At 48.8% G+C, this 72,089-nt stretch overlaps 1 non-coding gene and 1 pseudogene across 1 annotated transcript; both read left to right on the top strand.

Moving 5' to 3' along the window:
• The first annotated feature begins 33,470 nt into the window (after window positions 1-33,470).
• Window positions 33,471-33,633, top strand: LOC135044084 (U1 spliceosomal RNA). Its single transcript, XR_010236827.1, has one exon. It is a non-coding gene; the product is annotated as a U1 spliceosomal RNA (small nuclear RNA).
• Window positions 33,634-57,828: 24,195 nt separating this feature from the next.
• Window positions 57,829-58,001, top strand: LOC135044085 (U1 spliceosomal RNA; annotated as a pseudogene).
• The last annotated feature ends 14,088 nt before the right edge of the window (window positions 58,002-72,089 follow it).

Genomic DNA, 72,089 nt, shown 5'->3' with positions numbered 1-72,089 from the left:
GGGTGGGGTTGGACGGACACACAGCAGGGAGGGCGGGGGGGGGGTTGGACGGACACACAGCAGGGAGGGCGGGGGGGGGGTTGGACGGACACACAGCAGGGAGGGCGGGGGGGGTTGGACGGACACACAGCAGGGAGGGCGGGGCGGGGGTTGGACGGACACACAGCAGGGAGGGCGGGGGGGGGTTGGACGGACACACAGCAGGGAGGGCGGGGGGGTTGGACGGACACACAGCAGGGAGGGCGGGAGGGTTGGACGGACACACAGCAGGGAGGGCGGGGGGGGTTGGACGGACACACAGCAGGGAGGGCGGGGGGGGGTTGGACGGACACACAGCAGGGAGGGCGGGGGGGGGGGTTGGATGGACACACAGCAGGGAGGGCGGAGGGCGGGGGGGATGGACAGACACACAGCAGGGAGGGCGGGGGGGATGGACGGACACACAGCAGGGAGGGCGGGGGGACGAACACACAGCAGGGAGGGCGGGGGGGACGGACACACAGCAGGGAAGGCGGGGGGGATGGACGGACACACAGCAGGGAGGGCGGGGGGGACGGACACACAGCAGGGAGGGCGGGGGGATGGACGGACACACAGCAGGGAGGGCGGGGGGGATGGACGGACACACAGCAGGGAGGGCGGGGGGGATGGACGGACACACAGCAGGGAGGGCGGGGGGGGATGGACGGACACACAGCAGGGAGGGCGGGGGGGATGGACGGACACACAGCAGGGAGGGCGGGGGGGGATGGACGGACACAGAGCAGGGAGGGTGGGGGGGGATGGACGGACACACAGCAGGGAGGGCGGGGGGGGGATGGACGGACACACAGCAGGTAGGGCGGGGGGATGGACGGACACACAGCAGGGAGGGCGGGGGGGATGGACGGACACACAGCAGGGAGGGCGGGGGGGGTGGACGGACACACAGCAGGGAGGGCGGGGGGGGGATGGACGGACACACAGCAGGGAGGGCGGGGGGGGATGGACGGACACACAGCAGGGAGGGCGGGGGGGAATGGACGGACACACAGCAGGGAGGGCGCGGGGGGGATGGACGGACACACAGCAGGGAGGGCGGGGGGGGATGGACGGACACACAGCAGGGAGGGCGGGGGGGATGGACGGACACACAGCAGGGAGGGCGGGGGGGATGGACGGACACACAGCAGGGAGGGTGGGGGGGGATGGACGGACACACAGCAGGGAGGGCGGGGGGGGGATGGACGGACACACAGCAGGGAGGGCGGGGGGGGGATGGACGGACACACAGCAGGGAGGGTGGGGGGGGATGGATGGACACACAGCAGGGAGGGCGGTGGGGACGGACACACAGCAGGGAGGGCGGGGGGGACGGACACACAGCAGGGAGGGCGGTGGGGACGGACACACAGCAGGGAGGGCGGGGGGGACGGACACACAGCAGGGAGGGCGGGGGGGGTTGGACGGACACACAGCAGGGAGGGCGGGGGGGACGGACACACAGCAGGGTGGGCGGGGGGGTTGGACGGACACACAGCAGGGAGGGCGGGGGGGGGTTGGACGGACACACAGCAGGGAGGGCGGGGGGGGGTTAGACGGACACACAGCAGGGAGGGCGGGGGGGTTGTACGGACACACAGCAGGGAGGGCGGGGGGGGGGGTTTGGACGGACACACAGCAGGGAGGGCGAGGGTGGGGTTTGGACGGACACACAGCAGGGAGGGCAGGGGGGGGGGGTTTGGACGGACACACAGCAGGGAGGGCGGGGGGGTTGGACGGACACACAGCAGGGAGGGCGGGGGGGGGTTGGACGGACACACATCAGGGAGGGCGGGGGGGGTTGGACGGACACACAGCAGGGAGGGCGGGGGGGGGTTGGACGGACACACAGCAGGGAGGGCGGGGGGGGGGTTTGGACGGACACACAGCAGGGAGGGCGGGGGGGGGTTTGGACGGACACACAGCAGGGAGGGCGGGGGGGGGGGTTTGGACGGACACACAGCAGGGAGGGCGGGGGGGTTGGACGGACACACAGCAGGGAGGGCGGGGGGGGGGGTTGGACGGACACACAGCAGGGAGGGCGGGGGGGGGGATTGGACGGACACACAGCAGGGAGGGCGGAGGGCGGGGGGGATGGACGGACACACAGCAGGGAGGGCGGGGGGGATGGACGGACACACAGCAGGGAGGGCGGGGGGGTTGTACGGACACACAGCAGGGAGGGCGGGGGGGGGACACACAGCAGGGAGGGCGGTGGGGACGGACACACAGCAGGGAGGGCGGTGGGGACGGACACACAGCAGGGAGGGCGGTGGGGACGGACACACAGCAGGGAGGGCGGGGGGGACGGACACACAGCAGGGAGGGCGGGGGGGGTTGGACGGACACACAGCAGGGAGGGCGGGGGGGGGATGGACGGACACACAGCAGGGAGGGTGGGGGGGGATGGATGGACACACAGCAGGGAGGGCGGTGGGGACGGACACACAGCAGGGAGGGCGGGGGGGACGGACACACAGCAGGGAGGGCGGTGGGGACGGACACACAGCAGGGAGGGCGGGGGGGACGGACACACAGCAGGGAGGGCGGGGGGGTTGGACGGACACACAGCAGGGAGGGCGGGGGGGATGGACGGACACACAGCAGGGAGGGCGGGGGGGGATGGACGGACACACAGCAGGGAGGGCGGGGGGGGGGATGGACGGACACACAGCAGGGAGGGCGGGGGGGGACGGACACACAGCAGGGAGGGCGTTGGGGACGGATACACAGCAGGGAGGGCGGGGGGGACGGACACACAGCAGGGAGGGCGGGGGGGACGGACACACAGCAGGGAGGGCGGGGGGGACGGACACACAGCAGGGAGGGCGGGGGGGATGGACACACAGCAGGGAGGGCGGGGGGGACGGACACACAGCAGGGAGGGCGGGGGGACGGACACACAGCAGGGAAGGCGGGGGGACGGACACACAGCAGGGAGGGCGGGCGGGACGGACACACAGCAGGGAGGCGGGGGGGGGGGGACACACAGCTGGGAGGGCGGGGGGGGACACACAGCAGGGAGGGCGGGGGGGGCACACAGCAGGGAGGGCGGGGGGGGACACAGCAGGGAGGGCGGGCAGGGGACACACAGCAGGGAGGGCGTGCGGGGGGGACACACACACAGCAGGGAGGGCGGGGGGACACACACACAGCAGGGGGCGGGGACACACAGCAGGGGGCGGGCACACACACAGCAGGGGGCGGACACACACACAGCAGGGGGCGGGGGGGACACACACACAGCAGGGGGCGGGCGGGGACACACACACAGCAGGGGGAGGGGGGGGACACACACGGCGTGGGGGACACACACGGCGGGGGGGGACACACACGGCGGGGGGGGACACACACGGCGGGGGGGGACACACACGGCGGGGGGGGACACACACAGCAGGGGGGGGACACACACAGCAGGGGGGGGACACACACAGCAGGGGGGGACACACACACAGCAGGGGGGACACACACACAGCAGGGGGGGGGACACACAGCAGGGGGGGGAACACACACAGCAGGGGGGGGACACACACAGCAGGGGGGGGACACACACAGCAGGGGGGGGACACACACAGCGGGGGGGACACACACAGCAGGGGGGGTGGACACACAGCAGGGGGGGGGGACACACACACAGCAGGGGGGGGACAAACACAGCAGGGGGGGGGGACACAGCATGGGGGGGGGACACAGCAGCGAGGGGGGGGACACAGCAGCGGGGGGGGGACACAGCAGCGGGTGGGGGAGACACAGCGGGTGGGGGACACACACACACAGCGGGAAGGGACACACACACACAGCGGCGGGGGACAGCAGGAGACATACAGTACTACGGGAGACGCCTCCTACTGCCAGCAGCACCCCGTCTGGAGCGACAGCAGCGGGCAGCCCACGGCACCACAGGCAGAGGAGACGCAGGCAGCCACCAGGGGGCGGTCCGGCTGGCGGCCGCGCACACAGCGGGAGGGAGGGCACGGCCGGGAGGGAGGGCACGGCCGGGAGGGGAGGGTGGCCGGACACGCGGGGGGGGGAGGGGGAAAAGAAGCAGGGTACACAGTGGGGGCTGCCTGACAATACTCACCCAGCGGTGTGCAGCACCGGCGATCTCCTCCCGCTTCATGGACCTCAGTGACAGCCTCACACGCCGGGAACCGCTGGCTGTCCTCCTGCAGCTCCACGTGACTCCTTCCCGCTCTGTCTCCTCGTGCCCAACGGCCAGTGTATAGGCTACTAGAGCTTACTCTCTGTACACCCCCTGCTGGCGGCCACTGCGCAGGCGCAACAAATTGAAATGCCCTATCTCTATAATGGGGCATATTTCTCTTAATTAAAAAAAAACTATAACTTTCTGAAAAACCACAACCCCAAAAGGCACTACACTGGGACATACTCTATCTAATAAAACAAACCCCAAGTCTTAATTCATCCTCTATCCTGAGTTATGCCTTCCCAAAAAATTTCTGATTCACTCTATGGGAAAACCATGTCAAAAAGCCATACAGGAAGTCGCAGAAAAAAACTGACAGTTGGAACTTTAGGTTACTCCCAATTCCTCACTTTTTATTATTTTACCCTGAAATGTCGCATGCAGCACCGGGTGACGATTCTATGCTCCCTTGCCAAATTTCAGCTCAGTACGTTTAATCACTTTTGAGGTGTAGCCCCTCAAACACCATGCCCCCATCTCAGAAGTTCCCTATGGGAGAATTCCGTTTGTTCGATTCAGCCTTAATATAAGGGCACGACCGTGCCCTTATAATAAAAAAAACTATATTTGCGTGAGCGCTCCGGACGGGATGGGTGGGCGTGACCTCGCAAAAATGGGTATGGTCTCCATAAAATGGGCGTAGCCTTGCAGGCAAAGACTATCTTACACCCCAGTTCTTGACCCTGCACCAACAGACCTCGGCCACCACAGGGAAAAAAGTACAGTAATTTCCACCATGTTAAGCCCCACACATTAATGCCCTTTGGAACATATTATGTCACTCACCACAATATCTGTGATACACTATGCCCTACAGTAAAGCTTCTAATTACTTTTACAAAAACTGCTCAATGCCAAGAGTTTCACGTGCTGGGTGTCATGCTCATTGCCAGGGGTTTCACTCTCTGGGTGTCATGCTCATTGCCAGGGGGAACGCAGTAGGAGGTGTTATATAGTAAGCACCACTATGGCATAGTATATAGCATTATATATATATTGTGAGCACTGGTGATGTTGAGTGCAGTAGAGCTGCTGCTGGGTAATTACAATTGACTACAACCACCAATATATTCTGCTGCACTATATATATGCAAAGCTAATTCTGCTGGGTAATTACAACTGACTACAACCACCAATATATTCTGCTGCACTATATCTATATATGCAAAGCTAATTCTGCTGAGTAATTACAATTGACTACAACCACCAATATATTCTGCTGCACTATATCTATATATGCAAAGCTAATTCTGCTGGGTAATGCAAATTGAAACATTATTGCATAGTATGTGATTTTGAAGTACTTTTTTAAAGTTTTGAATGATATAGACCCAGTTTAATCTTTGTGGAATGCCTGGTTGTTGTTTTTAAGGTAATTTATTGCCTGGCATTTGAGGGGGTGGGGTGTGGTTACAGATTTCAATTATTGGTTTCACTTGTAATAGTCTTCTACTTAAGTCCAATGGTGTAGGCTGTGCAAAGCCATTTGGCTGTGCATTTATTGATCTAAGCGTGCATTTTTATCAAAGCGTGATAAAATTGACACATAACAGCAGTGTTCAATCAGCGTTCAATCGAAGTGAAAAAGAAGGAAAACAGAAGCACACCAATCTAACAAAACAAAGAAAACTGAAGAACTAATAACAAATGTGAGTCACTTACTCCTCAGATCACTCACCTCCTGATTGTTGCATCTGATTACATAGCACAGAACTACCTTACTTGGACATTTCATAAACCATCCATTTCACCTACAAATGCCTGTATCTGTATTATTGTAATTTTGTTTTTTAAGCACAGCTGCACCAATGCAATTTTACCTGCAAACACTTAAAACATCTAACATAATTACCATTGCTTCTTAAACCTCTCACAATCCTTTCATTTCTTACACTCCAAATACTTTTCTGCACCCACTTTATCTACGCTTTTGACTCATTTCATACTAAATCTACACCCCTTGAGCCTACACTGCTTTTCTCACCTGCATTTCTGCAATTCTTCTGCTCGGATTGCCTTACAGTCTCCTCTCCTACTTCCACTTTCCCTCAACCTATTTACCTACTTAACACTATGTCAAGGTTTTCTTATACTCCCCACATCACTCAGTGTCTACCTAATAATGTATCTTTAGCCTTCCCCCCTAGTCCCCTCCACCTCCTCCTCTCTCCCCTCCTCTGTCTCCCCTCCATCCCTCTGTTTCCTTCCCCCACCTTTCCTGTTACCCCACTTTCATTCACCTCTGCCCCATGGTCCTGCTACCCCACAATTCAGCCCTGCTCCCTCTCTCCCCTCCCTGTCACCTCCCCACACCCCCATCCACATCACACTGACCTCCCTCCCTGCCCACCTCCTGCAGTTTCCCCTCCTTGCTCAGGCACCCGTACCATCACTACTCTCTCATCATCCCTGCCCTCAAACTTAATCCCACCTCATCGCTACAGCAACCCTGAAAATCTAATTCACATCTCTCCCACAAACTCATACCCCCTATCCTGTGCCCTCTGGAATGCCAGATCTGTTTATAACAAACTGGTCCCTACTCATGACCTTTTCATTTCCAACTCCCTACACCTACTAGCCATTACTGAAACTTGGATTACGCCCTCTGACACTACTTCTGCTGCTGCTCTCTCTGCTGGGGGCCTTACATTCACACACACACCCCGACCTGGGGGTCGCCATGGGGGTGGTGTTGGGGTCCTTTTACCTTCTAGTTACTCCTACCAACTCATACCACCAGAACCATCCCTTATATTCTCTACATTTGAGGTCCACGCCATATGCCTCTTCCAACCAGTCCATCTTAGAGTAGCTGTCATTTACCGCCCCCCTGGCACTGCTTCCAAATTAATCGACAACTTTGCTTCCTGGCTTCCTCACTTCCTCTCTTCTGACATTCCCACCATTATCCTAGGCGATTTCAACATCCCTATTGACATCCCCACACAATCCCCTGCCTCTAAACTCCTTAACCTCACCTCTTCACTTGGTCTCTCCCAGTGGACCTCCTCACCCTCCCATGTGAATGGGAGCTCACTGGATCTGGTCTTCACTCACCGCTGTGATATTTCTGATTTTTCCAACTCCCCATTTCCCCTCTCTGACCACCACCTGCTCTCCTTCAACCTATCTCTCTCGACTTCCCCATCTCTACCTCCTAAGGCTACCATCACTAAGCGAAACATTGAAGCTATTGACACCACATTCCTTTCCTCCCTGTTTGACTCACTTCTCTCTCCTATTCTCTCTCTCTCATGCCCTGAACAAGCCACTTCCACATACAATGCTTCCCTTACTTCTGCTCTTGACTCTGTTGCTCCACCAACCACTATTCACCCTCACAAATTAACACCTCAACCCTGGCACACCAAATGCACCAGATATCTGCAAAAATGCTCACGTACGGCTGAGCGACACTGGAGGAAATCACGCTCTAAGGCAGACTTCCTCCATTCCAAACTTATGCTCTCATCCTTCAGTGCTGCCCTTTCTCTTGCTAAACAGTCATACTTCAAGAACCTCATCTCCTCCCAGTCTTCCAACCCCCGGCGCCTCTTTGCCACTCTCAACTCACTCCTCTGCCCACCTCCACCTCGTCTCCCTTCCTCACTCTCTGCTCTTGACTTTGCCACTTACTTCACATCCAAAATTGACTCCATACGTCAGGACATCACATCACACCAGACTATCAGTAACCAGCCTTCTCCCAACCCTTACGAACCCTCCCCATCCCTCGCACCAACTCTGTCATCTTTCTCCCATGCATCTGGAGAGGAAGTCATGGCCCTCATTCGTTCCTGTCCCCTCACCACCTCCCCACTTGACCCAATCCCCTCCCGCCTCCTTTGCCACCTCTCTTCTTCTGCTTTTTCCCATCTCTACCACCTTCTCAATCTCTCCCTCTCATCAGGCACTGTCCCCTCTGCCTTCAAGCACGCTCTCATCTCTCCTATTCTTAAAAAACCTACCCTTGATCCAAACACTCTCTCCAACTACCGACCCATCTCTCTCCTCCCTTTTGCCTCCAAACTCCTTGAGCGTATTGTCTACAACCGCCTTACTTCCTTTCTTTCCTCACACTCACTGCTTGACCCATTCCAGTCTGGCTTCCGTCCTCTCCACTCCACTGAAACTGCCCTTACAAAAGTATGCAATGACCTCCATGCTGCTAAATCTAAGGGACACTACTCTCTACTTATTCTACTTGATCTCTCTGCTGCTTTTGACACTGTGGACCATCCTCTCCTACTGCAAATCCTTCACTCCATTGGTCTGCGTAACACAGCCCTCTCTTGGTTGTCGTCCTACCTTTCTGACCGTTCATTCTCTGTCTCCTCTCATGACTCCACCTCCCCCTCACTTCCACTAACTGTAGGGGTACCCCAAGGTTCTGTCCTTGGTCCTCTTCTCTTCTCTCTCTATACGTCCTCACTAAGTAAGCTCATTAGTTCTTTTGGTTTCCAATATCATCTCTATGCTGATGACACTCAAATCTATCTTTCCTCTCCAGACCTCTCCCCTACTCTCCTCACTCGTATCTCCAACTGTCTCTCTGCTATCTCTTCCTGGATGTCCCAGCTCTTTCTTAAACTTAACATGTCTAAGACCGAGCTGATCATCTTCCCTCCCTCCCGCATAACCTCACCTCCTACAATCTCATTATCTATTGATGGCACTACTATCTCCTCTACCCCCCAAGTGCGCTGTCTTGGAGTAATCCTTGACTCCTCCCTCTCCTTCAAACCACACATTCAGCACCTCTCACAAACCTGCCGTTTTCATCTAAAAAATATTTCCAGGATCAGACCCTTTCTGACCCAGGATGCTACTAAGACTCTTATCCACTCACTGGTCATCTCCAGACTGGACTGCTGTAATCTCTTCCTGACTGGCATTCCTGACAAATACCTCTCTCCACTCCAATCTATCCTCAATGCTGCTTCCCGGCTCATTTTCCTCACCAAATGTAGTGTCCACCTCTCCTCTCTTACTAGTCCTTCACTGGCTCCCCTTCCCTTTCAGAATCCATTTCAAGCTTCTCACACTTGCTTACAAAGCCCTCACCCACTCCTCTCCCATCTACATCTCTGATCTTATCTCGCTTTACACTCCCACCCGTCCTCTTCGCTCTGCTAATGCACACCGACTCCTGCCTACGGATTACTTCCTCCCACTCCTACCTCCAAGATTTTTCACGTGCTGCACCACTTCTCTGGAATTCCCTACCTCTCCCCCTCAGACTCTCCACCTCTCTACAAAACTTCAAACGGGCTCTCAAGACCCACTTCTTCACCAAACCCAGCCAAATCTCATCCTAAACCTCTGTTCCACGCTCTCTATGTACCCCATCTGTCTCACCCCTTTCTGTCTGCCCCTCCCTTTTAGAATGTAAGCTCTCATGAGCAGGGCCCTCTTCCCTCATGTGCTTACTCTTTTCTTACTTTAATAATCTTCAGCTGCACCAAATCCAGCAGTCTTCTGCCACCTGATACTTATTCCAGTGTCATCTGCTGATGTAGCTATGTTTATTTACCCTGTACTTGTCCTATATTGTCGTCAACTGTAAGTTGCTGTTTTCCTGTTTGATTATTTGTTTATGTACTCTGTAATTGGGCACTGCGGAACCCTTGTGGCGCCATATAAATAAAGGATAATAATAATAAATATTATAATATATAGCAGTACGGTACAGTAGGCCACTGCTCTACCTACCTCTGTGTCGTCAAGTATACTATCCATCCATACCTGTGGTGCATTTTAGAAAAAAACATGTCTCGGCAGAGCAATCTATAAATCCATAATTTTTCAGACAGCAACAGTGGGTATTGTAATAGTCACCCAATCCATCACTTTTATAGGGTTACATGCACCCACATGCTACAGCCTGTCTCAATAATTTTACTGTCATGCTGTGTGTGTTTGTGTTTTTATTTGGGTATTTTTTGTTGTTGTAGAACTACAGGTACCAGCAAGCCCGTTATTTCCCCGCCTGCTGGTACTTGAGGTTCTCCAAGTACCAGCAAGCGGGGGAGGCTTGCTGGGCCTTGTAGTTCCACAACAAAAAAACAATATTCTTTTTTTACACACATGGCTATCAGCCCGGCACCCACCACCCAGGGGTGCTGGGGACAGCCTCGGGCTTCACCTCTGGCCCTTGGGTGCCTCGAGGGGAGGAACCTCTTGATTTAAGGGGTCCCCACTCCTCCAGGGAACCCCGGCCAGGGGTGACTAGTTGGAGGGGTAATGCCTGGGCCGCAGGGACCTACATAAAAGTGTCCCCCGGCTGTGGCATTATCTCTCTGGCTAGTGGAGCCCGGTGCTGGTTTTAAAAATATGGGGGACCCCTACATCTTTTGTCCCACGTATTTTTGGAACCTGGACCGTTCTAAGAGCCAGGTGCTGGTTGTCTAAATACGGGGAACCCCTGTCCAATTTTTCCCCCAGTATCTAAATAACCAGGACCGGCTCAAAGAGCCCGAGGCTGGTTATACTAAGGAGGGGGGACCTCACGCATTTTTTTTAGCCCATTCAGACCCTTCTCCTTTAAGTTAATGGAAGCCCTGGACAACAAAATTGCATTCATGTCCTCCTCCCTCACCCTTCCCAGTCCCAAACACTCATTTTTTTTTCTTTAAAAATGTATAATATATAACAAGAACAATGAGCAGGCAGGCAGCGGGCATTGGCGGCATCGGACTGAGATAGAAATTAGTGGTGGAGGGCTGGGTCAGTTGATTGTGGGAGAGTTTGTAAGCCATTGGCGGTGGCAGCGGGTATCGGCTCAGAGGCAGTAGCGGGCATTGGCTAAGGGTCATCGGCAGGATTCGGCGGAAATTATGGCTGTAGTGCCTCACTAGCCACTGACCTCACCGCACGCCACTGTGGGACAGATGTAACATGCAGATAGAGGTAGATTTGGGAGGGGGAATGTCCTAGCATAACTGTTAATTGCAGTGTAATACTGTAATTCAGCTGTGCAGCATTTGTGGCTAAATGTCAAAGAAGCCAGTATTTACCCTGCATGCAAAACAATAAATGTATTTGAACATACCTCCCAACTATACCAATTTTTGCAGGACAGTCACTTTTTTTGGGAATGTCCAGCTAACCCAAACAACCCCCCCCCCTGTGGGGGCCGCAGTGTCCCATAGTCATGGGGAAGGGGGGGGGGGGTGGAAGGCTCCCTGTAGCTTGTTGCTCTGCAAATATGCACATTGTGGGTAATTCAGACCTGATCGCTAGGGTGTGTTTTTTGCATCCCTGTAATCAGGTAGTTGCCGCCTACAGCGGAAGGAAAAATTTGCTGTGCAGGTGTGTGATCACATGTGCACAAGAGCTGCACAGCTCAGCACTTACTCAGCCATTGAGGTGACGTCACAAATCCTCCCACAAAACGCCGGGTCCCTCCAGTGTTTTTCCGGACACTCCCTAGAAACATTCAGTTGCCACCCACACAAACACCCTCTTCTTGTCAATCTTCTTGTGATCTCCGGACCGTCGCACTTACGCATTGTGGCGCATACGCATGTGCAGTGCAGACCTGATTGCCCGCTGGGTGAAAATAAATTGAAGCGATCTGGTCTGAATAAGCCTCAATGTCTATTCACGGGAGACAGAGGGGCTGGGGCATGGCCAGCAGCTCACAGAGCACCTATAATGACAAAAATGGGAGACATGGCTCATGATCGCGATATACCTGCGAAGGTACGCCCTCTACTGATTGACAGGCAGAGGCATTCGCATTTTCTGCGGGGCACCCGGAGAAAATGTAGGCACACGCACAGGATGGACCCTGCGTATATGCCCCCATCCTCTTCATAGTTTTTGCGGTTGGAACGCGTATTACGATCCAAACTGAATTAGGCCCTATGTCTTATATACACGAGCAGTGTGAAAATGGGGGTAATTCGATGGGGGTAATTCCAAGTTGATCGCAGCAGGAATTTTGTTTGCAGTTGGGCAAAACCATGTGTACTGCAGGGGAGGCAGATATAACATGTGCAGAAAGAGTTAGATTTGGGTGAGTTATTTTGTTTCTGTGCAGGGTAAATACTGACTGCTTTATTTTTACACTGCAAATTAGATTGCAGATTGAACACACCACACCCAAATCTAACTCTCTCTGCACATGTTAAATCTGCCATCCCTGCAGTGCACATAGGTGGTCATTCCGAGTTGTTCGCTCGGTAATTTTCTTCGCATCGCAGCGATTTTCCGCTTAATGCGCATGTGCAATGTTCGCACTGCGACTGCGCCAAGTAAATTTGTTATGCAGTTAGGAATATTACTCACGGTTTTTTCATCGTTCTGGTGATCGTAATGTGATTGACAGGAAGTGGGTGTTTCTGGGCGGAAACAGACCGTTTTAGGGGCGTGTGGGAAAAAATGCTACCGTTTCTGGGAAAAACGCGGTAATGGCTGGAGAAACGGAGGAGTGTCTGGGCGAACGCTGGGTGTGTTTGTGACGTCAAACCAGGAACGACAAGCACTGAACTGATCGCACTGGCAGAGTAAGTCTCGAGCTGCTCAGAAACTGCACAGAGATGTCTTATCGCAATATTGCAAATCTTTCGTTCGCAATTTTAAGATGCTAAGATTCACTCCCAGTAGGCGGCGGCTTAGCGTGTGCAATGCTGCTAAAAGCAGCTTGCGAGCGAACAACTCGGAATGAGGGCCATGGGGGGTAATTCTGAGTTGATCGCAGCAGGATTTTTGTTAGCAGTTGGGCAAAACCATGTGCACTGCATTTACGAACAGATGATTTTTTATATAAATTTTAAAATGTTAGTAAATGTGTGTTTTTTTTTCAACCTGGAAGCCCAACATCGATTAAGATCGATCTTAAATAGACCCCTGGGTTTTAAGGATAACCATGGTTGAGTCCAATGGTTAATTCACATTGACCGAAGTTCTAATTAAGTCACCTGTGCTCAAGCATGATATCCTTAAAATCTGGATTGCAATGACAGCATTTGGGAACTATGCCTAAGGGTTTAATTTTTACATTTATCCACTGACAATAAATCTACCTACAATATCCCTGTAACTGTTATGATTACAGTATTTCACTAAATAATTTAATTTGCTGAACCTTCTGTAAAAAGAAATATTAAGATGCTGTAATTCCCAGATGCAGCAAATTTGTTAGCTAGTGGGCAAAACCATGTGCACTGCAGGGATGGGGGGGGGGCAGATATAACATTTGCAGAGAGATTTAGGTGGGTTATATTGTTTGTGTGCAGGGTAAATACTGGCTGTTTTGTTTTTACACTGCAATTTAGATTTCAGTTTGAACACACCGCACCAAAATCTAACTCTCTCTGCACATATTATACACCCCCTCCCCCCCCCCCCTGCAGTGTACATGGTTTTAGCTAATAAATTTGCTGCTGTGATCAGATCTGAGTTAAGCCCTATGTATTTGGCACTGGCAAAGGGTTAGAGGCCTTGCTGTAGAGCTCACACCTTTCTTATCATGCATTGTAATATTTCCTATGTCCTGATGTTGTGCTCTCTGCTCCATCCAAGTAAACAGCAATGTAGCGTGGCTATCAAAGAGCGTGAAGATTGCAGATTTCCTGGGATTAATGCTAAAGAATGCTATTATAGAGGCTGCTGCTTTAATTCAAGTGTCACTGGGGTTAAATGGTGTTTTTACCTTAAAAACACAGGTAGAGTATACAGTACAGTGGTAGAGTGGGAGCATGTAGTGCTATTGATTACAGATTTGATGGAGCTTAAACATGGATAAGGTCCATAGCTATAAGAGTTTATCTTGTGTATCCTTTATTCTTAGTCATGGTCAGATAAGATTAGAAAATACCATTTAAGTGGAAATTTCCTGTTAGCTGTTTTAGCTAAATTGCACCAGTTAAAAAAAAAAAAAAAAAACTAAGCTGCTGTAATTCCTGGATGTTTCCTTACTGCATCAACAGGAAGTGACAAGCAACAATGTAATGTGGAACCGTAGAGCAGAAGGGATTGCGGCTACCCCACAATAAGTGCAGCGGAATGTAAGAAGAGGAATTGTTGCTTTGACTGCAGCATTCCCGGGGTTAACTGGTGTTTCTTCAAGTCACAAGGTATGGAGCTGCTGTATAGTTACTCGCAAGTCAGTAGTTGTATGATGCTCACACCTGTTAAGCTGGATACACACAGAATGCCCTACACAGGGGGTGAAATGAGCGCCCCCCCCACCCCCCGTACGCTCAGTACACATCACGCTGTGCTGAGCGGGGGGAGAGATGTGTGCTGAGCAGTTCGCTCAGCACACATCTCCCCAAAATCGGGCCGTGAATACGGACCTTTAAACTGGATCCACACTTAGATTATCTGTCCAATTTTTTTTTTCTAGTTGAAACAAAATTATGCTAATATGTGGCAGCAAATGACAATTGACCATTTGCTCACAAACACTGGAAAACATCCAAAAATGGTCATTTAGATAAATTGGTTAAATCCATTTCATTTAGCTAATTTATCCAAACTACCTTTATTGTATCTTTGTGGGTGAATGATGTGTGGGTCAGTGTTGAGGGTGGTGGAGGAGATGGGTAATAGGCACAGCAGGGTGTGGACAGTCAAATAGTGTGCTTAGAGGTTCAGAGTCATTGTATGAGACTCTGGCAACAGTGACTTGATGAGTCTGGTGTCCATAGGGTGGGACGCACTAACCTTTTTATGCTATTGAAATAGTTCTCCTCCTGACCGACGCAGTTCCTTGCTCCGAGGTTGGTGTATTGTCCTGTTGCAGCGCCTCTCCACTGTGGTCACAGTGAGCTGTGTGGTGTTGCTGGCACATGCCAATCTCCCCCGAACCTCCCTCTGGCATTTCAGACCTACGTACGCATGATGGGATCTTGTATGATATGCGCGTGTGCTGTAGAGATGAAAGTGGCGGTGAGGAGGCAGATCGTGAGATGGGGAAACTTTGTGGACTGTTAGCGAAGGGGAGCACTGGGCAATCTGAGTTGCAAAGAGGGCAGCAGAAGAGGTTATTGCATGTGCACTGGTGACAGGTCCATCCTTGGTGGCTAGCCTCAGTGGTAAAGGGGTACATGAGCTAGTGTCCCTTGGTCAGCCATGTACCATGGCCACCTCCCTACCTCCTATATATTCTCCCTAATCTGTCACTTTGTTACGGTCTGCTGCTGGCACTGGTGTATCGTCCTGCAGATGCCGTCTCCGCCCATTGCTGTGACTTCCCCCAGAGTTAGCCACACAGAGTGACAGATCTGGGAAAATATATAGGAGATCATTACTTTCACTTGCAGCCTACCTTATTTTTTGCAGCCTAGCATGCTCCTGACCCCTTCTCTCACTAATACTTATACAACATTCATGAACTCATCTTAAGGTTTCTTTATTATTCAGTCACACTGTCTTGGATCCAAACCATTTCCTGTGGCATTGCAGTCAAACAATTGAGCTATTTACCCTTGCATAGAAAGGTATAATCTAAGCTAGAGAATTCTATTTGGAGCTCACCTTGTACTTTGTGAAGAAATAATCAGCATTGTGGCTGAGCAGATATATGGAGTGTGTGGCTGCACACTGCATTGATCTGCTGAGTTGCAATGCTAATAATATTTTTTTGCAAAGTACCAATAGCTTCATATAATGTTCACAATTTTTATGCAGGATCAAGTAGCTCAATGGGTAGGGTGTTTGATTAGAATTCAACAGGTTATAGGTTTGAATCCTGGGTATGGTAGTTTGAGGTGTTATTTAATAAAGTGTGTTTATATATTAGTCACACATGGCTTACTTGTACAAATGGCATGTCACCAGTTAGTGCTGACTGCTGATATGCCATTTGCACAAGCAAGCCATGTGTGACTGTATATGCATTTAAGGAGGGCCCCCCGGCAATACCACAAACCATTGAGTGTCAAGTATACTAGATATATCTTCATATCTCATGTGCTTTCTCTGAGACCAATCTTGTTATGCCCCTTCCCCACGAGGCATGCGCCTTTTGTCCATATTGCAAAAATAGTGGGGGGGGGACATATAATTCTCTGTCACAGGGCACTAAAAAGTCTAGTTATGGCTCTGGTATGCATTATGTAATCTGGCAGACCATCTCTCCAACACTGGCTGATTGGAATAGAAATCCGGTTATCTATGTGAGCAAATGACCATCAACGATTTACTCTCAAACACTAGAAAATGGACAAAAATGGTCCCCTAAACAAATTGGTTAAATTTTGGGTTTAACCAATTTGTGTAATGACCATTTTTGACCACTTTTCTAGTGTTTGGGAGCAAATGGTTAATCGACATTTGCTCCTATACATTACCAGATTTTTATTCCATCCATCCAGACTGGATAGATAGCCTGACAGATAATTGTGTAGTGTACGCCCAGGATAACTGTCAGTTATGCTTTCTTTTATGATGGCACACAAATGGGTGGGCAGATCCAGGGCAAGCACTGCCCACTCATGCATAGTTGTCAACTGATGTGAAGTTCCAGGGGGCAATCTCAGTTATAAATAAAAGTATCTGGAAATTGTCCCTAGTTTAATAAAAAAAAAAAAAAAAATTGATCAACTCCATTTATTTAGTGTGATATCCCAGGTGATAGGATGCCGGCAGTCAGAATAACATGCATTATTAAATAACACATCTCAAACTACAATACCCAGGATTCAAACCTATAACCTGTTGAATTCTAATCAAACACCCTACCCATTGAGCTATTTGATCCTGCATAAAAATTGTGAACATTATATGAAGCTATTGGTACTTTGAAAAAAAAAGTATCAGCATTGCAACGCAGCAGATCCATGCAGTTTGCAGCCACACACTACATGTATCTGCTCAGCCACAATGCTGATTATTTCTTCACAAAGTACAAGGTGAGCTCCAAATAGAATTCTCTATCTTAGAATTATACCTTTCTATGCCAAACCTAGAAGTCGGGCCCCCCACCCTGGGATCCCCCAGAGGGAGGCCCGCCCCGTCATGCGGCAGGCTTGTCCGTTTTGGAAGCAGGCTGACGGGCAGCCCAGGCTTGCTTCAGTCTGGGCTTGGCAGGTCTGGAAGCATGAGCTTGCTTTGGGTATGCCTGACCATGTGGGTACGCTTTACCTGAAGGATGAAAGGGCCAAGGAAAAGTACTTTTAGCCTTCTGCGTGGTAGGAGTCATACTAGGTAGGCAAGTTGTTTTAGCAGTAGCCAGATCAGCTACAATCTTATTGAGGTCTTCTCCAAAGGGAGTGTCTCCCTTGAAAGGAAGCACCTCCAGGGTTTTCTTGGAATCCATATCCACCGACCAGGATCTCAACCAGCTGTATAAAGTATTACCTTGGAACTGGCTCTCCACTCCCCATTATCTGGTTATCATGACTTCCTCCGCCAGTTTCCAGACTCGCTTGCTGAAGCTCGGCCACTTCTTCCTAGCAGCAGGCTCCTGGATCACTGGGCAGCAGAGGTGCTTGGGAGCCGGATGGGGGAGGAGCAATAAGGCAGGCAGCCTTTGGCACCCACACACACACACCCACACACACACACCAAAAAAGAACATATCCCAGTTTAACATAACGCTATGTGGTGCAAGGTATGGAGCTGGTCACTTGTATCAGACCTCTGACATTTGCCTTTTCACCCATATTGCATACTTTTTCTTGCAGGTTGTGTCTTAATTCAAGAAGTGTTCTAAGTACTTCAGCTTAGTATCTTTACTGACCCCTCTTTACCCCACACTACATAACTGACCCCTCTATACCCTACACTACATCACTGACCTTTCTATAACCATCACTGCATTACTGACCCCTCTTTACAGTACACTGACCTCTATATACCTGCTAGTACATCCCTGATGCCTATATTCCCTACGCTACATCCCTGACACCTCTATTCCCTACGCCACATCCCTGACGCCTCTATTCCCTACGCCACATCCCTGACGCCTCTATTCCCTACGCCACATCCCTGACGCCTCTATTCCCTACGCCACATCCCTGACGCCTCTATTCCCTACGCCACATCCCTGACGCCTCTATTCCCTACGCCACATCCCTGACGCCTCTATTCCCTACGCCACATCCCTGACGCCTCTATTCCCTACGCCACATCCCTGACGCCTCTATTCCCTACGCCACATCCCTGACGCCTCTATTCCCTACGCCACATCCCTGACGCCTCTATACAGTACAATGCATTACTGATCCCTCTAGACCATACATCCTCATTACATCAGAGAGTTAGTGAAACACTGGAAAAAATAAGGGTATAAGTGGACTACAGAAACTGATGCTCTAAACAAAGGAGAGAGAGAGAGAGAGTAAAGCACAAGGGAAAGTGGGCAATTGGAACACCATAGAGAGAGGAGAGATAGAAATGCCTGAAAAAGTAAAGGGGGTTGGGTATGGCATCCGGCGCTCGGGATTCCAGAGGTCACATGATCCCCAATCCTAATACTAACCCTCTGGGGGGGGTGGCGGATAGGGCTAACCCTCAGGGGGTGGCAGCTAGGGCTACCCCCCCCCCCCTCCTAGTGCCTTCCCTTACACCACCTCCCCTGGTCCGACTCCTAACCCTCCCTCCAATACTCACCTTCGGGATGTTGGCTGTCTGTGTGCCGGCACCAGTCTCCCAAGTGGTGTCAGGATTCCAACATCGGTCAAATGACCGCCGGTATACCGTCTGCCAGGATGGTAAATGTATCCTGAGGACAGGTAGTGAGTGTGGAGGGATAGGTGGTTCAGTAAAATGTAACGGCTCAAACTGCGATCATTCACTGATAAATTGATTTATAGCTCTCCCTTTTTAACCATTGCAATTATAAAAGCAATGTTTTTTAAACTTTTAAATAAAGCTTGTTAGCATCCCCAGCACACTGTATATGCTGGGAGATGTAGTTCTCAATATGAAAACATTTAATTACTGTATGAACTCTAATCCCCCAACTGAAACCTGGATGGTGCTCCTGGCAAGTGACATCCTGGCCAAGGGGTAGATACGCCCCTGAGGGTCAGGGCCAGCAACAGAAATCTTGGGCCCCAGTACACTGATATCTCTGGGGCCCCCTTAAGCCCCCCTTAACTTGGCAGAGGGATCTTTAAAAAAAAAATGGAGCCTTTGACTCGGACCGTCAGTGAGGCCGGCAGGTGGTTTTCATACTGGGCTATCCAGCTCTTCGGTGGCGGTGGCAGGGACATTCAGAAAAGGGCCAGCACAGCAACATGCATAATAATGGCAATACAGTATGGACCACAGGGACTGGACAAAGTGATGGGGTAAAAGGAGGGGGGAGGGTTTAGTTGGCCTGTTGACACTGCAGCATACTTACGACTGCAAGGGATATAGGACTCTTGAGTTCACGGGCCAATTTCATGGCAGTCTCGGATAGGAGGGCATTGTGGATTCACCAAGGGAATGCTGATGCTGACTCAAAGAAGAAAGGGAGTCTCTTCCCTATGAAGGTGAAGCCTTGTTTGGCGACGGCCTAGTTAATTTGATCTCGGCAGCTCCCGCAGGTAAGTCAACCTTCTTGCCCTATGTTCCCTCTCAACGGATGAAGACGCATCATTATCTACCGCAGTCATTTTGGCCCAATAGATATGCAAGAAGTTAAGATTCCCCTTTCTTTGCAGGTAGAGGAAGGAGAAGGAAGAGGTCTGTAGCCTCTTCAAGATCGCAGGAGCAGAGATTGTCCTCTGCTTCTGCCAAATCCACTGCATGACGCTGGGGCTTTCTTGCAGGAGCCCACACCAGTGGGGGCACGTCTAAAACTCTTCAGTCAGTTCTGGATTCATTCGGACCTGGACTCGTGGGTTTTACAAATAGTGTCCCAAGGGTACAAACTGGGGTTTCAAGACGTTCCCCCTCACCGATTGTTCAAATTGGCCTTAGTCAGCAGGGAGAAGGTTTTTATTTAAGCCTCTTCGTGGTCCCGAAGCCGGACGGCTCAGTCAGACCAATCTAAAATCTGAAATCCCTCAATTTCTTCCTAAAGAAATTCAATTTCAAGATGGAATCTCTCAGGGTAGTGATCTCCAGTCCGGAGGAAAGAGATTTCATGGTTTTGGTAGACATAAAGGATGCCTACTTACATGTTCCCATTTAGCCACTGCATCAAGCTACCTAAGGTTTGCAATTCAGGATTGTCATTACCAATTTCAGACATTGCCGTTTGGTCTGTCCACGGCTCCGAGGATTTTCACCAGGGTGATGGCAGAAATGATGGTTCTCCTTCGCAAGCAAGGAGACACAATTATCCCGTACTTGGATGATCTCCTGATAAAGGCGAGATCCAGGGACCAGTTGGTGCAAAACATTGCACTCTCCCTGACAGTTCTTCAACAACATGGTTGGCTCCTACACTTGCCAAAATCGCAGTTGGTCCCAATGACGCGGTAGTTGTTTTTGGGAGTCATACTGGACACAGAAGAGGTTTTCTTCCAGGGGAAAGGCTATGGAGATCCAGAGTCTGGTCAAACAAATTCTGAAACCAGCAAGAGTGTTAATCCATCAATGCATTCGGTTGCTGGGGAAGATGGTTGTGGCCTACGAGGCCATTCAGTTTGGCAGGTTCCATGCCAGAGTGTTCCAGTGGGACCTGTTGGACAAGTGGTCCGGATCCCACCTACACATGCACCGGAGGATAATCCTGTCTTCCAAGACCAGAATCTCACTCCATTGGTGGCTGCACAGTTCTCACCTCCTAGAGGGGCGATGGTTCGGGATCCAGCACTGGATCCTAGGGACCACAGATGCAACCCTCTGAGGCTGGGGAGCAGTCACACAGGGGGAAAACGTCCAAGGAAGATGGTCAAGTCAGGAAAGTTGTCTCCACATAAATGTTCTGGAGTTAAGGGCCATTTAATAACTGCAGACACAGTACACACTGGGACGGGTGCCCAGCATCCTCTACAGACTAAGAGAAAAGGATTTACCGGTAGGTATTAAAATCCTAGTTTCTCTAACGTCCTAGAGGATGCTGGGGACTCCGTAAGGACCATGGGGATAGACGGGCTCCGCAGAGTTCATGATCTTCACTCAGGTAACGCACAGCACTGCAGCTGTGCGCCATTGCTCCCATACACCTCACATACTCCGGTCACTGTAAGGGTGCAGGGCGCAGGAGGGGCACCCTGGGCAGCAATATAAACCTCTTTTTGGCAAAAATATAACATATATACAGCTGGGCACTGTATATATGTATGAGCCCCCGCCAATTTTACAGTTTAAGCGGGACAGAAGCCCTGAGGCTTCTACCTCAGCACTCACCAGCGCCATTTTTTCTCCACAGCACCGCTGAGAGGAAGCTCCCCGGACTCTCCCCTGCTTATACCACGGTAGAGAAGATGGTTGAAAAGAGGGGGGGGGGGCACAAAATTCGGCGCAAATTACATACAGCAGCGCTACTGGACAAACATTAAGATACTGTGTTATTCCTGGGTTATATAGCGCTGGGGTGTGTGCTGGCATACTCTCTCTCTGTCTCTCCAAAGGGCCTTGTGGGGAAACTGTCTCCAGAAAAAGCATTCCCTGTGTGTGTGGTGTGTCGGTACACGTGTGTCGACATGTCTGAGGAAGAAGGCTATATTAGAGAGGATTGGGAGCAAATGAATGTGGTGTCCTCGCTGACACCTGATTGGATGGATATGTGGAATGCTTTAAATGCTAGTGTAAACTCATTGTACAAAAGATTAGACAAGGCTGAAGCTTTGGGACAGTCAGGGTCTCAACCCATGCCTGATCCTATGTTGCAGGGACTGTCAGGGTCTCATAAGCGCCCACTATCCCAGATTGTTGACACAGATACCGACATGGATTCTGACTCCAGTGTCGATTACGATGATGCAAAGTTACAGCCAAAATTGGCAAAATCCATTTGATATATGATTATGGCAATAAAAGATGTTTTGCACATCACAGAGGAACCCCCTGTCCCTGACAAGAGGGTACATATGTACAAGGGAAAGAAGCCTGAGGTAACCTTTGAGGGGGTCACACGAGCTGAACGAGTTATGTGAAAAAGCTTGGGAATCTCCAGATAAAAGACTGCAGATTTCCAAAAGGATTCTTATGGCGTATCCTTTTCCATCAACGGATAGGTTACGATGGAAATCCTCCCCTAGGATGGACAAAGCATTAACACGCACAGCTACAGTTGGAAAATCAAATTTTTACCTTATGTTCCCTCACAGCATAAGAAAGCTCCGCATTATCAAATGCAGTCCTTTCGGTCACAAAGAAACAAGAAAGTGCGAGGTGCGTCCTTTCTTGCCAGAGGTAGGGGCAGAGGAATAAAGCTGCACAACACAGCTAGTTCCCAGGAACAGAAGTCCTCCCCGGCCTCTACAAAATCTACCTCATGACGCTGGGGCTCCACTGGCAGAGTCCGGCCCATGTGATGTCATGCAGCTGCTCTGACCACACCTCCTGTTTCTCTGTTGCCGACCCCATTTTGAAACCGTGCCCCCGCACCGCTCCATCTCCGACTTGGAAATGGAGTGTTGTTGACCCCCCTCCCCCCCCCCCCCCCCTCACCGATTCACAGGCAGAGGCGATCGCATTATCTGCGGGGTGCCGCAGAAAATGCAGGCGGATGCGTATGCTCTTAGCAGTTTTTGCAGTTGGATTGCGATCCAACCTGAATCAGGCCCCATTACCTATCACAATGCACTGCGGGTAGTTCAAAATGGGGTTAATATAGGAGAAAAAACCCCAGAGCTGTGCTCCTTAACTGTCCCTGGTGGCTAGTGGAGCGGCTGCCCAGTAATCAGTGTCCACGCCAGTGCGCACACGGCCCGCCCCCATCAGCGGCCTCGTGATCCCGGAGGGTGGTGTGTGTGTGACTGACCTTAGGAAGAAACCGGAGCCTCTGCTGCAGTGACCCAGCAACCGGGGCACGGGAGTATACTGCGCCACTGGGAGTGATGGAGCTGCAGTAAAGAAGTCTATTAGACCTAGCCTGCTGCAGCCCTTGTAGATTCTTATAAAAAAGTTCTTCTTTTCTTGCCAAAATTAATAGCTAAGAATAGGCTGCCTGAGGCAGCCCCCTGTTAAGTGGCCTGCTACTGAAGGCACCAACTACAAACTGAGCTCCCTGTTCATGGAAGCGAGGTTATAGAGGAGGGGGCGCTGAGCATCTTGGGAACAGTCAAAAGCTTTGAGCCTGTTGGTGCCTCAGATCAAGATCCTACTCTACACCCCAATGTGAATCCTTGTGGAGTCCAGTGTACCCCACAGAAGAAATGAATGTGTCACACCCATTGGCAGCAACATTAGAATAGCTGCTGATGGGCACAATTGAGAAAGGAAGGGGGGAAAACATTTGAATCCAGCACATATATGTAATTTGTACCTTCCTACTTTAAAATGTAATGGATGAACCTCACCCTGTGAGAACTATCTTCATGATCAAGAGATCTCATATGCAAGATAAGTATGTGTTGGGATAGGGCTGTGGAGGGTGGCTGCTCGGGCACACCCCTGTCAAGTTAAGGAGATTCAACTGAGGCAGCACAAGGGAACTCTCATCTGGGGACAACAACTGCAGGGAGAACACATTTTCAGACGAATGTGGGAGGGCAGAAGGCTGCCTAATACTGAAGCACCCCCAAACAACAAACCAAATGCAACAACTAGTGCAAGCATTCCTGGTGGAAGGCCTGCAGCAGATGGATTTGCATATGGTGATGTCATCCAAGCAGTGGGCATAGTTGGCTGCAACCCTCGTCTGCATATGAAAAGAGAAAAGGGTCACGCAGGGCATGGCGGCCTTTGTGGGGTTGCGCTTGGATGACGCCTAAATCGCTTTATACACCCCCACCCCCCATCAGTGTGGGCTCATGTTGGCCATGCCCCAGCCCCTGAAGCATTCAAGCTGATTTCTTGCAGCAGCTGGACCCAGTAACAGCTCCAGAGTTGCTCTTCAAGACAAGTAAAAGGGTGTAAGCCCAGCAGCACCACCTGTAGTTTGCATACACACATATATAGGACAGCATCTCTTATATGCCCCAGGGTCAATAAAATAGTATCCTTATCTATGGTATCCATCCCCTCAGATAAGGTAACCGTCCATGCCGCTACAGCACTACACACCCACGCCGACGCAATTGCCGGTCTGAGTAAGGTACCTGAATGTGTATAAATGGACTTCAGGGTAATCTCCTGTTTGCGGTCAGCAGACTCTTTGAGGGTAGCCGTATACTGGGACGGGAGGGCTACCTTCTTGGATAAGCGTGTTAATGCTTTGTCCACCCTAGGGGAGGATTCCCATCGTAACCTATCCACTGATGGGAAAGGATACGCCATAAGAATCCTTTTGGAAATCTGCAGTCTTTTATCTGGAGATTTCCAAGCTTTTTCACATAACTCGTTCAGCTCGTGTGACCCCCTCAAAGGTTACCTCAGGCTTTTTTCCCTTGTACATATGTACCCTCTTGTCAGGGACAGGGGGTTCCTCTCTGATGTGCAAAACATCTTTTATTGCCATAATCATATATCGAATGGATTTTGCCAATTTTGGCTGTAACTTTGCATCATCGTAATCGACACTGGAGTCAGAATCCGTGTGGGTATCTGTGTCAACAATCTGGGATAGTGGGCGCTTATGAGACCCTGACAGTCCCTGCAACATAGGATCAGGCATGGGTTGAGACCCTGACTGTCCCAAAGCTTCAGCCTTGTCTAATCTTTTGTGCAATGAGTTTACACTAGCATTTAAAACATTCCACATATCCATCCAATCAGCTGTCGGTGGAGACACCACATTCATTTGCTCCTGCTCCTCTCTAATATAGCCTTCTTCCTCAGACATGTCGACACACGTGTACCGACACACCACAAACACAGGGAATGCTTTTTCTGAAGACCGTTTCCCCACAAGGTCCTTTGGAGAGACAGAGAGAGAGTATGCCAGCACACACCCCAGCGCTATATAACCCAGGAATACACAGTAACTTAATGTTTGCCCAGTAGTACTGCTGTATGTAATTTGCGCCGAATTATGTGCCCCCCCCTCTTTTCAACTCTCTTGTCTACTATGGTATAAGCAGGGGAGAGTCCGGGGAGCTTCCTCTCAGCGGTGCTGTGAAGAAAAAATGGCGCTGGTGAGTGCTGAGGGAGAAGCCCCGCACCCTCGGCGGCGGGCTTCTGTCCCGCTTAAACTGTAAAATTGGTGGGGGCTCATACATATATACAGTGCCCAGCTGTATATGTGTTATAGTTTTGCCAAAAAGAGGTTTATATTGCTGCCCAGGTGCCCCCCCCCCCCTGCGCCCTGCACCCTTACAGTGACTGGAGTGTGTGAGGTGTATGGGAGCAATGGCGCACAGCTGCAGTGCTGTGCGTTACTTCAGTGAAGATCATGAAGTCTTTTGCCACCTCTGAAGTCTTCTTTTCTTCTCATACTCACCCGGCTTCTATCTTCCGGCTCTGCAAGGGGGACGGAGGCGCGGCTCTGGGACGGACGGCGATGGTGAGATCCTGCGTACCAATCCCTCTGGAGCTAATGGTGTCCAGTAGCCTAAGAAGCAGGACCTTGCAACTTGGAGAGTAGGGCTGCTTCTCTCCCCTCAGTCCCTCGATGAGGGAGTCTGTTGCCAGCAGTGCTCCCTGAAAATTAAAAACCTAACAAAATACTTTCTGTCAGAAAGCTCAGGAGAGCTCCTGAAAAGCACCCAGTCTCCACTGGGCACAGTATCAAACTGAGGTCTGGAGGAGGGGCATAGAGGGAGGAGCCAGTGTACACCCAGAACTAAAGTCTTTCTTAAAGTACCCATGTCTCCTGCGGAGCCTGTCTATCCCCATGGTCCTTACGGAGTCCCCAGCATCCTCTAGGACGTTAGAGAAAATAGGATTTTAATACCTACCGGTAAATCCTTTTCTCTTAGTCCGTAGAGGATGCTGGGCACCCGTCCCAGTGCGTACTGTGTCTGCAGTTATTAAATGGCCCTTAACTCCAGAATATTTATGTGGAGACAACTTTCCTGACTTGACCATCTTCCTTGGATGTTTTCCCCCTGTGTGACTGCTCCCCAGCCTCGGAGGGTTGCATCCGTGGTCCCTAGGATCCAGTCCTGGATCCCGAACCATCGCCCCTCTAGGAGGTGAGAACTGTGCCGCCACCAATGGAGTGAGATTCTGGTCTTGGAAGACAGGATTATCCTCCGGTGCATGTGTAGGTGGGATCCGGACCACTTGTCCAACAGGTCCCACTGGAACACTCTGGCATGGAACCTGCCAAACTGAATGGCCTCGTAGGCCGCAACCATCTTCCCCAGCAACAGAATGCATTGATGGATTAACACTCTTGCTGGTTTTAGAATTTGTTTGACCAGACTCTGGATCTCCATAGCCTTTCCACTGGAAGAAAGCCTCTTCTGTGTCCAGTATGACTCCCAAAAACAACAACCGCGTCATTGGGACCAACTGCGATTTTGGCAAGTTTAGGAGCCAACCATGTTGTTGAAGAACTGTCAGGGAGAGTAGATGTTTTGCACCAACTGGTCCCTGGATCTCGCCTTTATCAGGAGATCATCCAAGTACGGGATAATTGTGACTCCTTGCTTGCGAAGGAGAACCATCATTTCCGCCATCACCCTGGTGAAAATCCTCGGAGCCGTGGACAGACCAAACGGCAACGTCTGAAATTGGTAATGACAATCCTGAATTGCAAACCTCAGGTAGCTTTATGCAGTGGCTAAACGGGAACATGTAATTAGGCATCCTTATGTCTACCAAAACCATGAAATCTCCGTCCTCCGGACTGGAGATCCCTACCCTGAGAGATTCCATCTTGAAATTGAATTTCTTTAGGTAGAAATTGAGGGATTTCAGATTTAAGATTGGTCTGACTGAGCCGTCCGGCATCGGGACCACGAAGAGGCTTGAATAAAAACCTTCTCCCTGCTGACTAAGGCCGATTTGAACAATCGTTGAGGGGGAACGTCTTGAAACCCCAGTTTGTACCCTTGTGACACTATTTGTAAAACCCAGGTCTAAATTAATCCAGAACTGACTGAAGTGTTTTAGACGTGCCCCCACTGGTGTGGGCTCCTGCAAGAAAGCCCTAGCGTCATGCAGTGGATTTGGCAGAAGCAGAGGACGATCTCTGCTCCTGCGATCTTGAAGAGGCTACAGACCTCTTCCCTCTTTTCCTTCCTCTACCTGCAAAGAAAGGGGAATCTTAACTTCTTGCATATCTATTGGGCCAAAATGACTGCGTTAGACAATGATGCGTCTTCATCCGTTGAGAGGGAACATAGGGCAAGAAGGTTGACTTACCTGCGGGAGCTGCCGAGATCAAATTAACTAGGCCGTCACCAAACAAGGCTTCACCTTCATAGGGAAGAGACTCCCTTTCTTCTTGGAGTCAGCATCAGCATTCCCTTGGTGAATCCACAATGCCCTCCTATCCGAGACTGCCATGAAATTGGCCCGTGAACTCAAGAGTCCTATATCCCTTGCAGTCGTAAGTATGCTGCAGTGTCCTTGATATGATCCAACGTAAGGAGTATCCCATCTCTCCAAGATATCTATATCGGATGACGAGGTATTCGACCAATTCTTGAATACTACTACTCACCCATGCGCATGTAATGGCAGGTCTAAGTAATGTACCCGTTGTTACATGACTAGAAATAATGTAGCTTCCTGCATACGATCCGCTGGATTTGTGACAGGGCCCCGTGCAGAAGAGGGGGTGACTCCCACAGATTTATCCAACCTCACTCTGATATTACTGAAACTTTCACCCAGTCAGTTATTGGTGGTGCCAACAGGGCCACCATCATATGTCTGCATTCCTAATATAGTTTTCTCTTGGGAAAAACATTCAGCCACCGACATGTTGACACACATGTACCAAGTACCCACAGACACATCGGCTTATGGGGGATAGACCTACAGTAAATCTGTCAGAGGGACAGAGAGGATTTTTCAGCTCACAATCCAGCGCCAAAAGTACACAGTCTGGGAAATAATAAACTCTATAGTGATAGACTTGTTACGCTCTATAGATGTGCTGGTGAGGTGAGGAAGAAGCCCCGCCGCTGTAATGGCACGCTTCTGTCCCGCTCAGAAACAAATAATTAATTACGCTGGCGGGGTAAGTACAGTGCCCAGGCACTAATGTCCACTTTTGCCAGCCTTTTGTGAGGAATTTATGCTGCCCAGGGTGCCCCCCTTCCCCACCCACACGCCCTGCACCCTGCAGTGCCTGTGTTTGTGTGGGAGCATGGCGCACAGCATTCCGCTCGCTGCGTGGTACCTCAGAATGCCGTCACTGGAGAAGAAGTCTTCTGTTCTTCTGCTACTCGCCTGTCTTCTGACTTCTGGCTCTGTAAGGGGGTGATGGCAGGCTACGGGAGTGGGCATCTAGGCGTACCTAGCGATCAGCACCCTCAGGAGCTAATGGTGTCCTGTCAGCCAGAAGCAGAGCCATTGAACTCACTAGAAGTTGGTCATACTTCTCTCCCCTAAGTTCCACGAAGCAGGGAGACTGTTGCCAGCAGCCTCCCTGAAAATAAGAAAAACTAACATAAGTCTTTTCAGAGAAACTCAGTAGAGCTCCCCTGTAGTGCATCCAGTCTCACTGGGCACAATTCTAAAACTGGAGTCTGGAGGAGGGCAGAGCCGAAACTAGGGAGGGGCTAGGGGGGGCATGTGACCCGGGCACGGGATTTTTTTTAGGGCGCTGGGATCAGCTAAGTCTGACACAGCAGAGAATCTATTGAAGAAAAATGGGATTTGTAGTCATGTGTGCTACTGCTTAGACTTTATGCAGTAGCATAGAGACTACAAATCCCATGAAGCATTGCAGAAAGCTGGCCACGGCTGCTGGAGCTAGGGAGTCAGGGTAACGTCTAGTTTCCCTTCCTAAGCAGCGGCGGCAAGCCCAAAAAAGTATACTGCCCGCCCGCACGAGCTACGAATGTGGTCAGCTACTGACCTTTTTCTGGCCCCACACAGCATTGCATTCAGCCCGACAGCACAGTGATGGATGGAAGCAGGACAGCGAGAGACGGAGGTAAAACACACACACATATTCACTGTGACTGGTGTTAACCCCTGCAGCTCATTCAAACTACTGCTCATTTTCACCACTGTGACAGCTACAGATATACAGATATATACAGATATATATATATATATATATATATGTATGTGGCTGTGTACATATATACACGTGTGTGTATATGTATATGTATGTATGTATGTATGTGTATATATATATCTCTATCATGTGTGTATTACTGGTGTCTGCTGGTCTGAGGGATATCTGTGTTGAATTTGTTTGTTTCTTATTTTTTTATTTTTCTATTTTATTAAAAAAATAAAAAAATAAAAAAAAATATATATATATATATATATATATATTTATTTATTTTATTTATTTATTTATTTATTTATTTATTTATTTATTTATTTTTTTTTTTTTTTTAATAAAATAGAAAAATAAAAAAATAAGAAACAAACAAATTCAACACAGATATCCCTCAGACCAGCAGACACCAGTAATACACACATTATATATATATATATATATATATATATATATATATACACATACACACGCGCGCGTGTATATATGTACACAGCCACATACATATATTATTTATTTATTTATTTATTTTGGGGGGGCGCAAAATTTTTGTCATGCCCCGGGTGCCGTTAGTCCTAGTTTCGGCCCTGAGGAGGGGCATAGAGGGAGGAGACAGTTCACACCCTTTGAAAGTCTTAAAGTGCCCATGTCCCCTGCGGATCCCGTCTATACCCCATGGTTCTTAATGTGATCCCAGCATCCTCTAGGATGTATGAGAAAACAAATAACGCACACACGAGGAGGAGAGAACAAAAGAAGCTATAAGGAGGGGAGGGGGGGGGGAGGTAAGGTAGTAAAGGGATATTGGATAAACTACAACCTTATACATATTCATTAATGTACCAGTAGTTAGAAGTAGAAGAGCTCTAACAGAAACCACAAAGCTTATCTAAAGCCACACCACACTGGATATGCCCAATCTCATTTGATCTTTGAAGCAAAGCAGTATTGGACTTTGTTACTACCAAGCAGTCTCCCATCCATGTATTATCAGATTATTTAGGTGTTTTTAAACTACCAACACCCTTTTCTTGGTACTGTACATTTAATTTTTACACATATTCTTTTATGTACCAGAAGTTAGAAGTAGAAGAGCTCTAACAGAAACCACGAGCTCATCTACAGCAACAGCACACTGGATTTGCCCAATCTCTCCTGATCATGGAAGCTGAGCAGTGTTGGTCCTGGTTTTAGTACTTGGATGGGAGACCACCAGGAAATACCAGGAGCTGTGTGTATTTTTACAATACCAACACCGTTCTCTTGATGCATTCCATTTTGAAACATTGGGGCAGATCTATTAAGCCTGGTGAACTGATAAAGTAAAAAAATACAAAAGAATATAACCAGGCGCTAATACATCATCACCATATTCTGGTGATCAAATTACTGGTATTAAAAATTATGTACAAGTAATACTGCAATTAATGTATACTTAAGCTGCAGGAGAGAGCTTGACTTGGGGTAAATCAAGTAAAAAAGAACCGGCACTTTAAAGTCTCCGGTAACACTGGAACACTGAACTAATCTCCTCTTGCGCTATAAATAGTATGATATGGCTCAAAGTTCAATAAAAACAAATAAATAATTTCATATATTCTATATTTTTTATTACATATATATATATATATATATATATATATATATATATATATATATATACTTTACAATAAACTATTAGACCGGTCAAATAAAATCACTAACAATATATTTGCATAGCTATAGGAGGTGGATCTTAGATAAACTCTGTGCACAGAGAATTTTTCAAAAATAAAAATCAGTCCATATATTGGATTAAAAAATCAATTTACCAGCTGTAATTCGCACCCATGTAGTAGATAACATATTTATAAGTTGTTATATATTGGAATTCCTCAATATGCTGCCACTTGGCAAAGGAGATGATATTGTGCAAAATAACCGCTCCACACTGGAGCCTTACGTGTAGCTTGCACCAGTTGTTATAACACGGGAGAGTCCAATGACAGAAGAGACGGTCTCGGGCTGCGGGAACGGCGCTTCACTGGCGCCTGCTGTGCTGAATAATTACCCGACTTCCAAGCTCTATGAGTCCACGCCTCCAAGTGCCGTATGCAGACACCACAGTCACGGTTGTGTTCTCCCGATCTCCGTTTAGTCCACGGATATTACCGCTAGATGATGGTATATTTTGGGGGTGCAAATAAGGCTGGTATAAGGGTCCAATGACTCTCCCGTGTTATAACAACTGGTGCAAGCTACACGTAAGGCTCCAGTGTGGAGCAACACTTTCTCCAGGGTCGGTGAACCAGGGAGGAATCTCTCCTCCTGATATACATTCTGGAATTGCAGGCAGTATTCAATTAATTGACACTGGCCCTGCCTCTAGTACAGAACAGGCCTGTTCAAGTACAATCTGACAACGCCACCACGGTAGTGTACACAAATCATCAAGGCGGCACTCGAAACTAGGTGGCACTCGAAACTGCATGGCAAAGCTGGAAGTATCAAAAATCCTCCGTTGGGTAGAATGTCATCTGACAGCAATATCGGCAGTGTTCATTCCCGGAGTCCTCAACTGGGAAGCGGATTTCCTCAGTCGTCAGGACGTTCACGCTGGAGAGTGGAGAGGCCGCAGCAGAAATGTCTGCACTGGTGTCAGTAGGTGACTGAGGCAGGGATGACTGGGAGATAGTGGGTGACTGAAGCATGTATGAGTGGGAGATAGTGGGTGACTGAGGCCGGGGTGACTGGGAGATAGTGGGTGACAGGGAGATAGTGGGTTACTGAGGGAGGGGTGATAGGAAGGGGTTGGGTAAGTATGGGAAGAAAGTGGGTGACAGGGATAATAAATGACTAAGGCAGGGGTGATAGGGAGATAGTGGATGATTGTGGCAAGGGTGACAGGGACAGTAAGAGACTGAGGCAGGGGTGACAGGGATAGTGGCTGACTGAGGCAGGGGTGACTGGGAGATAGTGGGTGACTGAGGCAGGGTTGACAGGGATAGTGGGTGACTGAAGCAGGGGTGATAGGGTGACAGTGGGTGACTAAAGCAGGGGTGACTGGTATAGTGGGTGACTGAGGCAGGGATCGCAGGTATAGTGGTTGACTGAGGCAGCGGTGACTGGGAGATAGTGGGTAACTGAGGCAGGGGGTGACAGGGAAAGTGTGTGACTCAGGCAGGGGTGACAGGGAGATAGTGGGCAGCATATCTCTGCCTCACTGCAGCAGCACATTCCTGCTTCAAAGACAGCAGCACATCCCTGCCTCGCTGACAGCAGCACATCCCTGCCTCGCTGACAGCAGCACATTTCTGCCTCGCTGACAGCAGCACATTTCTGCCTCGCTGACAGCAGCACAGCACTGCTTCGCTGACAGCAGCACAGCACTGCTTCACTACCAGCAGCACATCCCTGCCTCACTGGCAGCAGCACATCCCTGCCTTACTGACAGCTGTATATAGGGCCTAATTCAGACCTGATCCCTGCTGTGCATATTCACACAACAGGAGATCAGGTCTGAAGTGCGTGTGTGCTGGTGCCGCAGTGCACCGGCACATGCCAGAGATGCGATCAGCATCTCTGCCCAGTGAGCGCCTCTGCCTGATTGACAGGCATAGGCGGTCACTGGGCAGGAGGAGTCGGGCCAGCGGCGTTGTGCCGCCATTTTGGGGGCACAGTCCGGACAACGCAGACATGACCGGACCGTATGGGGGCGGGCCGTGACGGCTGCGTGACCCGGACAGCAACGGGCCTTATTTACTAAAATCTCAGATAAATTTTATGGCATTTATGTGCAGTCTAGTTTGCACAGTTGATAGAGTGTTGATCTTGCACTATCAATGTAAGCCTCACATAGGTTTGATACACATGTAAGTTTGTTTTTATTTTACTACATTGTGGTTTGTGGCTCTATACCATGTAATGCATGTCTTTTAAAAGTAGTCAAGTCTTCCAATGTGCTTGTTAGTGAAACCCAATACATAGCTTTATTTTATTTTGTTTCTTCAAATATTACATAGTAACATAGTAACATAGTATCTGAGGTTGAAAAAAGACAATTGTCCATCGAGTTCAACCTATTTGTGGTGTCCTATGCATGATGAGTTCCCTTGTGCTGCCTCAGTTGAATCTCCTTTACTTGACAGAGATGTGCCTGAGCAGCGGCCCTCCCCAGCCCTATCCCAAATCATACTTATTTTGCATAGGAGATACCATGGTCATGAAGATTGTTCTCCCAGGGTGAGGTTCATTCATTGCATTCTGGGTATGCTGACCCCTGTTATTTCCACAAATGTGGGAAACTCGACTGCATTATTTGTGGTAGTGGGGGACTGTGTTTGTGCTTCCTCTGGTCAGCTCTGGTAAAAGTCAGATTTCTTTGTCTCAGATTTTCCTTTAGCCTTGTTCTTCTTTCGAGAGTTCCCTTGTGCTGCCTCAGTTGGATCTCCTTCACTTGACAGGGGGCTGCCCGAGCAGCGACCCTCCCCAGCTCTAGCACATGTAAGTTTGTTTTTATTTTACTACATTGTGGTTTGTGGCTCTATACCATGTAATGCATGTCTTTTAACAGTAGTCAAGTCTTCCAATGTGCTTGTTAGTGAAACCCAATAGATAGCTTTATTTTATTTTGTTTCTTCAAATATTGAATGCATATGTCTTATAACTTTTTTTTTTTTAATATATATATATATATACATTTTTATTATAAGATTTTCAATGACACAAAACCATCCAAGTTGCAGATTATGGATTGTGAAGGACAAATCAACCATATAAACAATTTAAGCAATTTAAATTGCATGCAGGTAGTAGAATATCAAACTCCTTGGATGAGAGTTGGTCGTAATAAACTAGGATAGAAAAGAATACAGTAGAAAATAAGATTTTAAACCTACCGGTAAATATTTTTCTCGTAGTCCGTAGAGGATGCTGGGGACTCCGAAAGGACCATGGGGATAGACGGGCTCCACAGGAGACATGGGCACTTTAAGAAAGACTTTAGTTCTGGGTGTGCACTGGCTCCTCCCTCTATGCCACAGTTAGAGAAACTGTGCCCAGAGGAGACGGACAGTATGAGGAAAGGATTTTGTTAATCCAGGGCAAGATTCATACCAGCCACACCAATCACACCGTATAACTTGTGATAAACTACCCAGTTATCAGTATGAAAAAACAACATAGCATCAGTGCAGGACCGATGCAACTATAACATAACCCTTATTGAAGCAATAACTATATACAAGTATTGCAGAAGTAGTCCGCACTTGAGACGGGCACCCAGCATCCTCTACGGACTACGAGAAAAAGATTTACTGGTAGGTTTAAAATCTTATTTTCTCTAACGTCATAGAGGATGCTGGGGACTCCGTAAGGACCATGGGGATTATACCAATGCTCCAAACGGGCGGGAGAGTGCGGATGACTCTGCAGCACCGATTGAGCAAACATGAGTTCCTCCTCAGCCAGGGTATCAAACTTATAGTATTTTGCAAAGGTGTTTGAACCCGACCAAGTAGCAGCTTGACACAGCTGTAGTGCCGAGACCCCTCGGGCAGCCGCCCAAGAAGAGCCCACTTTCCTCGTGGAATGGGCCTTGACCGATTTCAGTAACTGCAATCCAGCCATAGAATGCGCTTGCTGAATCGTGTTACAAATCCGGCGAGCAATAGCCTGCTTTGAAGCAGGGGCACCAATCTTGTTGGTTGCATACAGGACAAACAGCGCTTCAGTTTTCCTGACTCTAGCCGTCCTGGCCACGTAAATTTTCAAAGCCCTGACCACATCAAGTAACTCGGAATCCTCCAAGTCACGCGTAGCCACAGGCACCACAATAGGTTGGTTCATATGAAAAGATGAGACCACTTTTGGTAGGAATTGAGGACGGGTCCGCAATTCCGCTCTATCCACATGGAATACCAAATATGGGCTTTTATGTGACAAAGCCGCTAATTCCGACACTCGCCTAGCCGAAGCCAAGGTTAATAACATGACCACCTTCCACGTGAGATAATTTAACTCCACTGTTTTAAGTGGTTCAAACCAGTGTGATTTTAGAAAACTTAACACCACGTTAAGGTCCCAAGGTGCCACCGGAGGCACAAAAGGAGGCTGAATATGCAGCACTCCTTTTACAAAAGTCTGAACTTCTGGAGGAGAAGCCAATTCTTTTTGAAAGAAAATGGATAAGGCCGAAATCTGGACCTTAATAGAGCCTAATTGTTGGCCCAAATTCACTCCAGTTTGTAGGAAGTGAAGGAAACGGCCCAGATGGAATTCTTCCGTAGGAGCATTCCTGGCCTCACACCAAGAAACATAATTTCGCCATATACGGTGTAATGTTTTAACGTTACATCCTTCCTAGCCTTTATCAGCGTAGGGATGACCTCAACCGGAATGCTAGGATCCGGCATTCAACCGCCATGCCGTCAAACGCAGCCGCGGTAAGTCTTGGAACAGACAGGGCCCCTGATGCAACAGGTCCTGTCTTAGAGGGAGAGGCCACAGATCTTCTGTGAGCATTTCCTGCAGATCCGGATACCAGGTCCTCTGTGGCAAATCTGGAACAATGAGGATTGTTCTCACTTTTCTTTGTCTTATTATCCTCAACACCTTGGGTATGAGAGGAAGAGGAGGAAATACATAGACCGACCGGAACACCCACGGTGTCACTAGGGCGTCTACAGCTACTGCCTGAGGGTCTCTTGACCTTGCGCAATACCTCTGTAGCTTTTTGTTGAGCCGGGACGGCATCATGTCTATCTGTGGCAGTTCCCACCGACTTGTAATCTGTGCAAAGACTTCCTGATGAAGTCCCCACTCTCCCGGATGTAGGTCGTGTCTGCTGAGGAAGTCTGCTTCCTAGTTGTCCACTCCCGGAATGAACACTGCTGACAGTGCGCTTGCGTGATTCTCCACCCAGCGAAGAATTCTGGTGGCTTGTGCCATCGCCACTCTGCTCCTTGTGCCGCCTTGGCGGTTTACATGAGCCACTGCGGTGACGTTGTCTGACTGGATCAGGACCGGTTGGTCGCAAAGTAAGGTCTCCGCTTGACGTAGGGCATTGTATATGTTGATGTGAAGACAAGTCTCTTGACTTGACCAAAGACCTTGGAAATTTCTTCCCTGTGTGACTGCTCCCCAACCTTGGAGGCTTGCGTCTGTGGTCACCAGGATCCAGCCCTGAATGCTGAATCTGCGTCCCTCGAGAAGGTGAGCACTCTGCAGCCACCACAGGAGTGATACCCTGACCCTGGGGGACAGGGTGATCAACCAATGCATCTGTAAATGTGACCCGGACCACTTGTCCAGTAGGTCCCATTGGAAAGTCCTCGCATGGAACCTGACGAATGGAATGGCCTCGTATGATGCCACCATCTTTCCCAGGACTCGAGTGCAGTGATGCACTGACACAAGTTTTGGTTTCAATAGGTTCCTGACAAGAGTCATGAGTTCCTGGGCCTTTTCTATCAGGAGATAAACCCTCTTCTGGTCCGTGTCCAGAATCATGCCCAAGAAAAACAGACGAGTAGTAGGAATCAACTGCGACTTCAGGATATTGAGAATCCAGCCGTGTTGCTGTAACACTTTCAGTGAAAGTGATACGCGGTTCAGCAACTGCTCTCTTGATCTCGCTTTTATGAGATCGCCCAAGTACGGGATAATTGTGACACCTTGCTTGCACAGGAGCACCATCATTTCCGCCATTACCTTGGTGAAAATTCTCAGGGCCATGGAGAGACCAAACCGCAACGTCTGAAATTGGCAATGACAGTCCTGTACCGCAAATCTGAGGTACGCCTGATGAGGTGGATAAATGGGGACATGAAGGTATGCATCCTGTACACAAATGCGGACAACAGGTGTCAAGCCGTGTGTTGCCTTTGTCAAGCTGTAATAAGTAGGGATAAGGACGTTAACCACCTCGGAACATCCTCCCTTATACGACACCTGCAGCGCATTCATCATAAGTCAGTGACAAGTTCAAAAACTTTGGATGACAGCGGAAGCAGTCCACTGACCACTAAATCCCTTCCTCTTGTAACCAAGCTCCTGAAAACCACACCACCAACTCCCTCAGTGTCAATTTCCTCCTTAGACAGGAGAGCCAATAGTCCTGCAGGCCATGTCACTGGCAAGTCTGACGAGTCCTCTCCTGCCTGGGATTCCTCCGATGCATCCTTGAGTGTAACGCCTACTGCTGCTGGGAGTCGATCGTCATCCCAGAGGGGAAGTCGGAAGACCACTTGTACTACTTCCAGTAAGCAATTGACTGTCCAACAGTCCTTTGCGAGGAAGATGAAATATCACAGCAGTCATCCTGCTGCAAAGCGGATAACTCGGGTCTTGTCAGCCTGGGTGGTGAGAAACGTGGTTCCGGTATCCATCGTTAATTTAGAGGCAACTAGAGACTTGATTGAGGTACTGTGTCCCCGGTACCAAATACCCTCTAGGTTCCATTTCTCTAGGCAGGCGATACCGAAAATGTACACAGACCTCAGAAAAAGAGTCACCAGTGTCCTAAAAAATGCAGTTGTACCCAATGTCCACTTGTCTGTGGTTAAGTGGAGCAGGGCAGACTCAGGACTATATGACTGTGACAGCCCACTGGGTAGATGTATTGCCCCCCGCAGCAAGAACAGCAGCGGCGGCACCAGTAGCAGCATCTCGCAATTGCCAACTCGTTCCTAGGCAGGCTACGCTTTGTATCACCGCTTTCCATAAGAGGCACACAGCTGACAACCTCTTACGGAAACTGAGGAACATCATCGCAGAATGGCTTACCCCAATTGGACTCTCCTGGGGATTTGTGACATCGGACAACGCCACCAATATTGTGCGTGCATTACATCTGGGCAAATTCCAGCACGTCCCATGTTTTGCACATACATTTAATTTGGTGGTGCAGAATTATTTAAAAAACGACAGGGGCGTGCAAGAGATGCTGTCGGTGGCCCGAAGAATTGCGGGCCACTTTCTGCCTTCAGCCATGTCGAAGACTGGAGCACCACCAAACATTCCTGAACCTGTCCTGCCATCATCTGAAGCAAGAGGTGGTAACGAGGTGGAATTCAACCCTCTATATGCTTCAGAGGATGGAGGAGCAGCAAAAGGCCATTCAAGCCTATACATCTGCCCACTAAATAGGCAAAGGAGGGGGAATGCACCTGACTCAAGCGCAGTGGAGAATGATTTCAACGTTGTGCAAGGTTCTGCAACCCTTTGAACTTGCCACACGTGAAGTCAGTTCAGACACTGCCAGCCTGAGTCAGGTCATTCCCCTCATCAGGCTTTTGCAGAAGAAGCTGGAGACATTGAAGGAGGAGCTAAAACAGAGCGATTCCACTAGGCATGTGGGACTTGTGGATGGAGCCCTTAATTCACTTAACCAGGATTCAATCTGTTGAAATCAGAGCACTACATTTTGGCCACCGTGCTCGATCCTAGATTTAAAACCTACATTGTATCTCTCTTTCCGGCAGACACAAGTCTGCAGAGGTTCAAAGACCTGCTGGTGAGAAAATTGTCAAGTCAAGCGGAACGTGACCCGTCAACAGCTCCTCCTTCACATTCTCCCGCAAGTGGGGGTGCGAGGAAAAGGCTAAGAATTCCGAGCCCACCCGCTGGCGGTGATGCAGGGCAGTCTGGAGTGAGTGCTGACATCTGGTCCGGACTGAAGGACCTGGCAACGATTACTGACATGTCGTCTACTGTCACTGCATATGATTCTGTCACCTTTGAAAGAATGGTGGAGAATTATATGAGTGACTGCATCCAGGTAGGCACGTCAGTATGTATACTGGCAGGAAAAAGAGGCAATTTGGAGGCCCTTGCACAAACTGGCTTTATTCTACCTAAGTTGCCCTCCCTCCAGTGTGTACTCCAAAAGAGTGTTTAGTGCAGCCGCTCACCTTGTCAGCAATCGGCGTACGAGGTTACTTCCAGAAAATGTGGAGAAGATGATGATCATCAAAATGAATTATAATCAATTCCTCCGTGGAGACATTCACCAGCAATTGCCTCCAGAAAGTACACAGGGATCTGAGATGGTGGATTCCAGTGGGGACGAATTAATAATCTGTGAGGAGGGGGATGTACACAGTGAAAGGGGTGAGGAATCGGAGGATGATGTTTGTGCAAGGAGAGATTGATTGATTCTTTTTTGGTGGGGGCACAAACCAACCAGTCATTTCAGTCAGTCGTGTGGCAGACCCTGTCGCTGAAATGATGGGTTCATTAATGTTTTTCTTTTCAATCTAAGCCCCTGCAGTTTTCTGTAAGCATCTGCTTCGCTATGATGATCAACAAGTCACATGGGCAAACACTCAGGGCTGGAGGCGTAGATCTTAGGACCAGCTGCTACAAGCATGGCAGAGGTATCACTATCACTGGTGACACCCAGAGAGGTGGCGAAGGAGATTGTAATGCAGTGCGCGCAGATAAGCAGCGCAATGGTAAAAAGGAGGCATGGTCTCATAGGTAGGGGTGTGGCCTGAATCACCATTTTGTTGCTCCGGGTATCCCGGGGGTTGGGGGCTGCACCCGGGGACTAGTGTGTGAGTGGTGCTGGCTCCTGCACAGTGACAGAAACTGGGTGTTGCACGTAATGTCACAGTGAAACACCCATATTCTGTCACTGAAGAAGAGCCGGCACTTTGGTGTCACCCCCCTTGGCGGGTGATACTCGGGTGTGTGCCGCAACCCTGTTGTGATGCCACTGACCCATGGGAAGCTTTACGTGGCTTACCCATGTGTTAGTAGCCCCAAGCATATTTTGTGTTAGTCCCTGAAGAAAAACTTCAAATATTGTTTACAATTTTGTAATCAATGGGCCTAATTCAGTAAGGATTGCAAATTCTGCTAAGTAACAGAATTTGCAATCCTTTGGTTCGCATGCTGGGGCCACCCATCACAGGGCATGGCCACCCAGCATGCCGCCTCCCTTCTTGACCACGCTGAAATTGCAGTCTCAGTGCAGTTCAGCGTGATCATAAAAAATGGGTTAGCCTCCTGTTGGTGCAGACTGTACGTGTGCGCAGGAAGCCGCCACCATTTTTGTTATCGCAGCGGCTGCATGTGATGTCATGCAGCCGCTCTGACCACGCCTCCTGTTTCTCCGTTGCCGACCCCATTTTGTAGCCCTGCCCCTGCACCGCTCCATCTCTGACTTTGAAATGGATTGTTGCTGACCCCCCCCCCCCCCCGCACCGATTGACAGTCAGAGGTGATCGCATTATCTGCGGGGTGCCACAGAAAATGCAGGCGCATGCGTATGCTCTTAGCAATTTTTGCAGTTGGATTGCTTATTGCGATTACAATCCAACCTGAATCAGGCTCTATTACCTATCACAATGCACTGCAGGTAGTACAAAATGGGGTTAATATAGGAGAAAAACCCCCAGAGCTGTGCTCCTTAACTGTCCCTGGTGGCTAGTGGAGCAGCTGCAAAGTAATCAGTGTCCACGCCAGTGCGCACACGGCCCGCCCCCTACAGCCACGCTGGATCTCGGTATAGTGTGGGCACAGAAGCCCCTTACCTCCCTTTCATCAGCGGCCTCGTGATCCCGGAGGGCGGTGTGTGTGTGACTGACCTTAGGAAGAAACCGGAGCCTCCGCTGCAGTGACCCAGCAACCAGGGCACGGGAGTATACTGCGCCGCTGGGAGTGATGGAGCTGCAGTAAAGATGTCTATTAGACCTAGCCTGCTGCAGCCCTTGTAGATTCTTATAAAAAAAGTTCTTCTTTTCTTGTCAAAATTAATAGCTAAGAATAGTAGAGATGAGCGGGTTCGGTTTCTTTGAATCCGAACCCGCACGAACTTCACTTTTTTTTTCACGGGTCCGAGCGACTCGGATCTTCCCGCCTTGCTCGGTTAACCCGAGCGCGCCCGAACGTCATCATGACGCTGTCGGATTCTCGCGAGACTCGGATTCTATATAAGGAGCCGCGCGTCGCCGCCATTTTCACACGTGCATTGAGATTGATAGGGAGAGGACGTGGCTGGCGTCCTCTCCATTAGAATAGATTAGAAGAGAGAGAGAGAGAGAGAGATTGTGCAGACAGAGTTTACCACAGTGACCAGTGCAGTTGTTGTTAAGTTAACTTTTATTTAATATATCCGTTCTCTGCTATATCCGTTCTCTGCCTGAAAAAAACGATACACAGCAGTCACACAGTGTGACTCAGTCTGTGTGCACTCAGCTCAGCCCAGTGTGCTGCACATCAATGTATAAAAGCTTATAATAATTGTGGGGGAGACTGGGGAGCACTGCAGGTTGTTATAGCAGGAGCCAGGAGTACATAATATTATATTAATTTAAAATTAAACAGTGCACACTTTTGCTGCAGGAGTGCCACTGCCAGTGTGACTAGTGGTGACCAGTGCCTGACCACCAGTATAGTAGTATATTGTTGTATACTATCTCTTTATCAACCAGTCTATATTAGCAGCAGACACAGTACAGTGCGGTAGTTCACGGCTGTGGCTACCTCTGTGTCGGCAGTCGGCACTCGGCAGGCAGTCCGTCCATCCATAATTGTATAATTATATACCACCTAACCGTGGTATTTTTTTTTCTTTCTTTATACCGTCGTCATAGTCATACTAGTTGTTACGAGTATACTACTATCTCTTTATCAACCAGTGTACAGTGCGGTAGTTCACGGCTGTGGCTACCTCTGTGTCGGCAGTCGGCAGGCAGTCCGTCCATCCATAATTGTATTATTATAATATATACCACCTAACCGTGGTTTTTTTTTCATTCTTTATACCGTCATAGTGTCATACTAGTTGTTACGAGTATACTACTATCTCTTTATCAACCAGTATACAGTGCGGTAGTTCACGGCTGTGGCTACCTCTGTGTCGGCAGTCGGCAGGCAGTCCGTCCATCCATAATTGTATTATAATATATACCACCTAACCGTGTTTTTTTTTTCATTCTTTATACCGTCATAGTGTCATACTAGTTGTTACGAGTATACTACTATCTCTTTATCAACCAGTGTACAGTGCGGTAGTTCACGGCTGTGGCTACCTCTGTGTCGGCAGTCGGCAGGCAGTCCGTCCATCCATAATTGTATTATAATATATACCACCTAACCGTGGTTTTTTTTTCATTCTTTATACCGTCATAGTCAGTCATACTAGTTGTTACGAGTATACTACTATCTCTTTATCAACCAGTGTACAGTGCGGTAGTTCACGGCTGTGGCTACCTCTGTGTCGGCACTCGGCAGGCAGTCCGTCCATCCATAATTGTATTATAATATATACCACCTAACCGTGGTTTTTTTTTCATTCTTTATACCGTCATAGTGTCATACTAGTTGTTACGAGTATACTACTATCTCTTTATCAACCAGTGTACAGTGCGGTAGTTCACGGCTGTGGCTACCTCTGTGTCGGCAGTCGGCAGGCAGTCCGTCCATCCATAATTGTATTATAATATATACCACCTAACCGTGGTTTTTTTTTCATTCTTTATACCGTCATAGTCAGTCATACTAGTTGTTACGAGTATACTACTATCTCTTTATCAACCAGTGTACAGTGCGGTAGTTCACGGCTGTGGCTACCTCTGTGTCGGAACTCGGCAGGCAGTCCGTCCATCCATAATTGTATTACAATATATACCACCTAACCGTGGTTTTTTTTTCATTCTTTATACCGTCATAGTCAGTCATACTAGTTGTTACGAGTATACTACTATCTCTTTATCAACCAGTGTACAGTGCGGTAGTTCACGGCTGTGGCTACCTCTGTGTCGGAACTCGGCAGGCAGTCTGTCCATCCATAATTGTATTATTATAATATATACCACCTAACCGTGGTTTTTTTTTTCATTCTTTATACCGTCATAGTGTCATACTAGTTGTTACGAGTATACTACTATCTCTTTATCAACCAGTGTACAGTGCGGTAGTTCACGGCTGTGGCTACCTCTGTGTCGGCACTCGGCAGGCAGTCCGTCCATCCATAATTGTATTACAATATATACCACCTAACCGTGGTTTTTTTATACCACCTAACCGTGGCAGTCCGTCCATAATTGTATACTAGTATCCAATCCATCCATCTCCATTGTTTACCTGAGGTGCCTTTTAGTTCTGCCTATAAAATATGGAGAACAAAAAAGTTGAGGTTCCAAAATTAGGGAAAGATCAAGATCCACTTCCACCTCGTGCTGAAGCTGCTGCCACTAGTCATGGCCGAGACGATGAAATGCCAGCAACGTCGTCTGCCAAGGCCGATGCCCAATGTCATAGTACAGAGCATGTCAAATCCAAAACACCAAATATCAGAAAAAAAAGGACTCCAAAACCTAAAATAAAATTGTCGGAGGAGAAGCGTAAACTTGCCAATATGCCATTTACCACACGGAGTGGCAAGGAACGGCTGAGGCCCTGGCCTATGTTCATGGCTAGTGGTTCAGCTTCACATGAGGATGGAAGCACTCAGCCTCTCGCTAGAAAACTGAAAAGACTCAAGCTGGCAAAAGCACCGCAAAGAACTGTGCGTTCTTTGAAATCCCAAATCCACAAGGAGAGTCCAATTGTGTCGTTTGCGATGCCTGACCTTCCCAACACTGGACGTGAAGAGCATGCGCCTTCCACTATTTGCATGCCCCCTGCAAGTGCTGGAAGGAGCACCCGCAGTCCAGTTCCTGATAGTCAGATTGAAGATGTCAGTGTTGAAGTACACCAGGATGAGGAGGATATGGGTGTTGCTGGCGCTGGGGAGGAAATTGACCAGAAGGATTCTGATGGTGAGGTGGTTTGTTTAAGTCAGGCACCCGGGGAGACACCTGTTGTCCGTGGGAGGAATATGGCCGTTGACATGCCAGGTGAAAATACCAAAAAAATCAGCTCTTCGGTGTGGAGGTATTTCACCAGAAATGCGGACAACAGGTGTCAAGCCGTGTGTTCCCTTTGTCAAGCTGTAATAAGTAGGGGTAAGGACGTTAACCACCTCGGAACATCCTCCCTTATACGTCACCTGCAGCGCATTCATAATAAGTCAGTGACAAGTTCAAAAACTTTGGGTGACAGCGGAAGCAGTCCACTGACCAGTAAATCCCTTCCTCTTGTAACCAAGCTCACGCAAACCACCCCACCAACTCCCTCAGTGTCAATTTCCTCCTTCCCCAGGAATGCCAATAGTCCTGCAGGCCATGTCACTGGCAAGTCTGACGAGTCCTCTCCTGCCTGGGATTCCTCCGATGCATCCTTGCGTGTAACGCCTACTGCTGCTGGCGCTGCTGTTGTTGCCGCTGGGAGTCGATGGTCATCCCAGAGGGGAAGTCGTAAGCCCACTTGTACTACTTCCAGTAAGCAATTGACTGTTCAACAGTCCTTTGCGAGGAAGATGAAATATCACAGCAGTCATCCTACTGCAAAGCGGATAACTGAGTCCTTGACAACTATGTTGGTGTTAGACGTGCGTCCGGTATCCGCCGTTAGTTCACAGGGAACTAGACAATTTATTGAGGCAGTGTGCCCCCGTTACCAAATACCATCTAGGTTCCACTTCTCTAGGCAGGCGATACCGAGAATGTACACGGACGTCAGAAAAAGACTCACCAGTGTCCTAAAAAATGCAGTTGTACCCAATGTCCACTTAACCACGGACATGTGGACAAGTGGAGCAGGGCAGGGTCAGGACTATATGACTGTGACAGCCCACTGGGTAGATGTATGGGCTCCCACCGCAAGAACAGCAGCGGCGGCACCAGTAGCAGCATCTCGCAAACGCCAACTCTTTCCTAGGCAGGCTACGCTTTGTATCACCGCTTTCCAGAATACGCACACAGCTGAAAACCTCTTACGGCAACTGAGGAAGATCATCGCGGAATGGCTTACCCCAATTGGACTCTCCTGTGGATTTGTGGCATCGGACAACGCCAGCAATATTGTGTGTGCATTAAATATGGGCAAATTCCAGCACGTCCCATGTTTTGCACATACCTTGAATTTGGTGGTGCAGAATTTTTTAAAAAACGACAAGGGCGTGCAAGAGATGCTGTCGGTGGCCAGAAAAATTGCGGGACACTTTTGGCGTACAGGCACCACGTACAGAAGACTGGAGCACCACCAAAAACTACTGAACCTGCCCTGCCATCATCTGAAGCAAGAAGTGGTAACGAGGTGGAATTCAACCCTCTATATGCTTCAGAGGTTGGAGGAGCAGCAAAAGGCCATTCAAGCCTATACAATTGAGCACGATATAGGAGATGGAATGCACCTGTCTCAAGTGCAGTGGAGAATGATTTCAACGTTGTGCAAGGTTCTGATGCCCTTTGAACTTGCCACACGTGAAGTCAGTTCAGACACTGCCAGCCTGAGTCAGGTCATTCCCCTCATCAGGCTTTTGCAGAAGAAGCTGGAGGCATTGAAGAAGGAGCTAACACGGAGCGATTCCGCTAGGCATGTGGGACTTGTGGATGCAGCCCTTAATTCGCTTAACAAGGATTCACGGGTGGTCAATCTGTTGAAATCAGAGCACTACATTTTGGCCACCGTGCTCAATCCTAGATTTAAAGCCTACCTTGGATCTCTCTTTCCGGCAGACACAGGTCTGCTGGGGTTGAAAGACCTGCTGGTGACAAAATTGTCAAGTCAAGCGGAACGCGACCTGTCAACATCTCCTCCTTCACATTCTCCCGCAACTGGGGGTGCGAGGAAAAGGCTCAGAATTCCGAGCCCACCCGCTGGCGGTGATGCAGGGCAGTCTGGAGCGACTGCTGATGCTGACATCTGGTCCGGACTGAAGGACCTGACAACGATTACGGACATGTCGTCTACTGTCACTGCATATGATTCTCTCAACATTGATAGAATGGTGGAGGATTATATGAGTGACCGCATCCAAGTAGGCACGTCACACAGTCCGTACTTATACTGGCAGGAAAAAGAGGCAATTTGGAGGCCCTTGCACAAACTGGCTTTATTCTACCTAAGTTGCCCTCCCACAAGTGTGTACTCCGAAAGAGTGTTTAGTGCCGCCGCTCACCTTGTCAGCAATCGGCGTACGAGGTTACATCCAGAAAATGTGGAGAAGATGATGTTCATTAAAATGAATTATAATCAATTCCTCCGCGGAGACATTGACCAGCAGCAATTGCCTCCACAAAGTACACAGGGAGCTGAGATGGTGGATTCCAGTGGGGACGAATTGATAATCTGTGAGGAGGGGGATGTACACGGTGATATATCGGAGGGTGAAGATGAGGTGGACATCTTGCCTCTGTAGAGCCAGTTTGTGCAAGGAGAGATTAATTGCTTATTTTTTGGGGGGGGTCCAAACCAACCCGTCATATCAGTCACAGTCGTGTGGCAGACCCTGTCACTGAAATGATGGGTTGGTTAAAGTGTGCATGTCCTGTTTTGTTTATACAACATAAGGGTGGGTGGGAGGGCCCAAGGATAATTCCATCTTGCACCTCTTTTTTCTTTTCTTTTTCTTTGCATCATGTGCTGATTGGGGAGGGTTTTTTGGAAGGGACATCCTGCGTGATACTGCAGTGCCACTCCTAGATGGGCCCGGTGTTTGTGTCGGCCACTAGGGTCGCTAATCTTACTCACACAGCTACCTCATTGCGCCTCTTTTTTTCTTTGCGTCATGTGCTGTTTGGGGAGGGTTTTTTGGAAGGGACATCCTGCGTGACACTGCAGTGCCACTCCTAGATGTGCCCGGTGTTTGTGTCGGCCACTAGGGTCGCTAATCTTACTCACACAGTCAGCTACCTCATTGCGCCTCTTTTTTTCTTTGCGTCATGTGCTGTTTGGGGAGGGTTTTTTGGAAGGGACATCCTGCGTGACACTGCAGTGCCACTCCTAGATGGGCCCGGTGTTTGTGTCGGCCACTAGGGTCGCTTATCTTACTCACACAGCGACCTCGGTGCAAATTTTAGGACTAAAAATAATATTGTGAGGTGTGAGGTATTCAGAATAGACTGAAAATGAGTGTAAATTATGGTTTTTGAGGTTAATAATACTTTGGGATCAAAATGACCCCCAAATTCTATGATTTAAGCTGTTTTTTAGTGTTTTTGGAAAAAAACACCCGAATCCAAAACACACCCGAATCCGACAAAAATAATTCGGTGAGGTTTTGCCAAAACGCGTTCGAACCCAAAACACGGCCGCGGAACCGAACCCAAAACCAAAACACAAAACCCGAAAAATTTCAGGCGCTCATCTCTAAAGAATAGGCTGCCTGAGGCAGCCCCCTGTTAAGTGGCCTGCTACTGAAGGCACCAACTACAAACTGAGCTCCCTGTTCATGGAAGCGAGGTTATAGAGCAGGGGGCGCTGAGCATCTTGGGAACAGTCAAAAGCTTTGAGCCTGTTGGTGCCTCAGATCAAGATCCTACTCTACACCCCAATGTGAATCCTTGTGGAGTCCAGTGTACCCCACAGAAGAAATGAATGTGTCACACCCATTGGCAGCAACATTAGAATAGCTGCTGATGGGCACAATTGTGAAAGGAAAGGGGGAAAACATTTGAATCCAGCACATATATGTAATTTGAATATGTAATTTGTACTTTCCTACTTTAAAGTGTAATGGATGAACCTCACCCTGTGAGAACTATCTTTATGATCAAGAGATCTCATATGCAAGATAAGTATGTGTTGGCAGAGGCGCTCACTGGGCAGAGATGCTGATCGCATCTCTGGCATGTGCCGGTGCACTGCGGCACCAGCACACACACACACACACTTCAGACCTGATCTCCTGTTGTGTGAATATGCACAGCAGAGATCAGGTCTGAATTAGGCCCTATATACTGCTGTCAGTAAGGCAGGGATCTGCTGCTGCCAGTGAGGCAGGGATCTGCTGCTGCCAGTGAGGCAGGGATCTGCTGCTGCCAGTGAGGCAGGGATCTGCTGCTGCCAGTGAGGCAGGGATCTGCTGCTGCCAGTGAGGCAGGGATCTGCTGCTGCCAGTGAGGCAGGGATCTGCTGCTGTCAGTGAGGCAGGGATCTGCTGCTGTCAGTGAGGCAGGGATCTGCTGCTGTCAGTGAGGCAGGGATCTGCTGCTGTCAGTAAGGCAGGGATGTGCTGCTATAAGTGAGGCAGGTATGTGCTGCTGTCAATGAGGCAGGGATGTGCTGCTGTCAGTGAAGCAGGGATGTGCTGCTGTCAGCAAGGCAGTGATCTGCTGCCCACTATCTCCCTATCACCCCTGCCTGAGTCACACACTTCCCCTGTCACCCCTGCCCCAGTTACCCACTATCTCCCAGTCACCGCTGCCTCAGTTAACCACTATACCTGCGACCCCTGCCTCAGTCACCCACTATACCAGTCACCCCTGCTTTAGTCACCCACTATCTCTGTCACCCCTGCCTCAGTCAACCACTATCTCCATATCACCCCTGCCTCAGTCACCCACTATCCCTGTCACCCCTGCCTCAGTCTCCTACTGTCCCTGTCACCCCTGCCACAGTCATCCACTATATCCCTATCACCCCTGCCTTAGTCACTGACTATCTCCCAGTCACCCCGGCCTCAGTCACCCACTATCTCCCACTCATACATGCTTCAGTCACCCACTATCTCCCAGTCATCCCTGCCTCAGTCACCTACTGACACCAGTGCAGACATTTCTGCTGCGGCCTCTCCACTCTCCAGCGTGAACATCCTGACGACTGAGAAAATCCGCTTCCCAGTTGAGGACTCCGGGAATGAACACTGCCGATATTGCTGGCAGATGACGTTCTACCCAACTGAGGATTTTTGATACTTCCAGCTTTGCTATGCAATTTCGAGTGCCGCCTTGATGATTTGTGTACACTACTGTGGTGGCGTTGTCCGATTGTACTTGAACAGGCCTGTTCTGTACTAGAGGCAGGGCCAGTGTCAATGAATTGAACACTGCCTGCAATTCCAGAATGTTTATCGGGAGGAGAGATTCCTCCCTGGTCCACCGATGGTGAAGGGTCGTCATCACGGCCATGACCTTGGTGAATTTCCGAGGTGCCGTGGCCAAACCAGAAGGCAGGACCTGAAATCCAAAAACTAACCAGGCACAGCACTGCTTAGCTTCCAACATCAGATGAGATTGGACATATCCAGTGTGATGCGGCTGTAGATGATTTTTGCTGTTTCTAACTTCTACTTCTAACTACTGGTACATCAATGAATAAGTTTCAAAATAGAATGCATCAAGAGAACGGTGTTGGTAGTATAAAACTACCTACAGCACCTGGTATTCCCAGGTGGTCTCACATCCAAGAACAAACCAGGCCTAAAATCAGGTGATATTGGGCATATACAGTGTGGTGTGGCTGTAGATGAGCTTAGTGGTTTCTGTTAGAGTTCTTCTACGTCTAACTACTCGTACATAAATGAGTAAGCGGACGATTTATTAAACCTGGTGAAATGATAATTTGCATGGTGATAAAGTACCAGCCAATCAGCTCCTAATTGCCATGTCACAGGCTGGGTTTGAAAAATGACAGTTAGGAGCTGACTGGCTGGTACTTTATCACCTTGCACTTTATCAGTTCACCAGGCTTAATAGATCTGCCCCAATGTTTCAAAATGGAATGCATCAAGAGAACGGTGTTAGTATTGTAAAAATACACACAGCTCCTGGTATTTCCTGGTGGTCTCCCATCCAAGTACTAAAACCAGGACCAACACTGCTCAGCTTCCATGATCAGGAGAGATTGGGCAAATCCAGTGTGCTGTGGCTGTAGATGAGCTGGTGGTTTTTATTACAGCTCTTCTACTTCTAACTTCTGGTACATAAAAGAATACATGTAAAAATTAAATGTACCAAGAAAATGGTGTTGGTAGTTTAAAAACACCTAAAGAATCTGATACTACCAAGCAGTCTCCCATCCATGTATTAACAAAGTCCAATACTGCTTTGCTTCAAAAATCAAATGAGATTGGGCATATCCAGTGTGGTGTGGCTTTAGATAAGCTTTGTGGTTTCTGTTTGAGCTCTTCTACTTCTAACTACTGGTACATTAATGAATATGTATAAGGTTGTAGTTTATCCAATATGCCTTTACTACCTTACCTTTCAACCCCCCCTCCCTCCCCTCTTCTCCTTATAGCTTCCTTAGTTCTCTCCTCCTCATGTGTGCGTTATTTGTTTTCTCATACGTCCTAGATGATGCTGGGGTCACATTAAGAACCATGTGGTATAGACGGGATCTGCAGGAGACATGGGCACTTTAAGACTTTCAAAGGGTGTGAACTGTCTCCTCCCTCTATGCCCCTCCTCCAGACTCCAGTTTTAGTATTGTGCGCAGTGATACTGGATGCACTACAGGGGAGCTCTACTGAGTTTCTCTGAAAAGACTTGTTAGTTTTTTTTATTTTCAGGGAGGCTGCTGGCAACAGTCTCCCTGCTTCGTGGGACAAGGGGAGAGAAGTATGACCAACTTCTAGTGAGTTCAATGGCTCTGCTTCAGGCTGACAGGACACCATTAGCTCCTGAGGGTGCTGATCGCTGGGTACGCCTAGATGCACACTCCCGCAGCCTGCCGTCACCCCCTTACAGAGTCAGAAGACAGGTGAGTAGCAGAAGAACAGAAGACTTCTTCTCCAGTGATGGCATTCTGAGGTACCGAGCAGCGAGCGGAACGCTGCGCGTCATGCTCCCACACAAACACAGGCACTGCAGGGTGCAGGGCACGGGGGGGGGCACCCTGGGCAGCATAAATTCCTCACAAAAGGCTGGAAAAAGTGGACATTAGTGCCTGGGCACTGTCCTTACCCCGCTAGCGTAATTAATTATTTCTGAGCGGGACAGATACGCGCCATTACAGTAGCGGGGCTTCTTCCTCACCTCACCAGAACATCTTTAGAGCATTACAAGTCTATCACTATAGAGTTTATTATTTCCCAGACTGTGTACTTTTGGCGCTGGATTGTGAGCTGAAAAATCCTCTGTGTCCCTCTGACAGATTTACTGACGGTCTGTCCCCCATAAGCCGATGTGTCTGTGGGTACTTGGTACATGTGTGTCAACATGTCGGTGGCTGAATGTTTTTCCCAAGAGGAAACTATATTAGGAATGCAGACATATGATGGTGGCCCTGTTGGCACCACCAATAACTGACTGGGTAAAAGTTTCAGTAATATCAGAGTAAGGTTGGATAAATCTGTGTCCCAGACACAGACGTAGAGAATAGATGTGATGTTCATGGCTATGTTTCTTTTCCCTCAGGCCCCGCGGGGTCGCAAAAATGTTATTTTGCCCAGTTACTACACACTGATACTGACACGGATACTGATTCCTATGTCGACCATAATGTTTCCTGATTAGATCCAATATTGGCAAGGAGCATTCAGTACATGATTGTGGATATTAAGGACATATTAAAATCACTGAAGACCCTGCTGTTCCTGACAAAGGGGTCTATATGTATGTATATATAGATATATAATGAAAGCTGATGTAACGTTCCTCCATCTCTGTTTGAGAAAGTCTGGGCCAGCTCGACAAGATGGTTTCAAATCCCCAAAAGGATTCTGGTTGTTTATTCATTTCCCGCCGCGGACAGAATAAAGTGGGAGTCACCCCCTGTTCTGCACGGGGCCCTGTCACAAATCCAGCGGATCGTATGCAGGAAGCTACATTATTTCTAGTTATGTAACCAAGGGTACATTACTTAGACCTGCCATTACATGTGCATGGGTGAGTAGTAGTATTCAAGAATTGGTCGAATACCTTGTCATCCGATATAGATACCTTGGAGAGATGGGATACTCCTTACGTTGTGTCATATCAAGGACACTGCAGCATACTTACGTGAGACTGCAAGGGATATAGGACTCTTGAGTTCACGGGCCAATTTCATGGCAGTCTCGGATAGGAGGGCATTGTGAATTCACCAAGAGAATGCTGATGCTGACTCCAAGAAGAAAGGGAGTCTCTTCCCTATGAAGGTGAAGCGTTGTTTGGTGACTGCCTAGTTAATTTGATCTCGGCAGCTCCCGCAGGTAAGTCAACCTTCTTGCCCTATGTTCCCTCCCAACGGATGAAGACGCATCATTATCTGATGCAGTCATTTCGGCCCAATAGATATGCAAGAAGTTAAGATTCCCCTTTCTTTGCAGGTAGAGGAAGGAGAAGAGGGAAGAGGTCTGCATCCTCTTCAAGATCGCAGGAGCAGAGATCATCCTCTGCTTCTGCCAAATCCACCGCAAGACGCTGGGGCTCTCTTGCTGGAGCCCGCACCAGTGGGGGCACGTCTAAAACTCTTCAGTCAGTTCTGGATTCATTCGGACATGGACTCGTGTGTTTTACAAATAGTGTCCCAAGGGTACAAACTGGGGTTTCAAGACGTTCCCCCTCACCGATTGTTCAAATCGGCTTTAGTCAGCAGGGAGAAGGTTTTTATTCAAGCCTCTTCGTGGTCCCTAAGCCGGACAGCTCAGTCAGACCAATATGAAATCCCTCAATTTCTACCTAAGGAAATTAAATTTCAAGATGGAATCTCTCAGTGCAGTGATCTCCAGTCCGGAGGAAGGAGATTTCATGGTTTTGGTAGACATAAAGGATGCCTACTTACATGTTCCCATTTAGCCTCTGTATCAAGCTACCTGAGGTTTGCAATTCAGTATTGTCATTACCAATTTCAGACATTGCCGTTTGGTCTGTCCACGGCTTCGAGGATTTTCACCAGGATGATCGCAAGCAAGGAGTAACAATTATCCCGTACTTGGATGATCTTTTGATAAAGGCGAAATCCAGGGACCAGTTAGTGCAAAACATTGCACTCTCCCTGACAGTTCTTCAACAACATTGTTGGCTCCTAAACTTGCCAAAATCGCAGTTGGTCCCAATGACGCGGTTGTTGTTTTTGGGAGTGATACTGGACACAGAAGAGGTTTTCTTCCAGTGGAAAGGCTCTGGAGATCCAGAGTCTGGTCAAACAAATTCTGAAACCAGCAAGAGTGTTAATCCATCAAAGCATTTGGATGCTGGGTAAGATGGTTGCGGCCTACGAGCCCATTCAGTTTGGCTGGTTCCATGCCAGAGTGTTCCAGTTGGACCTGTTGGACAAGTGGTCCGGATCCCACCTACACACGCACCGGAGGATAATCCTGTCTTCCAAGACCAGAATCTCACTCCATTGGTGGCTGCACAGTTCTCACCTCCTAGAGGGGCGAAGGTTCGGGATCCAGGACTTGATCCTAGGGACCATGGATGCAACCCTCCGAGGCTGGGGAGCAGTCACACAGGGGGAAAACGTCCAAGGAAGATGGTCAAGTCAGGAAAGTTGTCTCCACATAAATGTTCTGGAGTTAAGGGCCATTTAATAACTGCAGACACAGTACGCACTGGGACGGGTGCCCAGCATCCTCTACGGACTAAGAGAAAAGGATTTACCGGTAGGTATTAAAATCCTATTTTCTCTAACGTCCTAGAGGATGCTGGGGACTCCGTAAGGACCATGGGGATAGACGGCTCCGCAGGAGACATGGGCACTTTAAGAAAGACTTTAGTTCTGGGTGTGCACTGGCTCCTCCCTCTGTGCCCCTCCTCCATACCTCAGTTTGATACTGTGCCCAGTGGAGACTGGGTGCTTTTCAGGAGCTCTCCTGAGCTTTCTGACAGAAAGTATTTTGTTAGGTTTTTAATTTTCAGGGAGCACTGCTGGCAACAGACTCCCTGCATTGAGGGACTGAGGGGAGAGAATCAGCCCTACTCTCCGAGTTGCAAGGTCCTGCTTCTTAAGCTACTGGACACCATTAGCTCCAAAGGGATTAGCTCCAAAGGGATTGGTACGCAGGATCTCACCCTCGCCGTCCGTCCCAGAGCCGCGCCGCCGCCCCCCTCGCAGAGCCGGAAGATAGAAGCCGGGTGAGTATGAGAAGAAAAGAAGACTTCAGAGGCGGCAGAGGACTTCATGATCTTCATTGAGGTAACGCACAGCACTGCAGCTGTGCGCCATTGCTCCCATACACCTCACATACTCCGGTCACTGTAAGGGTGCAGGGCGCAGGGGGGGCGCCCTGGGCTGCAATATAAACCTCTTTTTGGCAGAAATATAACATATATACAGCTGGGCACTGTATATATGTATGAGCCCCCGCCAATTGTACAGTTTAAGCGGGACAGAAGCCCGCCGCCGAGGGGGCGGGGCTTCTCCCTCAGCACTCACCAGCGCCATTTTTTCTCCACAGCACCGCTGAGAGGAAGCTCCCCGGACTCTCCCCTGCTTATACCACGGTAGACAAGAGGGTTGAAAAGAGAGGGGGGGGGCACATAATTTGGCGCAAATTACATACAGCAGCGCTACTGTGCAAACATTAAGTTACTGTGCTATTCCTGGGTTATATAGCGCTGGGGTATGTGCTGGCATACTCTCTCTCTGTCTCTCCAAAGGGCAGAGCCGGCCATAGGCAAACTAGGCAATTGCCTAGGGCATTTGATATGCCTAGGGGCATCAGCAACTTCTGCTGATTAAAATGATATGCGGCATGCCTATATTCTATGTGTAGCATTTCATATGCAGATACAGCCACAGTCTCACACAGTATATAGGCGTGCTGCATATCATTTTAATCAGCAGAAGCTGCGTGTGCATCCTAACAACATAGCAATGCAAATAAGATGCATTTTAATAAAAAAAAGGTGCCCCAACGTTAGCATTGAGGCAAGATTTATGAGGACACATCTGTATCCAAGCAGAGGCAGAGGTCACAGTGTTAGTGGCAGTGTGAGTGCTGTGTGCATGTGAGTGGGTTGATTGTGCAGTAGTGTTCGGAATATGAGTAAGGAGCATTATGTGTGTCATGTAAAAATGCATTAATAATGTGCAACATATGTGTAAGGGGCACTATGTGTGTCATTATGTGTATAAGGGCATTAATAATGTGCGGCATATGTGTAAGGGACATTGGTGGTCATTCCGAGTTGTTCGCTCGGTAATTTTCTTCGCATCGCAGCGATTTTCTGCTAATTGCGCATGCGCAAGGGTGGTTATTCCGAGTTGTTCGCTCGGTAATTTTCTTCGCATCGCAGCGATTTTCCGCTAATTGCGCATGCGCAATGTTCGCTCTGCGACTGCGCAAAGTAAATTTGCTATGCAGTTAGGTATTTTACTCACGGCATTACAAGGTTTTTTCTTTGTTCTGCTGATCGTAGTGTGATTGACAGGAAGTGGGTGTTTCTGGGCGGAAACTGGCCGTTTTATGGGTGTGTGTGAAAAAACGCTGCCGTTTCTGGGTAAAACGCGGGAGTGTCTGAAGAAACGGGGGAGTGTCTGGGCGAACGCTGGGTGTGTTTGTGACGTCAAACCAGGAACGAAACTGACTGAACTGATCACAGTTGTCGAGTAAGTCTGGAGCTACTCAGAAACTGCTAAGAAGTGTCTATTCGCAATTCTGCTAATCTTTCGTTCGCAATTTTGATAAGCTAAAATTCACTCCCAGTAGGCGGCAGCTTAACATGTGCAATGCTGCTAAAAGCAGCTTGCGAGCTAACAACTCGGAATGAGGGCCATTATGTGTAAAAGGGCATTAATAAAGGTTGTCATAATGTGTAAGACGCATTATGTTTATAAGGACATTAATGATGTGTCTCATATGTGTAAGGGGCATTACTGTGTGGAATTATGTGTATAAATGCATTACTAATGTGTGGCATTATGTGTATAAGGTGCTCTAATATGTAGCGTTGCGTATAGAAAGGGCATTTACTGTGTCGTCTAATGTGAATAAAGAGCAATAGGGTGTGGTGTAATGTAAATAAGGAGCAATTCAGTGTGATGTAATGTGAATAAGGAGCACTACTGTGAGAAGTAACGTTTATAAGGTAAAGTGATACTACTGTGGGATGTAATGTGAATTATGGACACTATCGCGTGATCAAATGTGAATAAAATTGCAGTACTGTGTGGCGGAATTTTAATTGGGGGTACTATTGTGTGAACATGCCCATTGCCAGCAAAAACACACCCCTTTTTGGACTGTGCGCCAAATGTGCGAACTGTTCCTGTTTAAAATATAGGGGGTACAAACACCAAAATAAGTACTGTTATGGGTGAGGGTTGATGGTGCTGGGAAAGAGGTGCAAGGTCAGAGGCGGAACCAGCGGTGGTGCTAGGGGGCACCAGGCAAAATCTTGCCTAGGACATCATATTGGTTAGGGCCAGCTCTGCCAAAGGGCCTTGTGGGGGAAATGTCTTCAGTAAAAGCATTCCCTGTGTGTGTGGTGTCGGTACGCGTGTGTCGACATGTCTGAGGAAGAAGGCTATATTAGTGAGGAGCGGGAGCAAATGAATGTGGTGTCTCCGCCGACACCTGATTGGATGGATATGTGGAATGTTTTAAATGCTAGTGTAAACTCATTGCACAAAAGATTAGACAAGGCTGAAGCTTTGGGACAGTCAGGGTCTCAACCCATGCCTGATCCTATGTCGCAGGGACTGTCAGGGTCTCATAAGTGCCCACTATCCAGATTGTTGACACAGATACCGACACGGATTCTGACTCCAGTGTCGATTACGATGATGCAAAGTTACAGCCAAAATTGGCAAAATACATTTGATATATGATTATGGCAATAAAAGATGTTTTGCACATCACAGAGGAGCCCCCTATCCCTGACAAGAGGGTACATATGTACAAGGGAAAGAAGCCTGAGGTAACCTTTTCCCCTCACACGAGCTGAACGAGTTATGTGAAAAAGCTTGGGAATCTCCTGCAGATTTCCAAAAGGATTCTTATGGCGTATCCTTTCCCATCAACGGATAGGTAACGATGGGAATCCTCCCCTTGGGTGGACAAAGCATTAACACGCTTATCCAAGAAGTTAGCCCTCCCATCCCAGGATACGGCTACCCTCAAAGAGTCTGCTGACCGCAAACAGGAGATTACCCTGAAGTCCATTTATACACATTCAGGTACCTTACTCAGACCGGCAATTGCGTCGGCCTCGGTGTGTATGTGTAGTGCTGTAGCGGCATGGACGGATACCCTAGATAAGGATACTATTTTATTGCCCCTGAGGCATATAAGAGATGCTGTCCTATATATGTGTGTATGCAAACTACAGGTGGTGCTGCATGGCTCACACCCTTTTACTTGTCTTGTAGAGCAACTCTGGAACTGTTACTGGGTCCAGCTGCTGCAAGAAATCAGCTTGAATGCTTCAGGGGCTGGGGCATGGCCAACATGAGCCCCACACTGATGGGGGTGTATAAAGCGATCTAGGGGTCATCCAAGCGCAACCCCACAAAGGCCGCCATGCCCTGCGTGACCATTTTCTCTTTTCATATGCAGACGAGGGTTGCAGCCAACTATACCCATTGCTTGGATGACATCACCATATGCGAATCCATCTGCTGCAGGCCTTCCCCCAGGAATGCTTGCACTAGTTGTTGCATTTGGTTTGTTGTTTGGGGGGTGCTTCAGTATTAGGCAGCCTTCTGCCCTCACACATTCGTCTGAAAATGTGTTCTCCCTGCAGTTGTTGTCCCCAGATGAGAGTTCCCTTGTGCTGCCTCAGTTGAATCTCCTTTACTTGACGGAGGTGTGCCTGAGCAGCGGCCCTCCCCAGCCCTATCTCAAATCATACTTATTTTGCTTAGGTGATACCATGGTCATGAAGATTGTTTTCCCAGGGTGAGGTTCATTCATTGCATTCTGGGTATGCTGACCTCTGTGATTTCCCCAAATGTGGGAATCTCGACTGCATAATTTGTGGTAGGGGGGGGGGGGGGGGACTGCATTTGTGCTTTCCCCTGGTTGGGTCTGGTATAATTTAGATCTCATTGTCTCAGGTCTCTCTCCAGCCTAGTTTGCTGTCTGTTTCCACTTCTCTTTTCTTGAGCCCCTCCCTTCTATGCCCTTGCGCACTATCCTGACTTCTCCCGTCTGCTTACTTTGTGCCTTCCAACGCACAATGCGAACTACAGGTGGTGTTGCAGGGCCCACACCCTTTTATTTGCCTTACAGAGCAGCTCTGGAGCTGTTACAGTGCCCAGCTGCTGCAAGAAATCAGCTTGAATGCTTCATGGGCTGGGGCATGGCCAACATGAGCCCCACACCAAAGGAGGGTGGGGGGTGTTCAATGCGAACTAGGGGTCATCCAAGCGCCCCTTTTCTCTTTTCATATGCAGATGAGGGTTCCAGCCAACTTTGGCCCACTGCTTGGATGACATCACTGTATGCAAATCCGTCTGCTGCAGACCTTTCCCCAGGAATGCTTGTACTAGTTGTTGCATATGGTTTGATGTTTGAGGGTGCTTCAGTATTAGGCAGCCTTCCGCCCTCTCATTTTCATCTGAAAAGATGTGGTCTCCCTGCAGTTGTTGTCCCCAGACAAGAGTTCCCTTGTTCTTCCTCAGTTGAATCTCCTTAACTTGACGGGGGTGTGCTCGAGCAGCCGCCCTCCACAGCCCTATCCCAACACATGCTTTTCTTGCGTATGAGATCTCTTGATCATGAAGATAGTTCTCACAGGGTGAGGTTCATCCATTACATTTTAAAGTAGGAAGGTACAAATTACATATTCAAATTACATATATGTGCTGGATTCAAATGTTTTCCCCCCTTCCTTTCTCAATTGTGCCCATCAGCAGCTATTCTAATGTTGCTGCCAATGGGTGTGACACATTCATTTCTTCTGTGGGGTACACTGGACTCCACAAGGATTCACATTGGGGTGTAGAGTAGGATCTTGATCTGAGGCACCAACAGGCTCAAAGCTTTTGACTGTTCCCAAGATGCTCAGCGCCCCCTGCTCTATAACCTCGCTTCCATGAACAGGGAGCTCAGTTTGTAGTTGGTGCCTTCAGTAGCAGGCCACTTAACAGGGGGCTGCCTCAGGCAGCCTATTCTTAGCTATTAATTTTGACAAGAAAAGTAGAACTTTTTTTATAAGAATCTACAAGGGCTGCAGCAGGCTAGGTCTAATAGACATCTTTACTGCAGCTCCATCACTCCCAGCGGCGCAGTATACTCCCGTGCCCTGGTTGCTGGGTCACTGCAGCGGAGGCTCCGGTTTCTTCCTAAGGTCAGTCACACACACACCACCCTCCGGGATCACGAGGCCGCTGATGAAAGGGAGGTAAGGGACTTCTGTGCCCACACTATACCGTGATCCAGCGTGGCTGTAGGGGGTGGGCCATGTGCGCACTGGCGTGGACACTGATTACTGGGCAGCCGCTCCACTAGCCACCAGGGACAGTTAAGGAGCACAGCTCTGGGGGGGGTTTCTCTTATATAAACCCCATTTTGTACTACCCGCAGTGCATTGTGATAGGTAATAGAGCCTGATTCAGGTTGGATTGCAATCGCAATAAGCAATCCAACTGCAAAAATTGCTAAGAGCATACGCATGCGCCTGCATTTTCTGCGGCACCCCGCAGATAATGCTATCGCTTCTGACTGTCAATCGGTGCTGGGGGGGGGGGGTCAGCAACAATCCATTTCCAAGTCGGAGATGGAGCGGTGCATGGGCAGGGCTACAAAATGGGGTCGGCAACGGAGAAACAGGAGGCGTGGTCAGAGCTGCTGCATGACATCACATGCAGCAGCTGCGATCACAAAAATGGTGGCGGCTTCCTGCGCACACATACAGTCTGCACCAACAGGAGGCTAACCCATTTTTTATGATCACGCTGAACTACACTGAGACTGCAATTTCAGCGTGGTCAAGAAGGGAGGCGGCATGCTGGGTTGCCCCAGCATGCGAACCAAAGGATTGCAAATTCTGTTACTTAGCAGAATTTGCAATCCTTACTGAATTAGGCCCATTGATTACAAAATGTATTTGTAAATATTTGAAGTTTTTCTTCAGGGACTAACACAAAAGATGCTTGGGGCTACTAACACATGGGTAAGCCACGTAAAGCTTCCCATGGGTCAGTGGCATCACAACGGGGTTGCGGCCCACACCCGAGTGTCACCCGCCAAGGGGGGTGACACCAAAGTGCCGGCTCCTCTTCAGTGACAGAATATGGGTATTTCACTGTAACATTACGTGCAACACCCAGTTTCTGTCACTGTGCAGGAGCCAGCACCACTCACACACTAGTCCCCGGGTGCAGCACTCAACCCCCGGGATACCCGGAGCAACAAAATGGAGATTCAGGAAAACAGGCCACACCCCTACCTATGAGACCATGCCTCCTTTTTACCATTGCGCTGCTTATCTGCGCGCACTGCATTACAATCTCCCTCGCTGCCTCTCTGGGTGTCACCAATGATAGTGACACCTTTGCCATGCTTGTAGCAGCTGGTCCTAAGATCTACACCTCCAGCCCTGAGTGTTTGCCCTTGTGACTTGTTGATCATCATAGCGAAGCAGATTCTTACAGAAAACTGCAGGGGCTTAGATTGAAAAGAAAAACATTGACGAACCCATCATTTCAGCAACAGGGTCTGCCACACGGCTGACTGAAATGACTGGTTGGTTTGGGCCCCCACCAAAAAAGAAGCAATCAATCTCTCCTTGCACAAACTGGCTCTACAGAGGCAAGATGTCCACCTCATCATCCTCCGATTCCTCACCCCTTTCACTGTGTACATCGCCCCCCTCACATATTATTAATTCGTCCCCACTGGAATCCACCATCTCAGATCCCTGTGTACTTTCTGGAGGCAATTGCTGGTAAATGTCTCCACGGAGGAATTGATTATAATTCATTTTGATGATCATCATCTTCTCCACATTTTCTGGAAGTAACCTCGTACGCCGATTGCTGACAAGGTGAGCGGCTGCACTAAACACTCTTTTGGAGTACACACTGGAGGGAGGGCAACTTAGGTAGAATAAAGCCAGTTAGTGCAAGGGCCTCCAAATTGCCTCTTTTTCCTGCCAGTATACATACGGACTGTCTGACGTGCCTACCTGGATGCGGTCACTCATATAATCCTCCACCATTCTTTCAAAGGTGACAGAATCATATGTAGTGACAGTAGACGACATGTCAGTAATCGTTGCCAGGTCCTTCAGTCCGGACCAGATGTCAGCACTCACTCCAAACTGTCCTGCATCACCGCCAGCGGGTGGGCTCGGAATTCTTAGACTTTTCCTTGCACCCCCAGTTGCGGGAGAATGTGAAGGAGGAGCTGTTGACGGGTCACGTTCCGCTTGACTTGACAATTTTCTCACCAGCAGGTCTTTGAACCTCTGCAGACTTGTGTCTGCCGGAAAGAGAGATACAATGTAGGTTTTAAATCTAGGATCGAGCACGGTGGCCAAAATGTATTGCTCTGATTTCAACAGATTGAATCCTGGTTAAGCGAATTAAGGGCTCCATCCACAAGTCCCACATGCCTAGCGGAATCGCTCTGTTTTAGCTCCTCCTTCAATGTCTCCAGCTTCTTCTGCAAAAGCCTGATGAGGGGAATGACCTGACTCAGGCTGGCAGTGTCTGAACTGACTTCACGTGTGGCAAGTTCAAAGGGTTACAGAACCTTACACAACGTTGAAATCATTCTCCACTGCGCTTGAGTCAGGTGCATTCCCCCTCCTTTGTCTATATCGTGGGTAGATGTATAGGCTTGAATGGCCTTTTGCTGCTCCTCCATCCTCTGAAGCATATAGAGGGTTGAATTCCACCTCGTTACCACCTTTTGCTTCAGAGGATGGCAGGGCAGGTGCATGATTGTTTGGTGGTGCTCCAGTCTTCGGCACGCGGTGGCTGAATGCAGAAAGTGGCCCGCAATTCTTCGGGCCACCGACAGCATCTCTTGCACGCCCCTGTCGTTTTTTTTAAATAATTCTGCACCACCAAATTCAATGTATGTACAAAACATGGGACGTGCTGGAATTTGCCCAGATGTAATGCACGCACAATATTGGTGGCATTGTCCGATGTCACAAATCCCCAGGAGAGTCCAATTGGGGTAAGCCATTCTGCGATGATGTTCCTCAGTTTCCGTAAGAGGTTGTCAGCTGTGTGCCTCTTATGGAAAGCGGTGATACAAAGCGTAGTCTGCCTAGGAACGAGTTGGCATTTGCGAGATGCTGCTACTGGTGCCGCCGCTGCTGTTCTTGCTGCGGGAGGCAATACATCTACCCAGTGGGCTGTCAGTCATATAGTCCTGAGTCTGCCCTGCTCCACTTAACCACGGACATGTGGACTAGTGGACCTTGGGTACAACTGCATTTTTTAGGACACTGGTGACTCTTTTTCTGAGGTCTGTGTACATTTTCGGTATCGCCTGCCTAGAGAAATGGAACCTAGATGGCATTTGGTACAGGGGACACAGTACCTCAATCAAGTCTCTAGTTGCCTCTGAATTAACGATGGATACCGGAACCACGTTTCTCACCACCCAGGCTGACAAGACCTGAGTTATCCGCTTTGCAGCAGGATGACTGCTGTGATATTTCATCTTCCTCGCAAAGGACTGTTGGACAGTCAATTGCCTACTGGAAGTAGTACAAGTGGTCTTCCGACTTCCCCTCTGGGATGACGATCGACTCCCAGCAGCAACAACAGCAGCGCCAGCAGCAGTAGGCGTTACACTCAAGGATGCATCGGAGGAATCCCAGGCAGGAGAGGACTCGTCAGACTTGCCAGTGACATGGCCTGCAGGACTATTGGCTTTCCTGTCTAAGGAGGAAATTGACACTGAGGGAGTTGGTGGTGTGGTTTTCAGGAGCTTGGTTACAAGAGGAAGGGATTTAGTGGTCAGTGGACTGCTTCCGCTGTCATCCAAAGTTTTTGAACTTGTCACTGACTTATGATTAATGCGCTGCAGGTGACGTATAAGGGAGGATGTTCTGAGGTGGTTAACGTCCTTACCCCTACTTATTACAGCTTGACAAAGGCAACACACGGCTTGACACCTGTTGTCCGCATTTGTGTACAGGATGCATACCTTCATGTCCCCATTTATCCATCTCATCAGGCGTACCTCAGATTTGCGGTACAGGACTGTCATTGCCAATTTCAGACGTTGCTGTTTGGTCTCTCCACGGCCCAGAGAATTTTCACCAAGGTAATGGCGGAAATGATGGTTCTCCTGCGTAAGCAAGGTGTCACAATTATCCCGTACTTGAGCGATCTCATAAAAGCGAGATCAAGAGAGCAGTTGCTGAACAGCGTATCACTTTCACTGAAAGTGTTACAGCAACACGGCTGGATTTTCAATATCCCAAAGTCGCAGTTGGTTTCTACGACTCGTCTGTCTTTCTTGGGCATGATTCTGGACACAGACCAGAAGAGAGTTTATCTCCCAATAGGAAAGTCCCAGGAACTCATGACTCTTGTCAGGAACCTATTGAAACCAAAACTTGTGTCAGTGCATCACTGCACTCGAGTCCTGGGAAAGATGGTGGCATCATACGAAGCCATTCCATTCGGCAGGTTCCATGCGAGGACTTTCCAATGGGACCTACTGGACAAGTGGTCTGGGTCACATTTGCAGATGCATTGGTTGATCACCCTGTCCCCCAGGGTCAGGGTATCACTCCTGTGGTGGCTGCAGAGTGCTCACCTTCTCGAGTGACGCAGATTCGGCATTCAGGACTGGATCCTGGTGACCACAGAGGCAAGCCTCCAAGGTTGGGGAGCAGTCACACAGGGAAGAAATATCCAAGGTCTTTGGTCAAGTCAAGAGACTTGTCTTCACATCAACATCCTGAAACTAGGGGCCATATACAATGCCCTACGTCAAGCGGAGACCTTACTTCGTGTCCAACCGGTTCTGATCCAGTCAGACAACGTCACCGCAGTGGCTCATGTAAACCGCCAAGGCGGCACAAGGAGCAGAGTGGCGATGGCACAAGCCACCAGAATTCTTCGCTGGGTGGAGAATCACGCAAGCGCACTGTCAGCAGTGTTCATTCTGGGAGTGGACAACTGGGAAGCAGACTTCCTCAGCAGACACGACCTACATCCGGGAGAGTGGGGACTTCATCAGGAAGTCTTTGCACAGATTACAAGTCAGTGGGAACAGCCACAGATAGACATGATGGCGTCCCGGCTCAACAAAAAGCTACAGAGGTATTGCGCAAGGTCAAGAGACCCTCAGGCAGAAGCTGTAGACACCCTAGTGACACCGTGGGTGTTTCGGCCGGTCTATGTATTTCCTCCTCTTCCTCTCATACCCAAGGTGTTAAGGATAATAAGACAAAGAGGAGTGAGAACAATCCTCATTGTTACAGATTGGCCACGGAGGACCTGGTATCCGGATCTGCAGGAAATGCTCACAGAAGATCCGTGGCCTCTTCCTCTAAGACAGGACCTGTTGCATCAGGGGCCCTGTCTGTTCAAAGACTTACCGCGGCTGCGTTTGACAGCATGGCGGTTGAATGCCGGATCCTAGCAGTGAAAGGCATTCCGGTTGAGGTCATCCCTACGCTGATAAAGGCTAGGAAGGATGTAACGTCAAAACATTACACCGTATATGGCGAAATTATGTTTCTTGGTGTGAGGCCAGGAATGCTCCTACGGAAGAATTCCATCTGGGCCGTTTCCTTCACTTCCTACAAACTGGAGTGAATTTGGGCCTAAAATTAGGCTCTATTAAGGTCCAGATTTCGGCCTTATCCATTTTCTTTCAAAAATAATTGGTTTCTCTTCCAGAAGTTCAGACTTTTGTAAAAGGAGTGCTGCATATTCAGCCTCCTTTTGTGCCTCCGGTGGCACCTTGGGACCTTAACGTGGTGTTAAGTTTTCTAAAATCACACTGGTTTGAACCACTTAAAACGGTGGAGTTAAAATATCTCACATGGAAGGTGGTCATGTTATTAGCCTTGGCTTCGGCTAGGCGAGTGTCGGAATTAGCGGCTTTGTCACATAAAAGACCATATTTGGTGTACCATGTGGATAGAGCGGAATTGCGGACCCGTCCTCAATTCCTACCAAAAGTGGTCTCATCTTTTCATATGAACCAACCTATTGTGGTGCCTTTGGCTACGCGTGACTTGGAGGATTCCGAGTTACTTGATGTGGTCAGGGCTTTGAAAATTTACGTGGCCAGGACGGCTAGAGTCAGGAAAACTGAAGCGCTGTTTGTCCTGTATGCAACCAACAAGATTGGTGCCCCTGCTTCAAAGCAGGCTATTGCTCGCTGGATTTGTAACACGATTCAGCAAGCGCATTCTATGGCTGGATTGCAGTTACCGAAATCGGTCTAGGCCCATTCCACGAGGAAAGTGGGCTTTTCTTGGGCGGCTGCCCGAGGGGTCTCGGCACTACAGCTGTGTCGAGCTGCTACTTGGTAAGGTTCAAACACCTTTTCAAAATACTATAAGTTTGATACCCTGGCTGAGGAGGAACTCATGTTTGCTCAATCGGTGCTGAAGAGTCATCCGCACTCTCCCGCCCGTTTTGGAGCTTTGGTATAATCCCCATGGTCCTTACGGAGTCCCCAGCATCCTCTAGGACGTTAGAGAAAATAAGATTTTAAACCTACCGGTAAATCTTTTTCTCGTAGTCCGTAGAGGATGCTGGGCGACCGTCCCAAGTGCGGACTACTTCTGCAATACTTGTATATAGTTATTGCTTAAATAAGGGTTATGTTAGAGTTGCATCGGTCCTGCATTGATGCTACAGTATGTTGTTTTTTCGTACTCATAACTGGGTAGTTTATCACAAGTTATACGGTGTGATTGGTGTGGCTGGTATGAATCTTGCCCTGGATTAACAAAATCCTTTCCTCATACTGTCAGTCTCCTCTGGGCACAGTTTCTCTAACTGTGGCATAGAGGGGCATAGAGGGAGGAGCCAGTGCACACCCAGAACTAAAGTCTTTCTTAAAGTGCCCATGTCTCCTGCGGAGCCCATCTATCCCCATGGTCCTTACGGAGTCCCCAGCATCCTCTACGGACTACGAGAAAAAGATTTACCGGTAGGTTTAAAATCTTATTTTCTACTTTATTCTTTTCTATCCTAGTTTATTACGACCAACTTTCATCCAAGGAGTTTGATATTCTACTACCTGCATGCAATTTAAATTGCTTAAATTGTTTATATGGTTGATTTGTCCTTCACAATCCATAATCTGCAACTTGGATGTACTTGTGTCATTGAAAATCTTATAATAAAAATGTTTATATATTGAAAAAAAAAGTTATAAGACATATGCCTACCTACTAAATGGGGTAAAATTAGGGGATTCTGTACTGGAAAAGGACTTAGGTGTCCTCATAGATAGCAAGCTAAGCAGTAGTACCCAAAGTAGGACTGCAGCAAAGAAGGCTAATAAGATATTTGCATGCATAAAACGGGGTATTGATGCTAGGGACGAGAGTATTATACTCCCGTTATATAAATCACTAGTGAGGCCACACCTTGAATACTGTGTACAGTTCTGGGCACCGTACTACAAAAAGGATATCCTGGAGCTTGAAAAGGTACAGAGGAGGGCGACCAAACTAATTAAGGGCATGGAGATGATGGAATACAAGGAAAGGCTTGAAAGACTAGGCATGTTTACATTGGAAAAGCGGAGACTAAGAGGGGATATGATCAACATCTACAAATATATAAGGGGACAATACACAGAGCTTGCGCGGGACCTGTTTCTGGTTAGATCAACACAGAGGACTCGTGGACACTCGCTCAGGTTAGAGGAGAGGAGATTCCGCACAATACAGCGTAAAGGCTTTTTCACGGTAAGGACAATACGTGTTTGGAATTCCCTGCCCGAGGGAGTTGTAATGGCGGAATCTGTCAACACCTTTAAGAATGGGTTAGATAAATTCCTATTGGATAAGGATATCCAGGGGTATGGTGCATAGTCATGCATTATAGTTACTATAAATAGGGATAAAATGCAATGGCTGACAGCAGCATCAGTCAGAAATTTTAGTAAAATCATCATGCATAGGACACCACAAATAGGTTGAACTCGATGGACAATTGTCTTTTTTCAACCTCAGATACTATGTTACTATGTTACTATGTAATATTTGAAGAAACAAAATAAAATAAAGCTATGTATTGGGTTTCATTAACAAGCACATTGGAAGACTTGACTACTGTTAAAAGACATGCATTACATGGTATAGAGCCACAAACCACAATGTAGTAAAATAAAAACAAACTTACATGTGTATCAAACCTATGTGAGGCTTACATTGATAGTGCAAGATCAACACTCTATCAACTGTGCAAACTAGACTGCACATAAATGCCATAAAATTTATCTGAGATTTTAGTAAATAAGGCCCGTTGCTGTCCGGGTCACACAGCCGTCACGGCCCCGCCCCCATACGGTCCGGTCATGTCTGCGTTGTCCTGACTGTGCCCCCAAAATGGCGGCACAACGCCGCTGGCCCGACTCCTCCTGCCCAGTGACCGCCTCTACCTGTCAATCAGGCAGAGGCGCTCACTGGGCAGAGATGCTGATCGCATCTCTGGCATGTGCCGGTGCACTGTGGCACCAGCACACGCACTTCAGACCTGATCTCCTGTTGTGTGAATATGCACAGCAGGGATCAGGTCTTAATTAGGCCCTATATACAGCTGTCAGTAAAGCAGGGATGTGCTGCTGCCAGTGAGGCAGGGATGTTCTGCTGTCAGTGAAGCAGTGATGTGCTGCTGTCAGTGAAGCAGTGATGTGCTGCTGTCAGCGAGGCAGTGATGTGCTGCTGTCAGCGAGGCAGGGATGTGCTGCTATAAGTGAGGCAGGGATGTGCTGCCGTCAATGAGGCAGGGATGTGCTGCCGTCAATGTTGCAGGGATGTGTTGCTGTCAACGTTGCAGGGATGTGCTGCTGTCAGTGAAGCAGGAATGTGCTGCTGCAGTGAGGCAGAGATATGCTGCCCACTATCTCCCTATCACCCCTGCCTGAGTCGCACACTTTCCCTGTCACCCCTGCCTCAGTTACCCACTATCTCCCAGTCACCGCTGCCTCAGTCAACCACTATACCTGCGACCCCTGCCTCAGTCACCCACTGTCACTCTATCACCCCTGCTTCAGTCACCCACTATCCCTGTCAACCCTGCCTCAGTCTCTTACTGTCCCTGTCACCCCTGCCACAGTCATCCACTGTCTCCCTATCATCCCTGCCTTATTCATTTATTATCCCTGTCACCCACTTTCTTCCCATACTTACCCAACCCCTTCCTATCACCCCTCCCTCAGTAACCCACTATCTCCCTGTCACCCCTGCCTAAGTCACCCACTATCACTGTCACCCCTGCATCAGTCACCCACTATCTCCCAGTCACCCCGGCTTCAGTCACCCACTATATCCCACTCATACATGCTTCAGTCACCCACTATCTCCCAGTCATCCCTGCCTCAGTCACCTACTGACACCAGTGCAGATATTTCTGCTGCAGCCTCTCCACTCTCCAGCGTGAACGTCCTGACGACTGAGGAAATCCGCTTCCCAGTTGAGGACTCCGGGAATGAACACTGCCGATATTGCTGGCAGATGACGTTCTACCCAACTGAGGATTTTTGATACTTCCAGCTTTGCTATGCAATTTCGAGTGCCGCCTTGATGATTTGTGTACACTACCGTGGTGGCGTTGTCCGATTGTACTTGAACAGGCCTGTTCTGTACTAGAGGCAGGGCCAGTGTCAATGAATTGAACACTGCCTGCAATTCCAGAATGTTTATCGGGAGGAGAGATTCCTCCCTGGTCCACCAATGGTGAAGGGTCGTCATCGCGGCCATGACCTTGGTGAATTTCCGAGGTGCCGTGGCCAAACCAGAAGGCAGGACCTGAAATCCAAAAACTAACCAGGCACAACACTGCTTAGCTTCCAACATCAGATGAGATTGGACATATCCAGTGTGATGCGGCTGTAGATGATTTTTGCTGTTTCTAACTTCTACTTCTAACTACTGGTACATCAATGAATAAGTTTCAAAATAGAATGCATCAAGAGAACGGTGTTGGTAGTATAAAACTACCTACAGCACCTGGTATTCCCAGGTGGTCTCACATCCAAGAACAAACCAGGCCTAAGATCAGGTGATATTGGGCATATACAGTGTGGTGTGGCTGTAGATGAGCTTAGTGGTTTCTGTTAGAGTTCTTCTACTTCTAACTACTAGTACATAAATGAATAAGCGGCCGATTTATTAAACCTGGTGGAATGATAATTTGCATGGTGATAAAGTACCAGCCAATCAGCTCCTAATGGCCATGTCACAGGCTGGGTTTGAAAAATGACAGTTAGGAGCTGACTGGCTGGTACTTTATCACCTTGCACTTTATCAGTTCACCAGGCTTAATAGATCTGCCCCAATGTTTCAAAATGGAATGCATCAAGAGAACGGTGTTGGTATTGTAAAAATACACACAGCTCCTGGTATTTCCTGGTGGTCTCCCATCCAAGTACTAAAACCAGGACCAACACTGCTCAGCTTCCATGATCAGGAGAGATTGGGCAAATCCAGTGTGCTGTGGCTGTAGATGAGCTGGTGGTTTCTGTTAGAGCTTTTCTACTTCTAACTTCTGGTACATAAAAGAATACGTGTAAAAATTAAATGTACCAAGAAAAGGGTGTTGGTAGTTTAAAAACACCTAAAGAATCTGATAATACATGGATGGGAGACTGCTTGGTAGTAACAAAGTCCAATACTGCTTTGCTTCAAAGATCAAATGAGATTGGGCATATCCAGTGTGGTGTGGCTTTAGATAAGCTTTGTGGTTTCTGTTAGAGCTCTTCTACTTCTAACTACTGGTACATTAATGAATATGTATAAGGTTGTAGTTTATCCAATATGCCTTTACTACCTTACCTTACCCCCCCCCTCCCCTCCTTATAGCTTCCTTTGTTCTCTCCTCGTGTGTGCGTTATTTGTTTTCTCATACGTCCTAGAGGATGCTGGGATCACATTAAGAACCATGGGGTATAGATGGGATCCGCAGGAGACATGTGCACTTTAAGACTTTCAAAGGGTGTGAACTGTCTCCTCTCTCTATGCCCCTCCTCCAGACTCCAGTTTTAGAATTGTGCCCAGTGAGACTGGATGCACTACAGGGGAGCTCTACTGAGTTTCTCTGAAAAGACTTATGTTAGTTTTTCTTATTTTCAGGGAGGCTGCTGGCAACAGTCTCCCTGCTTCGTGGGACTTAGGGGAGAGAAGTATGACCAACTTCTAGTGAGTTTAATGGCTCTACTTCTGGCAGACAGGACACCATTAGCTCCTGAGGGTGCTGATCGCTGGGTACGCCTAGATGCCCACTCCCGTAGCCTGCCATCACCCCCTTACAGAGCCAGAAGTCAGAAGCGAGTAGCAGAAGAACAGATGGCATTCTGAGGTACCACGCAGCGAGCGGAATGCTGTGCGCCATGCTCCCACACAAACACAGGCACTGCAGGGTGCAGGGCACGTGGGGGGGGCACCCTGGGCAGCATAAATTCCTCACAAAAGGCTGGCAAAAGTGGACATTAGTGCCTGGGCACTGTCCTTACCCCACCAGCGTAATTAATTATTTGTTTCTGAGCGGGACAGAAGCGTGCCATTACAGCGGCGGGGCTTCTTCCTCACCTCACCAGCACATCTATAGAGCGTTACAAGTCTATCACTATAGAGTTTATTATTTCCCAGACTGTGTACTTTTGACGCTGGGTTGTGAGCTGAAAAATCCCATCTGTCCCTCTGACAGATTTACTGTAGGTCTATCCCCCATAAGCCGATGTGTCTGTGGGTACTTGGTACATGTGTGTCAACATGTCGGTGGCTGAATGTTTTTCCCAAGAGGAAACTATATTAGGAATGCAGACATATGATGGTGGCCCTGTTGGCACCACCAATAACTGACTGGGTGAAAGTTTCAGTAATATCAGAGTGAGGTTGGATAAATCTGTTTCCCAGACACAGACGTAGAGAAAAGATGTGATGTTCATGGCTATGCTTCTTTTCCCTCAGGCCCCGCAAAAATGTTATTTTGCCCAGTTACTACACGCTGATACTGACTCGGATACTGATTCCTATGTCGACCATAATATTTCCTGATTAGATCCAATATTGGCAAGGAGCATTCAGTACATGATTGTGGATATTAAGGACATATTAACATCACTGAGGACCCTGCTGTTCCTGACAAAGGGGTCTATATGTATGTATGTATATATAGATATATAATGAAAGCTGATGTAACGTTCCTCCATCTCTGTTTGAGAAAGTCTGGGCCAGCTCGACAAGATGGTTTCAAATCCCCAAAAGGTTTCCGGTTGTTTATTCATTTCCTGCCGCGGACAGAATAAAGTGGGAATCACCCCCTGTTCTGCACGGGGCCCTGTCACAAATCCAGCGGATCGTATGCAGGAAGCTACATTATTTCTAGTTATGTAACCACGGGTACATTACTTAGACCTGCCATTACATGCGCATGGGTGAGTAGTAGTATTCAAGAATTGGTCGAATACCTTGTCATCCGATATAGATATCCTGGAGACATGGGATGCTCCTTACGTTAGATCATATCAAGGACACTGCAGCATACTTACGACTGCAAGGGATATAGGACTCTTGAGTTCACGGGCCAATTTCATGGCAGTCTCGGATAGGAGGGCATTGTGGATTCACCAAGGGAATGCTGATGCTGACTCCAAGAAGAAAGGGAGTCTCTTCCCTATGAAGGTGAAGCCTTGTTTGGCGACGGCCTAGTTAATTTGATCTCGGCAGCTCCCGCAGGTAAGTCAACCTTCTTGCCCTATGTTCCCTCTCAACGGATGAAGACGCATCATTATCTAACGCAGTCATTTTGGCCCAATAGATATGCAAGAAGTTAAGATTCCCCTTTCTTTGCAGGTAGAGGAAGGAGAAGAGGGAAGAGGTCTGTAGCCTCTTCAAGATCGCAGGAGCAGAGATCGTCCTCTGCTTCTGCCAAATCCACTGCATGACGCTGGGGCTCTCTTGCAGGAGCCCACACCAGTGGGGGCACGTCTAAAACACT

The sequence above is a fragment of the Pseudophryne corroboree genome, unplaced genomic scaffold (assembly GCF_028390025.1).
Source record: "Pseudophryne corroboree isolate aPseCor3 unplaced genomic scaffold, aPseCor3.hap2 scaffold_890, whole genome shotgun sequence".
Taxonomy (NCBI): domain Eukaryota; kingdom Metazoa; phylum Chordata; class Amphibia; order Anura; family Myobatrachidae; genus Pseudophryne; species Pseudophryne corroboree.
The sequence above is the reverse complement of the archived record's forward strand: the minus strand, read 5'-3'. Positions and strand labels throughout refer to the sequence as shown.